The sequence below is a fragment of the Glycine soja genome, chromosome 19 (genome assembly GCF_004193775.1).
Source record: "Glycine soja cultivar W05 chromosome 19, ASM419377v2, whole genome shotgun sequence".
Taxonomy (NCBI): domain Eukaryota; kingdom Viridiplantae; phylum Streptophyta; class Magnoliopsida; order Fabales; family Fabaceae; genus Glycine; species Glycine soja.
The window spans coordinates 41196170-41267765 of NC_041020.1; the positions used below are offsets into that span (position 1 = coordinate 41196170).

General features: G+C 31.7%; 6 protein-coding genes, 1 non-coding gene and 1 pseudogene across 9 annotated transcripts; 4 read left to right on the forward strand and 4 right to left on the reverse strand.

Moving 5' to 3' along the window:
- The first annotated feature begins 1239 nt into the window (after positions 1-1239).
- LOC114400597 (probable LRR receptor-like serine/threonine-protein kinase RKF3) lies at positions 1240-3419 on the forward strand. Its single transcript, XM_028363119.1, has one exon. It carries the CDS (start codon positions 1346-1348, stop codon positions 3074-3076), a length of 1731 nt encoding a protein of 576 aa, XP_028218920.1. The 5' UTR covers positions 1240-1345; the 3' UTR covers positions 3077-3419.
- Positions 3420-7221: 3802 nt separating this feature from the next.
- Positions 7222-11901, forward strand: LOC114400598 (sugar transporter ERD6-like 7). Its single transcript, XM_028363120.1, has 18 exons — positions 7222-7464; positions 7693-7755; positions 8176-8265; positions 8368-8427; positions 8518-8583; positions 8696-8761; positions 8918-8993; positions 9088-9152; positions 9247-9339; positions 9451-9531; positions 9953-10037; positions 10297-10340; positions 10429-10491; positions 10591-10650; positions 10732-10785; positions 10889-10948; positions 11248-11362; positions 11520-11901. Exons 1-18 carry the CDS (start codon positions 7321-7323, stop codon positions 11633-11635), a joined length of 1401 nt encoding a protein of 466 aa, XP_028218921.1. The 5' UTR covers positions 7222-7320; the 3' UTR covers positions 11636-11901.
- Positions 11902-17164: 5263 nt separating this feature from the next.
- On the reverse strand, positions 17165-20795 carry LOC114400599. Its single transcript, XM_028363121.1, has 4 exons — positions 19992-20795; positions 17938-18145; positions 17716-17845; positions 17165-17594 (listed from the first exon to the last, which is right to left on the reverse strand). Exons 1-4 carry the CDS (start codon positions 20672-20674, stop codon positions 17323-17325), a joined length of 1293 nt encoding a protein of 430 aa, XP_028218922.1. The 5' UTR covers positions 20675-20795; the 3' UTR covers positions 17165-17322.
- A 6565-nt stretch (positions 20796-27360) lies between these two features.
- On the reverse strand, positions 27361-27442 carry TRNAS-UGA. The gene has a single exon. It is a non-coding gene; the product is annotated as a tRNA-Ser (tRNA).
- Positions 27443-28340: 898 nt separating this feature from the next.
- LOC114400239 (protein RESISTANCE TO PHYTOPHTHORA 1, chloroplastic-like) lies at positions 28341-30425 on the forward strand. The gene is made up of 4 exons (XM_028362584.1): positions 28341-28848; positions 29018-29228; positions 29790-29959; positions 30041-30425. Exons 1-4 carry the CDS (start codon positions 28546-28548, stop codon positions 30065-30067), a joined length of 711 nt encoding a protein of 236 aa, XP_028218385.1. The 5' UTR covers positions 28341-28545; the 3' UTR covers positions 30068-30425.
- A 932-nt stretch (positions 30426-31357) lies between these two features.
- On the reverse strand, positions 31358-33471 carry LOC114400237 (exosome complex component RRP4 homolog). 3 transcript variants are annotated; one of them, XM_028362583.1, is made up of 6 exons: positions 33131-33452; positions 33009-33022; positions 32823-32912; positions 32503-32568; positions 32340-32405; positions 31358-32004 (listed from the first exon to the last, which is right to left on the reverse strand). In XM_028362583.1, exons 1-6 carry the CDS (start codon positions 33243-33245, stop codon positions 31546-31548), a joined length of 810 nt encoding a protein of 269 aa, XP_028218384.1. In that variant the 5' UTR covers positions 33246-33452; the 3' UTR covers positions 31358-31545. The 3 variants fall into 3 exon arrangements, with proteins under 3 accessions (XP_028218384.1, XP_028218382.1, XP_028218383.1); XM_028362581.1 differs by having other exon boundaries at positions 33009-33054; positions 33131-33387; XM_028362582.1 differs by lacking the exon at positions 32503-32568 and having other exon boundaries at positions 33009-33054; positions 33131-33471.
- A 2787-nt stretch (positions 33472-36258) lies between these two features.
- LOC114399999 lies at positions 36259-37658 on the forward strand (annotated as a pseudogene).
- Positions 37659-39246: 1588 nt separating this feature from the next.
- Positions 39247-45709, reverse strand: LOC114400675 (RNA demethylase ALKBH10B-like). The gene is made up of 7 exons (XM_028363246.1): positions 44971-45709; positions 42428-42558; positions 42170-42287; positions 41662-41763; positions 41384-41499; positions 41097-41251; positions 39247-40191 (listed from the first exon to the last, which is right to left on the reverse strand). Exons 1-7 carry the CDS (start codon positions 45425-45427, stop codon positions 39714-39716), a joined length of 1557 nt encoding a protein of 518 aa, XP_028219047.1. The 5' UTR covers positions 45428-45709; the 3' UTR covers positions 39247-39713.
- Positions 45710-71596: the final 25887 nt, after the last annotated feature.

Sequence of the window (71596 nt, forward strand, 5' to 3'; positions counted from 1 at the left end):
CGTTCATTGGTGAGGGTGAAGGCACTGTTGCATCCCGTCATCGTAGTACGTTTTGGGTTACAAAAAAAAATTTACCCTAAGAAGGTAATGGGGTTAGGTAAACCATCAGATTAGGTGAGTGTTGAAATTTTTTGTTGATACTAATAAGGTTAAAATTGTAAGCATATTGACTTAATTTTTTTTATTATTAAATTTTCTCATAATTAATTTCAATAATGAAAACTATCTAAATACATGATCAGCATTCTTGAATAAGATTTTGGAGGCTCATTTTGTCGTGAATTTCTACTTCTCACTGACAACTTATTCCTAAACTATATGATTCATGTGGTCGAATTCAAATCAAAGATGTAAGTTTCTTGACCTTATGATGCGTAGAAAACGGGAATAGGTTCAGATTCATTGGTGTGCAGAAAAATCTAGGAAGAGGGTAGTAGTTCTTTACTTGTTTTTTTCTTATGGCCCCACCGGGAAAAGCATACAATGCTTGACTAATCGCCAATAGTAGTAAGTAGCCCTGCTTAGGTTGAGTTCCCGGAAGGTGTCCTAAATCTCACGTGGGGTCAAATTTTCTTTTAGTGGTGGGACAATAGGAGTTACAAACAAATCATATTTTAACAAAAATAATATAGAAAATTATTATTTATTTTCAACATTCAACTAATAATTTTTATTTTTCTCTTTTCTTTTCATATCATAAATCTAATTATACTTACATTTTTTTAGTTAAATTAGTTTTTTTTTTACTTTAATTTATTTTTTAGATTCCATTTATTCATCTAATTATTTTTGGATTCAATTTAATTTTTTAATTTTTAAAATCAATTTAATTTGATGAAATTGAGTCAACAATTACACTCTATGGTAATTTAAACTGTATTTTATAATTTTAAATGTCACAAAATATATAATCAAATTAACAAAATTTAAAAATCAAATTAAACTAAAAAAAGTTAAAAAAATCGAAACTAAATAATGAATCAAAAACTAAAAATTAATTTAACATTTTTTTAGTTTGTCTGAATGTTGAATATCAGATAGATAAGGTATTATTATCTTTTATCTTAATTAATATTTGACCCTTTCTTATAATGTGTTATAGTTTTTATTTTTTATTTTATTTTTAGGAACTTATCCATTCTTTTTTTTTAATGTGTCAGACAATCCGAAAGAATTATGGGGGAGGGGTCATTTGGTTTTTGAAACTTTTTCCTTTCAACAATTTTAATTTGAAGACAACCTCATCATACTAAAAAAGCAACAAACAAAAAAAACATCATTAAAGATAACATGTTCTCATATTACAAATCCAGTGTTGGATCACAGTCACAAACTCAAATTCCAAATGCCACTCTTTGTGTTCCTAGCCACCATCTTCCTCACTCTCCCAACCCTCTCCCTCTCTGTCACATCATGTCTCCTCAACACCACCCTCCTCCGTTCAAGACCCTCCTCCTCCGTCGACTCCGCCACGCGCTGTCGTTACATTCTCCAAACCATTCGTGTTCTCCAATCCGATTACCTCCACCGCACCGGTTTCTTCTTCCCTCCTTCTAGTTCTTCCTTCTCGTGCTGGAACACTCTCCAATCTTCCATCAACCAATACGACATTCGCTCCTCCTGCAACCTCCCTTCCTCTTCCATTTCCCTCTCCTGCAACAACATCACCACCAAATCCCAGTTCGAAAATTCTCTTCCAAACTCGGCTCTTAAACCCGTGTGGAGCACTTGTAACCAATCTCTTAAGAGTTCCTTAGCTTGTTCTCAATGCAATAAAACTTTGTCCAAGTTGGATTCTTTTCTCACGGAACCGTCCACTGGGGAACTCGTTGATTGCAAGGCCATTGCTTCTATCTATGCTGCTTCCTTCTCCGATCCGCAGGACTCCGGCACCGCCAACTGTTTGTTCAACTTCGGTTTTTCCTCTTCGGTTTCCAGTGGTAAGCGTCGAAACATTCCTGTTGTGGTTTTTTCTGTGTTGGCCTTTTTTTTGTTGGTCTTTGGTGCTTTATGGGCTTACTTTAGATTCAAGCAAAAGCAGAAGAAAAAAGATATTGGTAAAATTGAGATGGGTTTGGGTTCTGGGTTGGATTCTGGGTTTGATTCTTTGAACCAAAGTACCACTTTGATTAGGTTCACTTTTGATGAGATTAAAAAGGCTAGTAGGAATTTCGCCGGTGACAACATAATTGGGAAGGGGGGTTATGGGAATGTTTATAAAGGGGTGCTTTTTGATGGGACTCGAGTTGCATTGAAGAGATTCAAGAATTGTTCTGTTGCTGGGGATGCTAGCTTCACTCATGAGGTTGAGGTAATTGCAAGTGTTAGGCATGTGAACCTTGTTGCCCTCAGAGGTTATTGCACTGCCACAACTAATTTAGAGGGTCACCAGAGGATTATTGTCACTGATTTGATGGAAAATGGGAGTCTTTGTGATCATTTATTTGGTTCTGCCAAGAAGAAACTCAGTTGGTCAATTCGTCAAAAGATTGCTTTCGGGACCGCTAGGGGGTTGGCTTATTTGCACTATGGAGCTCAACCTTCCATCATCCATAGGGATATTAAATCTAGTAACATACTTCTGGACCACAATTTTGAAGCCAAGGTTGCGGATTTTGGATTAGCAAAGTTTAATCCTGAGGGAATGACTCATATGAGCACTAGAGTGGCTGGAACTAAGGGCTATGTTGCTCCTGAGTATGCCTTGTATGGACAGTTGACAGAGAGAAGTGATGTTTTCAGTTTTGGTGTTGTGCTTCTTGAGCTCTTAAGTGGGAAAAAGGCTCTTCATGTGGACAATGATGGCCAACCCTCTGCACTCACTGACTTTGCTTGGTCATTGGTTAGGAATGGTAAAGCTTTGGATGTTATTGAAGATGGTATGCCAGAACTTGGTCCAATTGAAGTTCTTGAGAAGTATGTGTTGGTTGCTGTACTATGTTGTCATCCACAATTATATGCTAGGCCAACAATGGATCAGGTTGTTAAAATGCTGGAGACAGAAGAATTGGAACAGCCAATCTCTTCTATTGCTGGGAGGATTGATGTTGATGAGAAATCAGTCAGTAGTAACTAGGGACTGCAGAGCTGATCCAAAAAGTTAGCAGCACAAACATTTGAAAGTCACACCACACTTCCTATTTTAACAAAGGAAGCTTGGGGTCACTGTTAGCACAGATAGAAATTGGAGAAATTAGATTGTCTTCAATTGGCTAGTAGTGTAAGAACAACTAATTTGTACATTTAGATTGTAGATTGAATGTTTCCTGAAGCGTTTTCTATTGCAAAGCCCAAAAGGGGTGTACAAAATATGGTTGTTTTCAGGGTATTTAATGGCAGAAGACTATGGTATGATCAAATTTTGCTGATTGTATTCACAAACAAGAAAAAAAAGGTTTTGCTGATTGCGGGCACATATTTCACTATTAGAACTAATCATTCATAATTAAAAGACTTAAAAATGTAAGACGTTTGTGTTTCGGACTACAAGTAACAATTTTCATGTTTTAAAGAAAAAAAAATATTTAATCCATTAATAAATTGCAATTTACAAATTTATGAATATAGTTTTTGTGAGAATTTGAGATATTTTAAAAGAGATACCGACATGGACCCACAAAAACTATAGAATTTAATTTATAACATGCCGAACCGTAATTCACTGTCACGTCGCATCGACACTTGTCATCATGAATTGAGATTGAGACATTTTTTTACCTCTCATGAATGAAATAATGGAGTTCATCGCGTAAGTCATATCCTCTTTCATGGTCACCAAACCTTGGAGATAAATAGGAAGTTGAAGACTCTGAAACCAAACAATGATTGTCCCAAGACATAGAATGTCAGGACACAATTTTCCAAATTAGTACACTATTGTGTCCATAATTTTGACGGGTAAGTGCTACTCCCACGTCCATCCAATAACATGAGATCTAGATTCTAGTTTAGCACAACTATTGAAGATAATAACGCCATATAAGTGCTAGTTTTGTATGGGACACTTAAAGCTGTAGTAGTAACATTGATCCCTCATGTTTATAAGAGGAAAAAAGTTCACTTGTTTCCATAAGAGCATGCTTACTTGCGTTTTGGTCGTTTTTTTTTACTATGCATACACCATCAACATTACATAAACCAAGGAACTGAACTAGTAATTGATAACGCATAGAAGTGAACATGGCGATCAAAGAAGATGTGGAGGGTGGCACACAGAACGGAATCAGAGAGCCAGCCACTTGTGGAGGAACAGAACCACCATGCAAGCAAAGGGCATCCATGGATGGTTTACTTTAGTACATTTGTTGCAGTTTGTGGTTCTTATGAATTTGGGGCTAGTGTAAGTGTTTAGTTTGTAGTTGAACTTTGTGTAACATAAGTACCTAACATTCCCCATTCCCAGTAAAGAGGATGTTGTACAGTTGAAATCCAAAATAGAAGCACTTATTGGGACCTTTTGTACTAGACTAAGATAAGCACGAGAAGAGACGCAAATTAATTAATTAAACATATACAAAATGAAAATTTACACTTATAAAACCTGATCTGATCTCTGTTATCAGAATCAGCAAGGCTTATTTTTACCAAAGAGGCATAAAACTTACTCAAATATTACCATTGGTTACAGATATTTCCTGTCAATATTAAAGGGCTGGCAGGAAGTGTGGCCACATTAACGAACTGGTTTGTTGCATGGTTATGCTCCCATACTTTCAACTTCCTCATGAGCTGGTAAATAAATACAAGTCATGTTTTTCAGTTTTATCTCAATTAATGGTGTAATGATCATCATCATTATACGATAATTGGTTTACCACTTGGGAATAATCGTAAAGATTGAAGTTGAGGAAACATGTATAACTAGTAAATTTACTTGTGTACGATTTGCAGGTACCTTCATCTTTTATGCAGCAATTAATGCACTGGCTATATTATTTATAATTGTTGCTGTGCCAGAAACCAAGGGTAAAAGCTAGGAACAATTACAAGCAGCCATTAACTCATAGGAAGCAGGAGTTTTGTGATTTGCAGAACAATGTACGGTGGAAAAAGAAAGAAAAAACCAAGGCAGTTTGATGATTAAATCATCACTAGCCACATTATTTGTCGTAGGTTTGCTTGTGTACTGTTGATTGAATTTTTTTTCTCAAGGTTTATAATTTACATTGGTTGTCTTAATGTCAATAATTCATGAAATGTACTCCAGTCATTAATTTAAAATTTGCAGTTGCATTTTAGCTCCGTAAAGAGAAAAAAAATACTAGCATTAAAAAAATAAGAGATTAAGAGGTCAAATTTATTGCAATGATATGGCTTACAAGTAGTTAATTTACAAGGCTAACCACCACAACAATTAATGTAGAATGCTTTTTTTTTTCTTCCTTATAGCAGTTTGATAAAGAATATCAAGCTTCCCTAAATGAAATGCTTATTAACCTCTTGAAAACATGCATAAACTTGTCATCCAAACAACTAATTTTTCAATTACTCGTATCATTATGTAATCGGATTGAAATCGATAATTCTCAGTAGACAGAGGATGGGGATAGAGTTATTGGTAGAAATTCATACCATTCACGTATTACATATTATTAACCATCGAATGTTAGTGTCACAATGGGCATTTTGAGCAAAAAGTGTGGGTGCTTTTAGGCTTGAAGTGTTGAAGTGTGAATGCCCATGAACATTTCGATTCCTATCCTAGCATTAAATTCATGCAAGTTTCTATCCTATTATTTTTTCTTACTTCTTAAGCCTTGTGAAGTGTGTCACTGGGAACAAAGTAAAAAAAAACATGTTTAGGCGTATAGAAAGTAACTTGTTGGGACTATTGATTTTGGGTGTTTTGGCAGAATACCAAATTCTACGGTCTTTACTTCATATTTGCTAATCTGGTTTGGGAAAAAGTCTTACATGGAAAATGGTATGTAACTCTCTTAGTTCTTAGACATCATGTCTAGTTACTATGTGAGCTTTTCTTCTCCACTTTGTTCTCTCTTCCATGCATTCTATCATACACACTCATTTAGTATTATCTTAGATATCATTTGTACTTATTCTATAAGAACTTGAAATGACTAATCTTTTCTTTATTCTCTAAACCCCATCCATAGTACTGGTGAGCTCACAAAACTCATGTCTTCTCCTTTGGTTTAAATAAGGGCATAGTAGATGAGAAGGAACAATGTGAAGAGTAAGGTACCCATTGTTGGTGGTAAGGGGAAATTAGGCCAATGTTTACATGTCCATGAAATTCACTTTTTCTTTAAAGAGAGTTATTTTTCTTCTTTTTTTCAGTTAATTTTAAGTACTAATTAAAGAGACACCATGTTATAGTTTCAGTCTTCAGATACTAAAATTGTGGTTTATTATAATTAATGCCAAGATGTTTTTTTATTGACAAATGTTAATTTGTTAGTTTATTAGTTTTGTTTGAAATATCAATTGGGAAATTCGAACTCGCGACCTCTCTTCCCTTCCTTCTCCCTTCACCCATCCCTAACTACTGCCGAGATGTAATTCACTTTAATTTAATTCATGTTGACTAGACTGTTCACTTGTCATATGGAGTGTACTGCATGGGCATTTCTGATAAGAACTTAGCCGCTGGATTAACGTGAATGACATACTACAGTCTCATGGACTCTTTAATTTCGTTAATTCTGAAAACTAAAGTTATAATGCATCACAATTTCAGAGAGGTAAGTTTACTTAATTTTGAGATATTTCAACGGGGATACTGACGTGGAAACGCAAAACTTTATTAGAGTTTAAACTATCACTTGCCAAACCTTAATTCACAATCATGTCGCATCAACACTTGTCATGAATTGATATTGAGACATTTCATTTTTACCTCTCATGAACGGATTGAGTTCATTAGGTAAGTCATAGCGTCTTTTCACAGTCACCAAGCCTTGGAGATAAATAGGAAGTTGAAGACGCTCACGCAATTATTGTGGCAAGAGAGAAACATCTTCAAGATATAACTTTCCAATTTTTTTATAATGAACTTTGTACATTGTTGTGTCCATAAGTTCGATCTGTAAGTGCAACTTCCACGTCCATCCAAAAACATGAGATCTAGATTGAGTAGTTTAAGATAATACTGCCATATTAGTGCCAGCTTTGTGTGGTGTACTACTTGCTGTAAATATATATATATATATATATATATATATATATATATATATATATATATATATATATATATCCCGCATTTCCATAACAGCATGCTTACTTGCATTTTCCCCCCTATACATACACCATCAATATTATATATTCCAAGGAACTAGTGATTGATTACGCATTGAAGCGAACATGGCGATCAAAGAAGATGTGGAGGAAGGCATGCAGAAAGGAGTCAGAGAGCCACTGGTGGTCCGTGCAAGCAAAGGGCATCCATGGATGGTTTACTTTACTACATTCGTTGCAGTGTGTGGTTCTTATGAATTTGGAGCTTGTGTAAGTGTTTAGTGTATAGTTGAACTTTGTGTAACACAAACAACATTCCTTATTCCCAGTAAAGAGGGTGTTGTAAAGTTGAAATCCACAAAAACAAGCACTTTTTGTGGCCTGCTGTACAAGACAAATGAAAAAAAAATCTGAGAACACTCAGAAATCAGAACAGAAATATGCTAGTTTAATTGACTTGTATGTTTCTCTGTGGAATGATTATTTGTGCGTTTTCAGGCGGGATATTCATCTCCCACTCAAGATGCTATCAGGAAGGATTTTAGTCTGTCTTTGGCAGAGGTAAGTCAGTTGTTATTCACCCTTTAGGATCAGTGAAATCATGGGAAATAAATTGAAAATGCTCAATAGACAGTTGAACCTTGGCAGCTAGTCTTTCATTAAACTTAAAGATGACCAAGGATCGATAAGAATAAGGAAAGCTTAGCAAGAAATTAATAAAATTTTCTGAAAGTATAAGTCTCAGCTGATTATAACTTAAAAACATGCTAGTGATCTAAAATCTGAAATCTTTCACAGAAAGATTGATTGGCTTCAAAGAAATTGTTTGGGAAATTCTTTAGTTGCAAACTAGAAACTTGTTATTGTTATGTACACATATAACATATACCCTTTACTTAATGGATTTTGATGCCTGTGCTTGCAAACTATCCCGGATTTTATCTAATTTTCTTTTCCTTTTTGTGTATTGATTGTATGCAGTACTCCTTGTTTGGATCCATCTTGACTTTTGGTGCAATGGTTGGCGCAATAACAAGTGGGCCTATAGCCGATTTTATTGGACGGAAAGGGGTAAATTCAGAGAAATTATGATGCTTGTTTGGGATTAACTAGTTAATTATTTTTATTTGGGGTATCCAATGTGTGAAAAGGTTGATTTTGGATTATATACAGGCAATGAGAGTGTCAAGTGCTTTCTGTGTCGCAGGGTGGCTAGTTATTTACTTTGCTGAGGTTCTTACCACAACTTGTACCATGTTTTTGCCATAACTGTTCTCCATGGATTATAAGCCAACAAGACTTTTTTCTTCTTCTTTTATACAGGGCCCAGTGTATTTGGACATTGGGAGGCTATCAACAGGATATGGAATGGGAGTTTTTTCATATGTGGTTGGTTATAGTTCTACTCTCCAAAAAACCACCTGATGCTCAAAATTTTGTTTAAGACACTTACATGTTCAAATTATTAAACCTTTACCATATATGTGATGGATTGTACAAGGTTCCTGTCTTTGTAGCAGAAATTGCACCAAAAGAACTTCGAGGGACCCTGACTACCTTAAATCAGGTAGATTTATTAAACAATGATTGTAACTTTGGAATCATTGGAGTCCGTATATATGTGCGTGTGCATGTCTTCGTAGCAAACTGATTGAATCTGTACTATACAGTAGCAACAAAGTTAACAAAGACCTCTAAGTTTTGTTTTCATTTCCCTTTGCAGTTCATGATCACGGCTGCGGTGTCAGTGTCATTCACAATTGGAAACGTGTTTTCATGGAGGGTTTTAGCTATAATTGGTGAGTCTTATAGGCACTCAGAACAGAAAATTTATGAAATTAGAAATTTAATAATACTTTGCTAGAGTACTTACCAGGTAAGTGTGTATTGCAGGCCTCATTCCCACTGCTGTATTGCTTTTGGGTCTGTTTTTCATTCCGGAGTCTCCTAGATGGCTGGTAAGAAATTAATTTACATGTTCATGTGCTTGTAAGAGGACACTATGCAGCAGTTTTCATAACATCAAGAGTACAAACCAAACAATGGTTGTAGGCAAAGAGAGGACGTGAAAAAGATTTTGTGGCAGCACTGCAAATACTTCGTGGCAACGATGCTGATATATCTGAGGAGGCAGAGGAAATTCAGGTTCCTATACTGTTAAATTTAGATATAATTCTGTGACTTTGTTTTGAAGCGCAATGTTATTAAAGACAAAGCATCTGTGATTAAGTGGGTGTATCTGTCACTGCTACACAGGATTATATAACTACTTTGGAGCGGCTCCCAAAATCCAGGCTGCTGGAATTGTTTCATAGAAGATATTTGCGCTCAGTCACTGTAACTATACTTCCCTCTGTTCCAAAATTTGATTGAAAGCTGCTTTCTTTTTCCTTTCAGATAATGCCACTAAAATATCACCGACTTTCTTTAAGAGCATCTTTAGTGCAGGATCTTGGAGTGGGTTCTTGCCAAGATCCAGTAGTAGAGACAGACCGTGCCCTAAAGATGCTCTAAGGATGTTTTTGGTTGACTAGGTATAGGGGCAAAAAAAAGGAGTAAAAAGTCATTTTCAACCAAGAAAGAAGATGATGGAAGTTTATTTTCTACCTTGTGTGTGTGTGTGTGTTTGTTTTTTTTTTTTATTAAGCAAATTTGAAGCGACTTTCATTCAAAATTTTCATCTTTCCATTTTTCATGAACCTAAGCAAGTGCACCGTAAAGGCCAGCTGATAACTAATTTTTATATATCAATGACCAGATTGGAATAGGCCTTATGGTCTGCCAGCAGTTTGGGGGAATCAATGGAATTTGCTTTTATACCAGCAGTATTTTTGAACTAGCAGGTACTTATGAGAATCTGTTGTTTAACTTCATTCACATTTGTACTCCAACAGAATCATTGTAATCATAACAATGCATTTGGTTCAAAGTCTGCTTTCCAAGTCTATGACAGCATCATAGTGTCTTCCACGTCACCATTTCCATATAACCTATACCTCACAGCCACACTTACCCTTGAAGTATGTTCAAAAGTTGAATAAACTTCATGAAGCATTCAAATTTTTATTTTTTAGCAATGAATATTTGTGGATCTTATGTCAGGATTTTCTCCGACCATCGGGACTATTACATATGCCTGCCTTCAGGTTCTTAATTTCAACTAGATCACTAGTTCTTGTAAAATCCGATATTTGTTTTCTCCATACCAACTGATCATGATTTTTTCTTTTGCAGATTGTGATCACAGGTCTTGGAGCAGCCTTAATAGATAAAGCTGGCAGGAAGCCCCTTCTTCTAGTAAATTCAAAGCACAAAACAGTTTATCTTCAAAGTTTCATTAGTTTATGAAGATCCCTTTCGTAATATTCTTATTGTTCTTTCTTGGTTTCATTGTAGTTATCCGGATCGGGATTGGTCGCAGGATGCACATTTGTAGCAGTTGCATTCTATCTCAAGGCACATCCTAACTGTGAACCCTATAGTTTCCGGTTTTTAATCCTGATAATTATGTGAAAGTGATATCCTTATGTGAAATAGGTTCACGAGGTTGGTGTTGAGGCAGTCCCAGCACTTGCCGTAACTGGCATACTGGTATGACCATACTATTTCATTCTCAATGCTATATTATTGGATGGGTCTCAGAAATATGAACTCATCCTCCATGTGACATTACTCTTTCTTTTGGTGATATTAGGTCTACATAGGATCATTTTCAATAGGAATGGGAGCAATTCCTTGGGTTGTGATGTCTGAGGTACTTGCCTCCCCTCCTTTCTCTTATTTCAAGTTTTAATGCCACTAGGATAAGCACAAGAGATACAACTTAAACAGAGTATGGAATTTCTAGAATAACAATTGCCCTTAAGAACTAACAAATGTTGATCACCCCCCAATAAATGTAATTACTTTTATTTTTCTGGATTTGGGGACAAGATATTTGTGCATGTTAATATGCCAAACTCAGCATGCAAATTCTCCACTTATAAAACCTGATATCTATTATCGGAATCTGGCAATCAGCAAGACTTACTCAAATACTACCTTTGGTTACAGATATTTCCTGTCAATATTAAAGGGCTGGCAGGAAGTGTGGCCACATTAGTGAACTGGTTTGGTGCATGGTTATGTTCCTATACTTTCAACTTCTTCATGAGCTGGAGCTCCTATGGTAAACAAATACAAGTCATGGCTTTCAGTTTTATTTTATTTAAAGGTGTAACAATCACCACTATTATATGTTAATTGGTTTACCACTTGGGAATAATAGTAGAAGATTGAAGTTCAGTAATGTACAGCCAGTAAATTCACTTGTGTATGGTTTGCAGGTACCTTCATCCTTTATGCAGCAATTAATGCACTGGCTATATTGTTTATAATTGTTGCGGTGCCAGAAACCAAGGGGAAAAGCTTGGAACAATTACAAGCAGACATTAACTCATAGGAAGCAGGAGTTTTGTAATTTGCAGAACAATGGACAGTGGAAAAAGAAAAAGAAAAAACTGACAGCAGTTTCGTGATTGAATCATCACTATCCTTATTATTTGTCGTAGTTTTTCTTCTGTATTGATGATTAAATATGTTCTCAAGGTTTATAATTCACATCGGTTTTTCTTAATGTCAATGATTCATAAAATATACACCAGGGAGCAATGTAAAATTTGTGGTTACATTTCAGCTCTGCAAAGAAAAGAAAAATATGTTATAGCATTCGAAAATCTTACATTTATTGAAATTATCTGATTTATAAGTAATTGATTTACAAGGTAAACTAAACCACCAAAACAACAAATGTAATTTTTTCTTCCTTGCAGCAGTTTGATAAAGAATATCAAAGCTTCCATAAATGTAATGTCTAGTTAACCTCTTGAAAACATGCATTAATTTGTCAGTTGTCATCCAAATAACTAATCTTTCTACTATAAGTATCTTTTTGTAATAAGATTGAAATCGACATTCCACAGAAGAGTTGAATTTCAGAGGGTGGAGATAGAGGTATAGGTAGAAATTCATTCCCTTCACTATGTATTATTAGCCATCGAATAATACTGTCACAAAGGCTAATTTTTCCAAGAGTTTGACAACTTCATGATTCCTTATGATCTTGGGTGGTTTATATTGACTAGCTGATGTTCCATTCTTAATGGCTAATTCTGATAACTGATCAAAAGCTCCAGGCCTTATGATGAATATCAGTAAGTTCCTTAGTTGACCTTTATCCCTCTGCACTTTGTATATAGCTCCCAAGCCACTCGAGAGAGAAGAGATACAACTTCTCAAAACTTTAACTGATTCCTCTAGCTTATCGTCCAGGAAATTAGATTCCTCTTGAACTTCCACAAATACCTTCAACTGCTTCGGCATTGATTCCTGGTCCAAGAAACTTGCAAACTAAACAATCTCAATTCTCATAGCACCTCTAAGTGCGAGTTGAAAATTTTCAACTGCTGAAATCAAGTCCTTCTCAGTCACAATCTCGGCAGGATTTTTAGGTGCTCTCATCACATACTCTACTAGTGGAGGTGAGTTGTAGAAACCAACAACTCTCACTATATCGCCCATACGGTATCGGTAATATCCTCGGTAAGTAGTAACAACCACTTCATACATCTTCCCAACCTCTACACTGCTATAGTCCATAGTTCCCTTGCTAACATCTTTGTCCTCTTTCATGTTAAATGGAAGAAACTCAAGTAGGCAAAAGTTGGAAGCATCACAAACCGTGTTGTCTCGGAGGGTTGCATTATGTCTAAATTTAAGACAACACAGTACTCTGAAGCAAAGTAATCTCCTCCTAAAATAGGTACCTCTCCTGCATAGTACTTGAGCTTTTGGTAGTACTGCTTCATGCTTCCAGTGGTAACATTCCTAATATAACGAATGTTTGGTCACAATCTATACACAATTCCACCCCAGTCGTTACCTTCACAAATTAACCTTATTCTATTTGCCTATTCTGGCTGAGGTCCACCAACTGTCTTAGTCACAGCTTTCCTCATTGCCCCCTCAGAAATTTCATTACATGGAAATCAATGGTCAAGATCATCACATATCCGCTCCCACTTGGACTCCAGAAAACCAAATGCTTTAATCAAGCCTATGGCATAAGGGGTTGTAATTCCATCTATAAGGTCAAGATTCCTAAGGCCATATAGAAGGTGGCAGTACATTTGATGCTCAACATGAGTTCCAAGAATCACTTCTAGGGGACTGGAAAAGGTTGCAAGTTGTTGAGGGGTAGCATTACCACTTTGCAAAGGGTATGTAGAGGCAGTCATGACTTTCAAGCCACATTTAGTGGTAGTAATGTTCTCAGCATAGAGAAACCATAGGATCTTGCTCACTTCTGGCCTTGGAGGAAATAGCCTGCAAGAGTTTAAATTTAAAACTCATCTTGTTGAACAAACATAATATATCCTTCAAATTTTGGCTGAAATGAAAGTTTATTTGATTGGTTCACCTTTGACGAACAGCAACACTTCCTCTGTGACCAATGAAGGAGGCAGCCTTGGAAAGGCTTGAATCAAAGTAGGGGATCAATTTCGGTTTCATGGTGCTTGAGCTTGTTCCCGAGCTGAGGAAGCAAATTAAGACATCAATTATGTCAATCAAATTTAAGTGCCCGAAAAGCATTAATAAAACGTACAATAACAAAAGAAACCTTGTTGCAAGAAATGTTCGATGGTGAATCTCTCAAGTTTGTGTGTTCAGCATGAGAAAATTATTGAATCTTTGTGAATAAACATTTTCTGTTTTTAATTACAAAAATGCCATTTTTTAATTTTAAAAGTTTGTATAGAAAATATGAAAAATGAGTTTTTATTCAAATCATGAAATAAAGTGATAAATTGACATTTTTTTGAAAGAGTTACCAACATATTTTGAAATACATTTTTTTCTAATCAATTTCTTATTATTGGTTAAAATTTATTTTTTGGGTGAAAATTAAAATTTATTAGAAACCACAAAATCAAGAGTGAAATTCATTAAATATTAAGTGGGCTCACTTTTCTATTTTTTTATTTATAAATTTCAACTAATAATAAAAATTGTGTCCTAAAAATGTGCTTGAGGGTATATTTCAAACAATTCCCTTTTTTAAAATTAAGAATAAAAACAGATATATTTTATCAAATCAAAAACCAATAACTTATCATCTACATCCCACAATTTTCAGGGATAAAAAACCATGAGATAATGTCTGATTTGGCGTTCAAGCTTGAAAAATCCAAAGCTACATGTTGTTGCTTGACTTTTTCAATCGATTTTTGCTTAGAGTGAATCTAACCGATCATTCTATCAGATGAAGAGAGTTATGAGTACAAGATACGATACTACGGATACGGACGTTTCAACACAACTAATATCTAAAATATTAGATAGAAACATCAAATAAATTGAGAAATTTTAATCAAATAAAATATAAGTAATATATAATAAAATATTTAAATTGATGGTATATTTATTTTTTTAAAACCAACCTTTTTATGTTTTTAAGTGTATTAATTATATAAAGATGATAACTAAGTGTTTAGGTCAATAAAATAGCTATAAGAAATGTTGAAAGTGTCTGAATGTGTGGATATAAAAAATGCGTGTGACATAAATGGAGATGCCCGTGTTTCTTAGAAAGATCTCCAATTGCAAGAATGTCAAGCCTATAACCATAGTTAAGTATTTGTTACAAGATGATGGTTTGAGCAGTGTGAAACAGTGAGGGATAAATGATGATGATGTGTGTGATTTGCAAGGAGAAACAACAACGATCGAAGATAGAGAGGGATTTAGTGAGTAGCAGAGAGGGTCAACGGAGAGAAAAGGGTCATCTGGTTAATGTAGTCAACGTAGTATTGATAGGAAGACAAGGGCACGACACGTGTGAAAGTTGATGGATGAAGATGAAGAAGAGGATCCTTCTTGAAGGATTGTAGAAAGTGCACTGGTGGTGTTGGTTCAAGTTTCTGCATCGAGTTTTGACTTTGAACAGAAGGGAACAAACAGTATTACAAGGAGATTTTGTGTTCTTCTAATACTATGTGTATCACGCCAAGGATCATAAAGATAGATGCAAAATCTGACGCGTTAGTATTACTTGCAAGTTCAAAACTAGAATAAATATTAGATCACCCTTCGGATAAAATTATGGCTAAAATATATTATTTCCTTCCGCCTGAAATATTTTCAAAAAATTAATTCACTTTAACTAAAAAATAGTTAATATTATTTAATGTTAGCAGTCTTAATAAAAAAATCAATTCATTTTCTAACGTACTCTTACATTTAATTATATTTAGGACAAAAAAAATTATTAAAAATAAAATTCTAATAAAATAAAAATTATTTTAAAGATAATATCATTAAACATAAGAGATTTGATTAAAATTTACTTATATTTTACCATTAAACATAATTTTTTTGTATATATTTCGGTCCAAAGATAATAATAAATTTCATCCATTATATTTTTATATATTTTTTATTATGATATTTTATGTTTTAAAAATTTTGTTTTAATTTTTTATTGTGAAGGAATTTAAAATGATTTTATCATCAATGTCACATTAACACCGTTAATGTTTTTTATTCAAGAATAATTAATTCAAATATAACGACGACTAAAAATCATCCTAATGTTTAAATTAATTATGAAAATATTTAACCTATACTACTAGTAAGAAATTTACTGTGTTAAGTGTTGACAATTAGTCAAAGGTGAAAAGGTTGTTCATATATCCAAGTGAACCATGAAATGTGAATCCTTACATTACATGACAGGAACCGCAATGGCCCCAACTTCTTGGGATTGGAGTCTCTGTTTTTCTCTAACCCGCATCATCTTCCGGCTTCTTTGGTACGATCTGCATGCATGAATGATGGCTCAAATGAGGAATGATACATCAATATTTTACTCCTATCACTTTAAACATTTCATATTTTCATTAACCCCTTGTTTAGTAGGTGAGAGATTAAGAGGAATGGTGTGATTGGAATTAATTTTTGGAAACAAATATCACACAATTAAAATACTCTTGAAAATTAAAATCGCAAAATTGATGCCTAAGCTTCAATGCACATAATTGAAATTTAAGGTATTAAAATCATTCATATTTGTGATACTTGAAAAATCAAAGTGATATAATGAAAATATGAAAGATTAAAATCATATGATTATAATATCTAAAAGATCAACAGTACGATTAAGTCTTTTTTTTATTATATTATATTATTTATTATCCTCTCGTTTTTTTTTTAAAAAAAATTATACAATGAAAAGATTTTATACAATCATCTAATCATAATTTATATGTATAATAAATTTGTGAATTTTTAAAATAATTATATTAAAATAATTTAAATAGTGATTTGTGACTAAGTAATAATATAAAATTATTTTATACCGATAATACACAAGCTTTAAACTCTTTTTTTAATTCTATTTTTCTCTCTAAATGTATATTACAATGCATATATTTGTAAATAATTAATGAGCTCAAATATTTAGAATGTATTTTTTTTACATAAATCTTATAAAATAAGTGTTAGAAACACATTCTTTAACATTATCCTTAACACATTTAATGGATTGAAATTTTTTAAAAATTACAAAATCATTTCATGGAGTCATTAAATAAGATGAATCACACAATTTTTTATAATTTTTAAGAAATTTCAATCAAGAGGATGTGTATTTAAAAGAATGAGTGAAAATATGTTACTAATATTTCTCATCTTGTAATATTTTGAGTCTGATTCTTTCTAATTGGATAGGGAAATACACAATATTTTTGTGGGAGCCACAATAATATTTTCTTCGTCCCGTAATAAATAATGTTTAAGGTTTTTTTAAACCGATTAAAAAAAACAAGTATTTCGAAGTGTATTGTGTATTTCAAATGCTAAAATGTAATCATTTTGGGTATTGTCTATTTCTCTTTCCAACTGAAAGTTTAAGAGTCTGAGCAAATCCCAAAAATTAAAAAAACAAATGTGTAACTTGTCATATCTCACGCTTATTTCATATAATTCTTTTGAAGAATATACAGAACACAATTAGAAAGCAGGAAAAAAATTAACTGCTCCATCTCCAAAGTATATTCGCATTAATAAAAAAAAATGAGGAAAGAAAATAATTCAATCTATATCTCCAGTGTGTGTTTTCCATATACATTTCGATGGACTTGGTTTTATTCTTGCAACTTTCTGTCTTGGTTGTCCCTGCTTCTTTGTCAGATTTTCCTGAGGATTACTATTTACTTTTACCACATCAACTTTCACTATGTGATGATCTGAAGTCCCTTTGGAAGAAAGGACTAAGTAGGATCCAGTAACGAATTTATATGGAGAATCTGAGGAAGATAATATGTAATCAACCCTAGTTCCATACTTACATGTCCCTTGGACACCTGCATAATAATTATAATTTAATTTTAGAGAACTTAGTATAAGAACAAAGTTGAAATTCCAAAAGCCAAAGGGTTAAATTGAACTTTCGTAAAATTAAAGCTTAAGAGATTGTTGTTGTACTTTGTCCTTTGGCAATCATGACAACAGGCTCACATTCCCCTGAAAAGTCCTTAGCATCCGTGTAGTGTCTGCTCTTGAGATGTTTCATCACTTCAACCTTCGGTGTTGGCTTTCCCATCTCTTCATAGTACTAGACACAAATGAACCAATGGATTGAAATTAATAATTTTATTTTATATAAAAAAGTAAATAAAGAATTGAGATTCTGCTGGATATATATACCTTTACAATATCTGTCCATCTTTCTTCGGAATAATCTGATTCATTGAGCGAATTAAGGCATCCAGCTAAAATGTGTGGCTCATCATTAGATTGAATTATTGCATTTATCTGTTTCATTCTCCAATTCTCATCAAGATGATCAAGGTGGGTGCAGTAAAAGTGGAGTTCACCTTCTTGGGGTACATCGATAGTGGCCTTCAGAACATTCCTGTTGCCATAAAATTACAATTTGTTGCTTGTCACATTCAACCTTGTTGCTCAGTCATTCTCTAACCCTCAAATTCCAAAGACATTTCCTTTTATTGTATTTGTTCTAGCTAAATTGTTTTCAAGTTTAAACTTTTCACAGGCTGCATTTCTATTTCCATAATCATTGTTTAACATGTGGTCACATTAGCAACAAATACCTTCGGAGTAAAGTAAAACAGATTTCTTACTTCTAATCATTATGAAATTGAGATCAGGCAAATTAGGCATCTAGCTATTCGAAAATGATGAAATTTTTTACGAACAATGCATTGTACAAATTTACCTGATACCAACCATAAAATTATTTTATTAAGCCGTCTCTGCTCCTAAAAGAAAAACAGGAGCAACTTGTTGCAAGAGCATGGTTATAATTTCGATTAAATATTTTAGTATTCTCTTACTATCGTCATTTGAGAAAATTTGGTTCTTCCATTTTTTTGTGAACTTATTTTTTTATTATTTTAATTGTGTAATTTTATTTTATCTATTAACTTCTCATCTAATATTTAATGAAAATGTTATGTCAGTACATTTATGTTGAGGTGATATTCTATAATTAAATGTTAGATTGCCGGATGAAAAAAAATTAGATAATTAAAGGGTAAGATCAAATGTGGAAAAAAAAGAATAACCAAATTTACAAGATGGGAATAATAAAAATATTAAAATTGTAATTAAACCTTGTATTTTTCAAGGAAATAGACTACGAGCGTTAAAAACTGCGAGAATATGAAAAGTATTAAGCATTAAATACATTTTTGTTTCTTTAAGTTACTATTTTTTTTACTGTAAGTTTATTTTTTTTTCTAATTTTAATTTCAGTAAATTTATGTCTTTTTAATTTTAATTTCTACAAGATATTTTATTCATGTAATTTTTCATTTTTTATATTTTAATCTTTGTAAGTACGAATTTATGGAGACTATAAATAAAAAATTATAATCTTATAAGAATCAAAAATGAAAAAACTTAAAGTTAGATGGATTAAAAATGAATAAAATATATTAAAATTAGAAAAAGTCCACATATAGGAAGTAAATTAAAAAAATAAACTTAAAAGAGGTAAAAATAAAAAAAAATGCTAACTTATCAGGAAAAAAATATATTTAAGCAAAGTATTAAATAAATTTGTTCTACAAGATCCAGAAAGTGAAGTAAAAAATCTTATGTAGAGGCAAAGCCGTAGACATTGATGTTGATGTTGCTTCATTTAGGGTAGGTTTGATGGTGTGGAAGAGAAAATAAAAAATATATATATTTAAAAAAGTAAAAAAAAATAATGTAAGAGTCACACTAATTTTAAAAAAATTTCCTTTAAATAGAATTTTTTTCCCCACATCAAATTACCCCTTAAATATTTGGTCTCAGTCTATATCATCCATAAATTCGTTCCGAAGAATGTTGATAGAAAATGTCAATCTCTAAGGAACATATACATGCATAGCATAGGTGACAGACAACACAAAAGCTTAGGTGGGGACATTCTGCATCGCCGCATAGTGCATACAGCTATTATCATAGTTGGTACGCGTGTTTCTTTTCAACAATACCAGTGCAAATACAAGAAAGAAACCCACGCTATGCCTAAACGACATGGAAGCAATGTCGTTCCACAGAAAAGTATGAAGAAGTTCAAAACGCAATTAAGATTTTGATGAAATACTGATGTTAATTAAGTGATAAATAATTTTGATGATAAACCAATAAATATTACAATAAAACAGGTGTGGAATTCTTTATGAATAAATACATATATAAATATAAAGAGACAAGTAAGAATAATAATGGAGTAATTAGATAATTACCTGTAATCGTTGTGATCAAAGATTTTCTGTAGCTTCCAGCGTTTAATGGGCCACTTGGACAAAACGGCGTTGCCGTATTGAGGAGCCCAGCTTTCGGCGAAGACGTAATTCATTCCCAGAGAACTCGCCAAATCCGACAAAGGCTTCATCCCGTTCTCTTCCTCCGCCTTCACGTCTTGCAAGCCCAAAACGTCGGCGTTTAGCTCTCTCAGAACTTCAACCACCGTTCTTCTCTGCCTCTCTTTTCCTCCCTCGGCGAAACTCCACGACCACGACAACGACCCTAATTTCGATCTCTCGTGTTCGGAGAAGCTCGTTTGGCGCAGCGAAATCTCGTTGTCGGGTAAGTTGATGGACACTCTCAGCTTTGACTTCCCCAGCAAAGGAGGCTGCGACTGTTTCAGAATGCTCCGCGGTCGATCGTAGGGTGACTTCGCTCGTCCTATGTTGTCGTCCGAGGAGGTGGTGGTTTTGTCGTCTGCTTCGGGAAGCACCGGTGCCATGGAGAAGAATGCGGCGTTGAACGTTGCGATTCGTATTGGTTTCGTTGGAGGAGGAGAAGGTTCGGTGTGAGGTTCGAGAGTGGGCTTGGTGAAGCGTAGCTTGGGCTTAAAACGACGCCGTGAGGACCAGCGGAGGTGGGAGCTGAGGCGACGGAGGTTATTGTTGAGGAGTTTAAGCATGGTGGAGAAATGAGATAGAGTTTTCAAGTCTCGCTTGTGCTTCAAAGCATGGGTGAGTGTGATATTAGAGACTAGTTCTATGTTTTCTTTATTTTTATGGTGAGCAAGTGTGGCATAGATGGGGATAATATAGACCAAAATGTGATATTTTTAGAAACCAATTATTAAAGAGTGTGTTTTGAAACGATTGGTTTAATTATTTGTTTGATTTTGTATGACAACTTTTAATTCGTATCTTAGTCTTTATTATTTATAAACATCATATCAAAAGTTGGTTTAACAAATGTGTTAATTGCTGTAATTTTTTTTATTCATCTTCCATTCTTATACATAAAAAACATCTAAAAATTCCATATTAATCTATAATCATATCATTTTAAATTCCCAACACTTTATCAAATTGGGTTTTTAAACGGTTGACTATTTAAATATTTTTTAAAATTTATACATTTCACGTATTATTACTTAGAGAATAAATAAACAAATTTAAATTTCAATAGGCCTAACATTTTATAACACAACATATGCTCGATTAAAAATATAATTAATTATCTTTTTAATTTTAATATAATTATATTTAATATGTTGATAAAATTTTCAAAATTAATATTATTAGCATACATATATTTTTATATAAGTATTACTTATATATATAATAATATATAATTTAATCAAACCCCAGCAATGAATTTAAAATCTAGTGGATAATTGAAAATGCACTTTTTTCTAATTCTAATTTTGCAACTTGTAATGGTGTGAATTGAAGAAGCTAGGGTTCTGATATTTGCAAGCATGCAAAGGACCTGCCATTGCCACAAGATGGCTCATACGATCGTCGCCATTTGTTAAAGGTAAGTGATTTTTTTCTTTTTTTTTTTTGGGTTTCAATTAAGTGATTTTTTTCTATTTATTTTTCAGTGATAGTGTCATCTTTCTATGTGTCCGTGGCATGCATGTAATGAGCTCACCACTACAAAGTGGATTCGTGGAAATGAACGGGTGACATTTGGCACTCGCTTAATTTTATTTCATTTTACATTTTTCTCCATGTTTAATCAATAATGCAAAGTAGTTTTATTATTCGGTTGAAAAAAAAAAACAGATGGGTGGGACTGGAAGTCTGGAACATGCCATATTGACAATGTCAGGCCTCAACTGCTCCGGAAAAGATAATTGGCTTCCTTCAGTTGTTTTTATTTAGCAAATGACACTAGTGTCCTTAGCCATCTAGGGAAACAAGTTTACTTAATATAGTTTATATGCATATAAAATGCACAATCATGAATACAATCATAAGGTATATGACTTGTACAAAAGTTCAGTGTTGTTGCCTTTTAGCTAAAAGTACTCTTATTCTTTTAGTTTTCCTAATTTGATTGAAACAATACAAGAAACCAATTAAGGAAAAACAAAGAAATAACAATTAACATGACTGTGAGCCAACAACTCTGCTTAATTATGGCCATGGAAAAGAGATTCTTATTTGGAACGCCACGTCACGTGACAGTTGAAACCCCCGGTACGTACCCCTCTCCCATGAGCATTCCAAATAATCTAAAGAATTAGGAATGGTGACAACATTGACAAGTGAGATTTTATGTGATAAAACCCCATCATGTTAGTTGAAGCGGGGACCTCAGCCTCAACTCATCATCACCTTCACTTTGCATTCTTCGGTATTTTACATTTAATATTGGCTTTGTCTTTTCTCGTTTAGTTTCATAAGAAGATAAGCAATTATAAATACATATGATCGATGTTAATTAGAATATCTTTTAAGAAAAAGACAATTAAAATTTTCTTAAAGAAGATATACTATGAGAAAAACAAGAAGCCATTAAATATCAAGTGGATCAACTGGCGTAGGTTGTTTCAAATTTATCTCAAGTTCAAGTGTTAGTATATAATTATATTAAATATTTGTAAAGAAAATTTTACTTGATTCAAGTATAATTATCTTCAATAAAAAAATGTTCAATTTTTATTGTATGTAAAATTCTTTTAGACCAATGACAATCACACATCGTGAGTGAGAATCTAATGAATTAAAGGACACTCTAATCTTTCACCTAAAACCAAAACTAACTGTCTTAATTAATTAATGATATTTTTACATATTCACCTCTTTGACTTTTGTATAGTTAATTGAAGCCTAATATTTGCTTTGGGCTCATATAAACAAAAATAATTGATTTTACACTAAAGAAAATTAGTTGATATCATTTAATTTTTTTAATCTCAAGTAAAAAATAAGATTATTTTTAAAATATTATTTATTAAAATTTTTTATCATGAATAAAAGAGAAACATTGAAAATAACATTAGAATTAAATAAATGATGGTTTAGGAGTGATAATATTAAATAAAAAAAATTAGTTAAATTTATTTATATTTAAGTACAAGATAATTTTTTTCTTATACATATAGGTTCTAAGACTGAGTATTAAACTTTTTTTTAGATGAAGAAAAAATTATTAAAAGATGGGAGTACAAGAGGTACCGTCCCCGGCCTGCCCATTACATCAAGATGCAGCGCTAATTTTACAATAAGAAAATAGACACATTATAAGATTTGACCTCCATTCACTATAAGACATCAATGAAACTAACAGAAGAGGTCTGTTTGTAAACGTTATATCAGCAACATGTAACATGTAAAATGTAATTTAGTTATGTAGATCACGTGCTGTCACTAGAAAATATTGAAGCATGAGATTAAGATTGAAAAAGAAAGATATGAACAGGGGTCTCAATGTACATATCGTTGATTGGAATCAGTGGCTCAACAGGCTCATAGGTACTTATCTGCCTGAATAACGTAGTATAAATGATTTTAAAGAGGGGAAACCAACGTCAAAATGTCGGCAAATAGTACCCACTTAAATCATTAATTGTTTTAAAAAATGAAGATTATGCAAAGTAATGTATATTTATTGCTATGAACTAATATGTGGGTCTAGCTGGATTTGACGTATCAAATAAGATGCCAAATGCATAAATTTGGTCTTCAAAGCTCAGAAAGATCTCGGCATATTGACGAACTTTTTATTCTTAAAACCAAGTTACGGTCTGGCCGTTGGAAGTTGCTTTCACTACAAGTCTATAACTATTTATATGAGGCCACTTTATATTCATATACTACATTACAATACTAGAATATTTAAGAATGTGACACAAGTGTAAAGTAATTTGAATTCTTCAAGCATATGTCAAGGGTTTCAATTTTTGACTATGTGAATAGAGTAATACATATATAGAATATTTAAGATATGTTTATAATCTTGTAACCTAACTAACTGTTTATGAATGTCCAATTCAATGTTAATGATTTTTAACACTTCAGATATGTGAATAGAGTAATACATATATAGTATCTTTTTTTCATCCTCTAATTAGGTGTTCTTCCAGCTCTGTAAAGGGTATATAGAGTAAACTGTGAATGAGCTGGGGTAAACATGCATTATTATTAGAGAACGTGCATGTATGGTACATATAATTATACTATATTAAAATGAGGCCAGCGTTTTGCCGTTACAAATGCAATGTAACATGACGCTGGCCAGCGTGTGTAAGGAACACATATCCCGCATCGTGACTAAGTAATTTTTTCACCGTCAGCTTATAGGGGTCGCATTCTAACAGTCATATACTTGATGCTCTTTTGTGACATTACACCACTTTATAGCTAGTTAGCCTATTACTTTTTAGGTTAAATTATTCATTTGATTTTTATAGTTTTATGATTTTTATATTTTTAATCTTTATAGTTTGAAAATGACTTTTTTAGTTCTTATAATTTATATTTTAATTCTCGTTTAGTCTCTATAGTTTAGAAATATTTTTTTTCTTATAATTTATATTTTAATTCTTTTTTAGTCCATATAGTTTGAAAGTAATATTTTTAGTTTTTATAATTTGTATTTTAATTACCTTTTAGTCCTTACTAAAAAAAATATAAAAATAATTAGCTACAAATTAATTATAAATTATCAATTGTTTTTTTATTACAAATTATCTTACGATAAATTAGTTATGAATTATTTGTTAATATTTTTGTAATTAATTGTAATTAATAATATTACTCATATTTTGATAATAAAAACTAAAATGAAATTAAAATATAAAACATAAAGACTAAAAAGATCTCAAATTATAAGAACTAAAAAATAATTAAAATATAAATTATAAGAACTAAAAAAATCATTTTTAAAATTATAGAAACCAAAAGAGAGTTAAAATGTAACTTATAAGAACTAAAAGAATTACTTTCAAACTATAAGAAAAAAAACTAAAAAAAACAATAATTTAACCTATTTTTTATAACGGACACTCCTTTATGATCATCAGCTCCACAATGAAAGTTACCATCATTATAATTCCATTTTAACATGACATGAATCAGAGATAAAATATTCTTTGAGATTCCGTGGATTGGACAGATAGAACTCATTCATTGCCTCAATGATTGTTCTGAAATGAACACTATTATTTGCTTAAATTTTCACCTTTTTCCTCTCGAGCTGAAACTACAAGACTGGTAGTTGAGCTTGAGCACCCCTAAGTTGACATCATTCATGAGGTTAGCTAAGCGTGTCCGAATCTATAACATAGCATTTCTAACGGGACTTTAGGGTGCTAATAATTTACTGTTCAGAGAACAGTGATTTTCTGGTAATGTTCTTTCTGAAATTTTCTATGCATGATAATACTTTTTGTTCTATTATCCTTTTATCCTATTATTACTACTATTACAATTTATATTTCCATATTTTAGTATCTATGTTTTATATAAAATATTTAATTCATTAGTGGATCTAATGCATCGAATATTCAATATTTTGTAAGTATAATTATTAAAAGCATAAAATAAGGAAGATAGTCAAAAACTTATATACAATTTTTTAATTAACATTGTAGTTTTCTTTAATAAATATGTATGTGTTGATTTAAGATGATTCTTTGGGAAAAAAATTATATTTTATAGTTTAAAATATATATTTTAAGTTAAATTAAAAAAATCATAAAAATAATAAGTATAATTTTTATTTACAACCATTATAAAGAAATTGAAGATTTATCTATCTACCCATTATTTTTAATATAAAATAAAATTTGTATTTTCTATTTTCAGTTCATGATTACTATTTCACTTTTAAATTAATTGATAAGTAAATTTAAAAATAAGTATAATTCTTACTTACATAGATATAAAATATATAGTTAAAAATCAATGAATCATTGGTTCAAATGTTAAAGTCGGTATTCTTAAATACAATTATTAAGGACATAAATGAAAAAATACAGTAAAAAAGATTATGTATTTTTTATTTTTATTAAAATTGTAGTTCTATTTAACAATTAAAATTGTGGTTATCAATTGAAATTTATATTTTCTATTTTCAGATCATGATTATTATGCTTACTTTTAATTTAATTGATAAGTAAATTTAAAAAATAAGTATAATTATTACAGACATAAATGAAAAAATATAGTTATAAAGTTTAAGTATTTTCTGTTTTAAATACAATTTTAATTTTATTTAATAAATATGTATAATGTGTTGGTTTGAGATTATTCTTTGGCAAAAAAAAGTATTCTCTATTTATAGTTTACAAAATTCATTTTAAGTTAAATTAAATTATTTTCTAATAAAATTAATAAGTATAATTTTAATTTTCAACCATTTATTTAGAAATTGAAAATTTATCTGTTTAACTACACATTATTTTTAGTTTAACAGAAAATCTATATTTTCTATTTCCAGTTCTTGATTATTATGTTTATTTTTTATTTACTTGATACGTAAATTAAAAAAAAAACAGTACAATTATAAAAGCATAAATGAAAAAATAAAGTTAAAAAACTTATATATTTTTTTTTATTAAAATTATGGTTGCATTTAATAAATATTTTTAACTTTTATTTAATTTATATGTAAGTTTAAAAAATAAGTACCAAAAACTATACTATTAATGCATAAGCTTAATTCAAGTACACAGCACAAGGGCCAGAATCCCAAAACTATACTATTACATGTGCTCAAGAGTCCTGAGTTTAATTTATACACATGCAGCCTTAAATTTAATATAAGTTTCCCATATTGTTGTCATAAATTAGGTTTATTTTATAATGCCCGAACTGAATGTGGTGATATGTATATGTAACCCTTCTTAGAAGACAACATGCACTGGATGGGTCCGAAGGCAAGTCCATCTGGAAAGCTATTCAGCGTTGGATGTTATTATAAAAAGAGTAATAATGTTTAGAATTTCCTATCATATTATAAACTTATATTTATAATTTTCTCTCTCACTAGGTATTAAATAACATATGAGGTTTAGGTTTATCTTTTTTTTATTATTAGATGCTTTCTTTTATTTCTTTAAAGGTGTTGATTGATGTAACTTTGACTTTTTATCCTTTTGGGTTTTTTTGTCTTTTTTGAAGATGTTTAGGTTTAATCCGAGTTTTTTAGTTTGGGACTTAATTAGGTTCCTTTCCCTCATAAAAAAATAGCATTTGAAGTTTTCAAGTATATTTTTCCAATAAATAATGCGAAGAGAAATGAAGAAAGATAGAAGAAAAGTGAAGTATATGAAAATAATAACCTATATTACGAATCCACCTTCAATTATTCAGCTCACACAAATTGATTAAAAATCAAAACAATATAAAAATGAAAAATCGTCGACAGCAGGGTTCGAACCTGCGCGGGCGAAGCCCAACAGATTTCAAGTCTGTCTCCTTAACCACTCGGACATATCGACTGTTGTTATTAGGTGCTAATCCAAAATTTAATTGATAATTAATTTTGAATTACGTTCTAATTTTGGATTACGTTTAGTATTATAGAACAACAAATTTGTAGTTTGATTTAGCCAAATATCTTTTGTTGCAGATGATATCAATGTCATATACTTTAGTAATAATATTCTTTTACATATCATCCTACCGTAGATGAAGAATCTTAAGCAATGAGATTAAGCTTTGGATTTTGGATATTGGTATCTTCATTTCAAAATATCTATCTTTTTTTTTTGCTGAATCAAAACAATTATCTATCAAAAATTTCTTATGTGACCCTTCATGAAACAGAAAGAGAAAAGTAAAACTAGAATGCTCAGGCTGTTTACCTTTCATATATTATTATTGTAAAATTATTACATAATACAAAGTTATTATTAAAATTTTGATCTTTTCAATTTAAATTATGAATGGTTTTGATTAATTAATTTTTTAAACTAATTAAATCTCTTTAAATTTTTTTTCAAAAAAATATCTTTACATTTAAAATTCAGCAAATTTATTCTCTTAGTCACTTTTCTTCTAACTCTACTTTCAAATTCTCACCTTTTATATAATTTTTTTTTACAAATGAGTTGATTAATTTAAACCATACTCTCTTATACTCAAAATTTACTAATAAATACATCAAGTTTTATTCAATTTTTTTTCTCACTTTAAATCACGATTTTAAATTCTACAAAAAAATACTTTTCAAATTAATTTTTATCCTAAATTCATTGCTAACCCTCAAATATTTTTACAGAAGAGGAAAATTTTAAAAATTTAATAAAAAATTGACGACTAGATTAATTAAATTATTTTTAAAATATAAAAACTTAATTAGCTATATAAAAAAAGGAAATTAGAAGTATGCAACGAAAATAGATGAAACAAGTAAATTCAGACCGTTAGACTTTAAGCGGGTTCCTGGACGTTGTCGTTTAGACGTCTCACTGCTTTGCTTCGTTCCAATTCCACCTCACATTCCTTATCTTCCTTCTTCTTTTCAATCGTCGTCGATTTTCAGTTTCCGATTATGAGAATCTGATTTCAGAATTCAAAAAAAGAAAAAGAAAAAGAAAAAATGAACACGTTAATCTCACCGCCTTCTACAAACCGTTACCTTGGTGGGGTCCCTTACTCTTTCCTCTCTCCGCTTCGAAACATCACCACCAACCTTAACCTTCCGAGGTTCCATTCCACGGTTGCTACCAACTTCTTGTCACACTCTCCGGTTCTTGCCACACTCTCCGCACGTGCCACTTCTGATGAAGTAGACACGCAAACAGTGGTTGAGGAACTTGCAGAGGAGAAGAAAGTGGAAGAGAACACCAACGAGGACAACACATCCACTTTTTCTTCTCCTATTGACAAAGAACTTAAAAAGGTTGGTTTCTAACTTCCCATTTCTGAATCATCCTTGAATTTTAATTTAAGTCAAATTTTAAGGATGCCCAGTTCGTAAAAGTCCACGCTTTCTTGGAAATTTTCGAGCTTGCATGTTGGTGAGAGTAGATTGATGGTGATTTTGATGTTTTTGTTTTGTTATGTGGCAGGTTGCTCAGAAGACTGCTGCTACCTTTGCACCAAGGGCTTCCACGGCTACAAAAAACCCTGCAGTGCCCGGAACGGTTCTGTACAGTGTTTTTGAGGTTCAAGGGTATGTTTCAATGTTGTTGGGGGGAGCTTTGTCTTTTAATCTCATCTTCCCTTCTGATGAACCTGACATTTGGAGATTAATGGGAATGTGGTCCATTTGGATGTTCAGTAAGTTCTTTACCTGCCAATTTCGTTCTGGATTCATTGTTGTATGAAACAACAAGTGCTTGCTTGCTTTCTGCTTCATGCTTTGCCACTTACCATTTTTTAGGAAGTTTGAGTGATCACTGATCGGTTTTATGAGATTTTTTCAGAACCTTCTAAAGATGATGTATTTTTTTATAATTAATGCTTTGTATTTGAAATTGAAGCCAAATGTAATTATTCTCAGTAGTTCGTTCATACTAATTGTAGTTGGATTTGGTCATAAAGTAAGTAATCTTTTTCATACTATTGTTGTTGGATTTGATCATTTCAGAGGAGAAAGTAATCGTAGTTGTTAAAAAAGAATCAACAGTTAATATTAGTTACATATACATAACATATCATGAAAATACAGATATATATCATGAAATGTTGAAATATCACCAGTTGAGTTTCTCATCTACTAACTTAACACTTCCACTCTTTAGAGGAGTCAAATACATTGTTGTTGGTGTCATAATTGCTATGATTCTTTAGTTAATGTAAAAGAATTTATGATGAATACAATTCATTGTATTTGTGCAGCAATTCCTTCATTACGAGCTCGAGATTGCTCAAAGAATGAGAAAGAAGCTCTCAACTATCTTTTTCTCCTCATCCCATTGATCAATGTTATAATCCCATTCTTTTGGAAGTCCTTTGCTGTTGTTTGGTCAGCAGATGTAGTAGCCTTCTTGGGAATGTACGCATGGAAGGTACATATACTTTCAAGTAGTCTAGATTTGCTGTTAGCTTTACTTTCTTGTAACTTGTTACCTGAAGCATGTCTCTTGCAGTTTGGATGGCTTCAGAGAACGGATTAAGGAACCCAAACTTGGTTGTTAACAGTTATCAAGGCTTGTTGGCTCGTCTTTCGCATGGATCTCAATTTTATGACACACACCAATGAGATGTGACATTCCTTGTAGCACTTCATGGTCCCCAACTCCTGGATGAGTGATTTCTCATGGAGTAGCCTTTGCATCTACAAGGGCAGTAAGATACCGACGTTGCATCCTTCCTATTATCAAATGAAGAGAATGCTATAGGTCGTTTTCAAAAGTTTTGCATATTGTATTATCGCCGTGTCTCACATTGCAGAAAATTTGAAATTTCAGAATGTAATCAAGAATCTCCCAAAGATGAAATATAACGTAGTCATGATATGTAGATTTTGCATCAGAGGTGGTTGAGATTTTAGTTTTCAAATGCAATTTTCGAAATAAAACATTTGATAAAAATAGAGTTGAAATTCAAAATACTTTTACCTCCATTTTCGTATCCAAGAGAAAAAAAATGTGAACTTGATTTAGTTTTTTTTATTAAAAAAAATCTCCCTATAAAACCAAATTCCTTTCGCTCAACTTATCAAAATACAATGTTGCTCTGATCCAAGGGGCCACACTTTGCATATTTTAACAAGTGAGTTTTGTGCAGCAAAATTGCAATGCCAATATTCTCTCATTTTAAGTACATTACTATCAAGCCAATACCAGCTCTTGAAATCTACTCATCCTCGGATCTTACTAATTTCAACTCAATCCTGGATGCAGCCACAGATAAAGACACAATTTCACATAGATCCCCGATCTGGGCATAGGCTGATGATATCAAGTAAATCCAGGAAACAAGGTCCCTTTGATCAATGTAATCAAACAATTTGCCCATGTATTAATTATAGAATTTGAGAAACTCATCAGACATAAACCAATACAATACAAACCCTACAAATGAGCAAGCACCAAACTGCCAAACGGCAAGTTCAACATTATAATGGTACTGGGTTGACTTCCCAGGCAATTCATTTCATGAAAAGATGGTTGGATTTCACAAGCTCATATATAGAGATAAACCCATATAAATTGCACAGCCATGCAAACACTGCTCACGAGCAACCTCTTGAAACTTCTAACAGCAAGCCCAACATGGCAAAGCTATTGGTAAAATCAACGAGGGTTGAATTTTATATATAAAAAAATAGCAAGTCCCGTTTTCCAAATCATACTTGTTCGATTTATATACTAGACAACAACTACCATTTTTCCTTTTTCTATTTAAAAATAGCTATCTATCTCAAACAAATATGTAGAAATATTTAGAAAAGAAAAGAAAGGTCATAACAAAAAAATCCAACGTCTTTAAACATTCATTCCGTACTTCATCCATATCAAGTCCCTTTTATACTTTGCTAGTCTGAAATATGACTTACACTATCTTGGGAATTTTATCTTTACGAGTCACACTAATTTAGTAAAATTGAAAACCAAATTATAGTTGTTGAGTCAAAAAGCCCCCTCCATTTCTACCGCCTTTTTTTCATTGAGCTTCTCCTTTCAGCCTCTTTTTCGGCAACCAGAACACAAAACTCAGAACCAAGCATATCGTGTATATCAAGATTCATAGATAGGCTTAGATCAATAATTCCCTTGATGATTTCCAATGTAATATTGAAGCCTAAGGTTGACAATACTCTAACAGCATTAGCAGCTCTGGATATGTATTTTCTTGTCTCCAATATTGTATAATTTTTCTCTTGTTCTTCAAGACTGACACAATTTTTATTAGGGAATAAAACTTGTGAATCAGATTGGCTCACTTGATCTTCTATCATGTCATCTTTGGCTTCAACATGTTCCCCAACCCATATGAATCCATTACAGCCAAGTATCAAATCAATACCAAACTCCTCAAGATGATGGAAATGTTGTTTTTGTCTCTTCACTAAATAAGGTGGGACAGTAAGCAGTTGACCTCTATTAAGCTGCCATACAACTGAGACATTAGTAACAGTAAAACACTGACGAAAAAACCAGAATATATTGCATGTCATCTATAAAATCCCTGTAAACACCCTGGCAACTAAAACTATATTTACCCTCATTTCAAAAGGAAATCCTCGTATCTCAATCAGGAAAACATAATTGGGACTTGGAAGCAGTGTACTATTATATCTGTAAGCAACAATGCCCATTTCATAAGAGAATTTGCATTTACTACTGTCTACTTTATGCAATCTGCAACTACATTTTGAGGGGAAAACAGAAGCAAGTAAAAAACAAAGTAATACGATTTATGAGAATTTTCAAGACCACATACCTTTCCATATTTCCGACTCCTTGCTTGAAGGTGTAAGCCATCATGCTGGAAACCACGAACTTCAGCCTGTGTCACATACATAGGTCCGGAAAATAATCAGCTGTCATTTCCTTCATACAATAATGTAAGTAATTTTCAGTATACACAACACAACTGGACTTACACAAACAACATCATTCTCCTCGAAAATGCAGCGCATGTTTAGCTCATCCACAGCTGTCCTCCGCCTCTAGCATGGATATGAATAATTCTGAATGAGAGGATTTCCATTTTTCATCTTAATTGGGGCAGAAAACACCATTTTTATTTAATCAATTAAACACATTTTTGCTTAAATCAAAACACCTTTTTATTTTAAATAAAGAACAACCAAATGACCCCAATTTTTCTAAAAAACAGAGATTTATAAGCCATACAGATTCCAGATACTATTCTAATAAATCATTGTAAGATACATCCCCAAAAAAGTGTGTTATGAAATACCTGAACACCATCAGGCATGTTCATAGAAGAGAGCAGCAAAACTGCATCCTGATTGTAATTTATCTCCAATCTCCAACGCTTCTGAGCAACCTACACAACAATCAATAAAATCATATTAAGTGAGAGAACAGCAACAAGCACAAAAAACAAATGCAAGTAAAACTGCTGATTCAATAAAAGGTGTACCTCAACAACACGCCCTATAACAATGTCACCAACCTCAGGTTTATACCTACGAGTTATTACATTATTTCGTAGCGAAAATAATAACAGAAAAAAAAAGTTAAGAAGTTAAGAAGGAAGATTACCTGGAGCGTAACGCGCGAACGTAGACAAGTTTGTTGACGCGCTCGACGACGCCGCAGAGGGTGGCGACGACTTCGCCGTTGAGGTCGGCGGTTCCGTGTCCCTTGAGGACGCCATCTTCGTGGTTGACGTGGATGGAATCGGCGATGATTACCGAAGCATCGGAATTCACCTTCGTTGACAGAGACTCTAACTGTTCCAGAGCCTTCTGAAGACGAACCTTCTGTGTTTGGCTTAAGGGTAACTGTATCTCTCTCATTGCTCTCTCTTTCTCTCCGCAAACACTGAAGAATTGAGGAAGAAACCCTAAACCACACTGTACTGCTACCACCGTTTGTAATTCCCTCTTTCAAAGTTTGGTGCTTGGGCTTATATAATAAATGGGCCTTCCGGTAACAGGCTTTCAATTGGGTGCTACTGTTAGCACATTAATTATCTCTATTGGCACTACATAAGTGGGTTTTAAATATTTCTTTTCAGAAACACCTTTTTCACGAAAACATGACTCCATTGACAAACTAAATCATGTTTCCATTGTGTAAAAGGGGGTAAAAAAATACACAAGGGAAAGGTAGTTCATTGTGCATTTTATAAACAAAATCATGTTTTCATTTTTTTAATTTTTCTACCTCCTCTTATATACAATGAAATTATGATTTGTTAATGTATTTTTATGAATATTTTTAATTTATTATAAATATAAATTACCTTTTTTGAAATTAATAAAATTAATTATGATTTATCATGTTTAATAGTCATTAGTATATTTTTTAATTAAAATTAAATTAATTTGATAGAAGTTATCATTTATAAATGTAATCAAATTTATTATTATATAATAAATTTATGATATTAAGTTGTATCATAATTAATTTGATTACAATTAAAAATAGTAACTTATGTTATCATTAATTTAAATTTAAAAACAGTAACTTACATTTAATTAAAAATGAATTCTTTGAACATAAGTCAATTTCAATTGTTTCATTATATGATCTCGAATCATCGTTGGGGTAAAAAAAAAAAGGAAAAATATATATATATGTTCTGTACTTCGACTTCAAATTGATGAATTTGATCCTAATATCTAAAAAAGATAATGTGAATTTTGTCCCCCTCTCTGTAATGATATTAGTTACAACATTGTCGTAACAAATAACTTGCTACGTTTTAATTTGTGATAGCTTTTTATACAATTTCTTAAAGTTTGAAACACCTAAATTTTACATTAATAAGTTGTTTAAACTTTTACATTTTTTTACAGTTTTTTGGGAAATATATTGGGATTTCCTATGATGTTAGGTAGGGTGAGGAATTAAGACTTTGCCTTTTGTTTTGGACTGTATCAACTCAAAGTTGGCGGGTTGGAAGGTGCATTGCTCAAATAGAACTGGAAGGGTTACCTTGACAAAAGCAGTGTTGTCATCTATTCCAAATTACACTATGCAAAAATTGTGGTTTTCTCAAGGGATTTGTGATGAGATTGATTTCACGCTGAGAAACTTCATTTAGGGAAGCAAACATGTCATTGGGTTGGTTGGGACAAAATAACAGCTTCAAAGAATAAAGGTGGTTTAGGCATCAGGGAAGCAAGAGATGCTAATTTTGCTTTGTAGGGAAAGAAAGAGTGGTCAACAATGCATGAGCCTCACAGACATTAGTTTCAAATGGCTTCTGATAAATACCTATAACATACTCATTTCATGAGAGCTGATTGTACGGATGGTACTTGGTACACATGTGCATCCATCATTAAAGCTCTCAAATTTCTCAAAGATGGGTTTCGAGTTCGTATTGGCAAAGGGGAGGTATCTTTATTCTTTGACAAGATTTTAGATGAAAGACCTATTTGTCAATCCCTTGATTATGTGCATCTTTCGAATATTGCTCTCCGAGTGAAGGATGTTTTAATTCATGGCACTAGAACATGTTGGCTACACTTCTTTCTGAGGATACAAAACTGAAGTTTATGAGTATTGTGCTAAATGATCAACAGGATGATATTATTATTTAGGACCATTCTCAATCAGGGTCTTACAATACCACTTATGGTTATCAGGTTTGAGCATACCTCACATGCCTCACCTATGAGGGATTGGAATAATTTAATTTAGAAGGGCCATTTACCTAAAACAGTTAAACATACACTTCTTTTGGTGCTTCTTTTCATCCTTATGCTTCAATCATCAACCACATCAGATCTTTCAGAAGCTAGCCTTGGAGTCTATCTTTTGGTCATGTTTATCGTGAGTCCAATTAATTTGCAAGTTGGCTAGCTAAGAAGGGTTCTTCTTCATTTGAAGCCTTGGTCACTTAGTCATCTTGTCTAGCTATGCTTAGACCCTTATTATTTAGCTTATGCCATTTCGATCGGTGTCAACTTTGAGGGTGTAGTTTGCTTTTCTGGTTCCACTCATTAAAAATAAAAAAATGCCCGATGACAGAATCTTTGTGTCACTCCCTTATAACCATATGTCAAACCGCCACCAATGGAAATGACCGTAAATCAAAACAACAATCAAACCAAAATCGTATGTAAAATAACATAACAAACATACAAATCTTAAGTTCCATTATCATTTGAATATAAACTTTCAAGCAAATGAAAAACAAATGTGTATCTTCATTTTAGCCCCTTATACTCCAACCACTAGAAGGCATCGTCGTCGGTAAGCCCCACTTGGAACGAAGCCCTCCTATTATGCACCACCACCTTCCATCCGCCACCCATCACCAAAGCCAAACCAAATCTCATCCATCAAAATCCTTATTCAAGCTTCACTCTTAATCCATTTATTATTCTTCTATTTCTGTTTTTCTCCTCTCCTTTTTCTCGATGCGCTTCAAACCTTTATAAAACCAAAGGTTTAATTAGTAAACTAAATTAAGATATAATCACACAACATTTAGGATTTTAATTTAATTTCACATTTGATGATTTTGTTTTGATTTAGGTAAATAGTTATCTTTTAATTTGAATGAAGTTAGAATGAATCTATTATTAGATAAGTTTGTTTGTTATTTATTTTATCATTTAAATTTAAATTCATAAGAACTATATCTTTCAAGCTTCTTGGGTTAAGGGGTGTTAGCTGATGATTACCCCACGAGCACTCTAGCTGATTCCCATCTCTTATATATTATTAAACTTATTCACAAAACATTCTAATCTTTCTGTCTCATGAATTTCTTCACCTCCGTTTTCTCCGACTCCTACAATGCGCGCCAAAACGAATCGCAAGTCAAAGAACCGAGTCGCGATTCCTCCACCGGCGAAATCGGAATCCATCATCGAGACCTACCGTCGCGACCTGCAGGAGTTCGGCACCGGTTTGAAGAAGGAGATTGAGGTCGCTCACCGCTCCCTCGAGACGGTGGGCCACGTCATCGACCAATTCGGAAACACCGTCGCCAAAGGCACCGCTCACATCACATCATATCTCGATTCCGATAATAATAATAACAGAAACAACCCCGGCACCAAAGAAAAAAAGAGCTTCATTTCGAAGCGCTATAGTAGGTTTGACTCACAGGTTCGTGCAATTCAGAGTGACGTTAGCACTTACACCGAAGTGCCGGAGGATTCGGATGAGTATAATGAGTGGAAATCGAGGTTTTCGTTGGAAGAAAAGAGGGACGAAATGGAAGGATTTTTAAACGATAATGCGGCTATGGAGAGTGTTTACAAGAGGGTTGTTCCCAGTGTTGTTGACCATGACACGTTTTGGTGTAGGTATTATTATAGAGTTTACAGGCTCAAGAAAGCTGAGGATGTGAGGGCGAGGCTCGTGAGGAGAATGTCGAGGGACGAGGAGGAGTTGAGTTGGGATGTTGAAGAAGAAGATGAGAATAAGGGAAAAGAAGGAGATTCTGTGTTGCATGGGGATGGAACAAATAGATTGAATGTGGAAGAGATGCATAAGTCTGCTGAGGAGGGGTCTAAGGAAGAAAAGAGAGGTGATTTATTGCAAAGCAAGGGAGATGAGTCTGTTGAAGAATCAAAGGCTGGCAAGAACAAAGAGGTTGTTGAGAAGATGAGTGATGGAACTAAGAAAAGTATCAATGAAGAGGATAAGAGGAATGGTTCTGTGGTAGATTGTGATAATGGAAAGTAAATTAAATGATGGAAAAGATTCATTGGTTGCAAATAAGCACTCGAAGAATGAGAAGGAGGAGGAGGAGGACCTTGAGTGGGATGAGATAGAGGATCTTAGTAGAATTGATGAAGAGAAGGCAACTCGGATGGGTAGCCATACCAAAGTTGATTTGCGGAAGCGCCGCCTCAGTGCTGCTCAAGAGCAAGAAGAAGAAGACTTGAGTAGGGAAATTGAAGAAGATGATGAGCCTGCTAATGCTAAGGCATGAGATATGTGCTGCACTTTCATGAGATTTATACATATAAGTGTGGTTTTGATAACAGAAACTAGCATTGTCTTTTTGTTTTTATATATGTGTAGATTTCTTAGAAGTCTCATTCTTCCACATTTTAAATGTATGAAAAACAACTGTTTTAACTGATATATCATGTATCCCTTCTCTTTAATTTTTAACAAATGTTTTGGATACACTTCAGAATATGGTGACTGCAAACAGGTATGTTTGCTGTCCCTTGGGTGATTTTGTCTTCCTCTCTATTTCTTTTATTTGATAACTTACGAATCAGTGACAATTATGGGTAGCCTCTGGCCAGAAAATCCTTCTATTTTGAATTTAATTGGAAATAGCTCCTTCAGGTGGGAAATTGTTTCAACTCTCTGTTCCATTTAGTACCTAATTTGTTTCAAGGTTTGGCTAACCATTTCACGTACTGGATAATAAATCAAAAGTGGAAGAACGTGTTAGACTTGCTTTTTATTTTAAAAAATCAAATATTGAGTAGTCCTAATTTTTTTTCAGCCACTATCTTCTGTTTTTCTCACTCACGTATCTAGTAGCTTTATAATTTTCAAATAACAGTCACGGTTGTTAAAAAGCATTCTGTGTATTTAAGTCTTTGAGCACCGTTTGGAGAGCAATGGCCGAAGGTTAGTGATTGTGCTTAATTATGCATGAATACAAAATTAAACAGAACTACTAACATCGTATTTTTTTTTTTTAAGGATGTCTTTAGACTGAGAACTGTCTTATTTATAGGGGCCAAATACATGCGTGAGAAAAACAGAAAATAGTGGATTAGAAAAATTAGTTGAAATTGAAAAGTAACATTTAATGTTATCAATGTATCCCTACTTGATTTTTAATATAAAAAATCTAATATAAAATTATATTTATTGGTTTCTTAACCACGTTAGTCTTTTAGCATAATAGTTAGCAAAACTATTTGTTCTGTTGAAGTGTTTTTCTTTAACAAGGACATGAGACTATGGTATACTTCTTTATTGTATTGATCAAATAACAGAAAAATTAACCAAACTAGCTTATGTATCTGATGCATATAGATGTGCAGATTTAGTATTGTGAGTTCATTTAGTGTGTGTGTGTGTATATATATATATATATATATATATATATATATATTCTTGCAAATTTTAGAAAATAATATATTAATTCTGAGTAAGAACTTTCAGAGAGATGCTAAATAATTTGAAATGTCGGAGATAAGAGTACTACAGAATAAAATTTTCACCGGAAGCATTTAGAGCAATCCTTTTTATTTCAGTAGAAACTGTTATCAGCAGTTAATTATCAAGGGACACTTAACAAAGACATTATTCCTTAGTCTGGCTTTTATGGAAGCTTTAACAATTTATGTACTGGGTGTAGCATTAGCGCTTTTATTTGCTAATACTTTTGTTTAATCCTAAAAAAATAGAAATACATATCCTTTTTTCCGTAGACTTGCTTTACAAGTATGATTACGGTTGAAGTTTGTTAAAATTATGAGTTACTGTAATTCAAGTTAACGATAAATACATTAGAGATGGGTACTTATCTATACAAGTCTATAAAGTCAAAATATTTCACTATAAAGATTAACCCTCCTACATCATAATGGCAAATTAAGTAGACGATCATAACCCTGCATCCTCATGATGATTTGATTTTGAGGTGTTGAGGAAAAGGAAAAACAGAGAATTACAAGGACAAGAGAAAAACAGAATCCATCAAGAGGAGATCATGCACACAAAAGCGGGAGGGAGGAATTTGTACTACCTTCCCCTCCCATTCTCTGTTAATAATGCTTTCGATGTCCTGAACCACTTTCTAATACTCATCTGTCTTGTAGCAGCCTCAACAGCCAGTAGACAGTCAGACTCAAATTAAAACTCTAATTGAAAACATAAATGACCATTCTTATAAAATTCTGTCGGTAATATAATTCACATTCTCCAAATCCTTGAAGCTGATTGGAACCCACAATAAACCATTGTGAAAACTAGATTCTAAGTTATCTATCTAAAAGGCAAGTAAAAGGGAAAATGTGAGGAAAAAAAATTGAATTTAACAAACTCTTCTAGCAACCCCTGTGTTTGTACAACAAAATAAATACTCCACAGTCCAGATCAAATAACCGAGGCATGGAAGCCACGTTTTCTTGATTCACATCTCTTTAAACCCATGACAGCTTTGAGACAGAAATCATACCTATCCTTCAACAGCAATGCTGGGTTCAGAAATGGACTCTCCCGTGTGTGATTCAACTGGGGAGGGTAATTCCATAAGGCGTCCTTTTTGAGCACGCGGTGGAAGATGCCTTGCATGTTTTCTGGCTGACCCCTTCCAAGGCAAGAAAACCCCAGTTCCACCTCGAGGAAGTTTGTGAGTGTTTGCTGCCATAGGGCGCATAGGAGCTAACATGACCATTGGAGCACTAAGTATTCCCAACTGGGGCATCATATTCATAGCCTCATAGCCACTTAGAGGTCCGTTTGGCAAAGTAAATGGGCTAGCAATGCTAGGTTGCCAAAGAGTCATCGCAGTTGTCATGGTGGGAGTTGGTGATTGGCATTGATTGGAGTCTGGCCTCACTCTAAAGAAGGTAATGCTCACCCTTCTGTTAGGGGATGGACACATTACGTGCCTTGCCATGTCAGCACTGTTTCCTCTCATCACTAAAAGAGACCTGCGTTTCGTTTCATCATCTAATCAAGTATTATACAATACTACAACGTTATGGACCAAAAGAAAACAATTGAGGAAATGTGAAGTAAATATAACAAGGGATTGAGTTAAATGCTAGAAATGGGAAACTAGCATCTATTTTTCTAAGACATAACATCTACAGCCCCTGAAATAGCAGGAAGCCACTTGTCGAGTCACTATATCCATATCTAGCATTCATTAAGGACATCTCAGAAGCTTTCAGACCTTTATAGTAGAAAAACTCAATACTATTCAACAAGGAAAACTTAACCACTTTAAAGTTTACACACTTAATATAATATATGAATGGAAAAAAAGATGTGTAAAAATGAGCTTTTACGGGATCAGAGTGGAGAATTATAAAGGACCTTGTGCAAATGCTGAAAATTTGAAACTAGGTGTCACTTCTGCAATCTAGCAATTGATATTTCCAGGACAGGAAAAAAAAATTGTCCCCCAAAGTACCTATATTATTCAATAAAATAGGAAAAGGGAAGCAATCTAACCAAATAATAAGGGCGTTATATGAACATTTAGTTTCATCCTCTAAAAAGGTTGTGTAGTTGCGTAGCATTCATTTACATAAAAAACTTCGTACCCCATTGCCCGGAGGCTCTTCGCTATGCGAAGGTATGGGGGAGGGATGTTGTACGCAGCCTTACCCTTGCATATGCAAAGAGGCTGTTTCCGGATTCGAACCCATGACCAACAAGTCACCAAGGCACAACTTTACCGCTGCACCAGGGCTCGCCCTGTAGCATTCATTTACATGCTATCCAATAAATTTTGAAGGTATTCTGCCTTTGTATCCAGAAATATGACTAGAGTATTAAAAAATAAATGGAAGATTAGAACCACTAAGAGCGTAAGTTGTTTAATATATACCCCTCCTTCAATGAGAGCATGAGTGGACCCTTGTAGTTCCCATCATTTTCACTCATAAGGATACGCCCAAAAGCCATAGTTGATTCAGACAGAAGAAGTGTGGATAGAGGTTGGTCCAAATGCGGTGGTTTCAGGAATGGCTGAGAAAATTCCCCCTACAAATTATAAAATTGTACAGGCATTGCTGAATGGTTACACCCTTGTAGAAATGGATGCTTATAGTACCCTTTCAGATATCAGACTAATACAGGATAATGGAAGTGATTGGGAAAACATGAAATGTTTACCTCTTCAAAAAAGTTGATGATACAACCATTTGGCCTTTTGTACTCTGGAATTAATTTCCATTGAATAAGGTGATCAATGACATCATGAAGAAGTGCTGGAATCGGTTCTATATTGCCTGTAAACATAAAAGGAAAACAAGCTCAATTTCATAATTCATACTATATAATTTAGATTGTTTTTAATATATCGGATTAGAAGAACCAAATTACAGTTTTGTTGTTAAGGTGGACAAAGATTGTCAAATTATAAAATCTTCCTTTTAATACTCTGTTCTTACTTTTGTTATCGTCCTTTATCTGTCTAAATATCGGAACACCCAACTGAATCAGCTCTCTCTTGTTTCCCTTCATCTGTTTGTTGAACAGTATAAAAGTTTCACCTACATTTATTCAAGAAGATTAGTTTAGAACGTAAAATAGTATAGACAACAGAAAAACTAGCTTTAAATCATTATCTGTGTGTAAACCTGTCTTGTGATTGTTACAAAGAAAAAAAAATACAATGAAGACATACAAGTACAACTGTGTCAAGAAAGATAATAATTAGTCCAAAAACACCTGATCTATTATTATGGATAACAGAGAACCTGATCTTGATTTATTTAATAAATTGAAAGAAATTTGCCGTCCATTGTATAAGTCCCTAGTCCCAAAAATTAGACCTATAAATAGCCTCCATCTGTCTTGATAAGTGGTTACGGATGACCAAGATGAGTAAAAACCTAAAAATTAGCATGATATAAAGTAATTAAACGTACAGGAAATGACCAATTAAAGGTGACTTACCTGAGAGCTCCCCGTTCTGGGCAGCAGCATGAATCTCCTTCACAAAATCAGTCAGCTTGCAGATTTCTGATTCAGAGAAAACATCCTCATACAACTTTAATCCTTTCACAACATTCACCTGCTAATTGCAATCATCCTTCATTCAGCAATATCCAGCTACTTCTTATTACAAAAACTAGTGATTCCACTTCTATGAATGCATGCTTCTTTATTAAAAAGAACGTATTGACTATTGAAGTTGTAAACAAAAGAACTTGCCATATGCCCCTTCACGGACTCCTTTGCTGTGAAACCTTTTGTCAGCTTTATCTGTGAAGAACGTCCTTCGCATTCTTCATGATTAGAACATATGTTGTTGTTCATCACACTGGGTTGCATTTCCTGAGATCCTGCCCATCAGACCAAAGAAAATCCATGCAACTTTTAGCACTCAACAAAAAGGGGGAATGGAGTTACTTATCACATTAAAATGCAACACATTTTCATCCAAATTAAACATTATATTCACCGGTTCAGTTGATAGAAATGATTTATTATACGCATTATGGGTTGCATGGTTAGTTTAACCTCAACCCTTTGGGTGTTATGAGTCAAATACTACCTGCACTTTAGTGATGGTTAGCCGAGAGAAGCAGAGAGATTTCAACAAGGGTTAGCAATAAAGCAAGCAGAGCCCCAAACATTGCCATAGTCACCATTAGCTAAGTAAGATTGTTAAATTGAAATTTCATCATTTAGCAATTGTTTTTGTCGTGTGATTGTTTAGAAACATTTGCCGCCTTCCAACAAAGTAACCATGCGTTAGTCCTCCCCCAGCATAACCAATACCAGTATCCCCCCAAGCACAGAGTACAGTTAATAGTGACAAAATGGGCTGGCTATTGGAACAAACAAAAGTACGATGGTAGCACATGCCCCCAATAAGGGTATGAACGCAACCGGCTGCTCAAGCATGGTTTGTTCTTTTCAGGAAAAAAAAGAAAAAAAGAGTAACAATACACACACAACAAATTCTTTCATTACTTTTTATAATTTATTTATTTTTCCTTTTATTTCTCTCCTGTACTTTATTTGAATGAAGAATCAAATATGCAGAAAAAAAAACGACAGAAATAGAATAAAAAGAAGTATTATTTAAATAGATAGAAATAAAAAGATAATAAGTGAATAACACTTAGGGTATAAATAAATAAATAAATTATATGAAGAACTATTATACTAACTAAAAAATTAAATTTAACCCAAAATTTTATTTTTTATCGTTTATTTCTAGACATAAAAATATTTATTATTATTTTTAGTTTTTTAAGTTATAAATAATTTATGTAATTTCTCTAAAAATCCAAACAAAGAAGATAGATAATAGACTTTTTTCCTCCCATTTCTCAGCACTTGAGAAGAAGAAAAAATTCATCCAAAAAAACCTTTTTTTTATTTCTCTTCTTATATATTTTATATATTTTAGTGTGAAAATGTCTTTTAATGCACATTCAAAACATGTAACCACTAGTTTGGAGTTTGGATCCTCACTAGCCTCTTCAATCAAATTTTCTCAACAACAAAAATAGGACCATTAAATTATTGTATTATGATTTAAAAAAAGATGATAACCAGAGGAAACTTTGACTGCAAGGATCCAGGTCCATAAGCAATCATGCACTAGGAATTATTGTAGAAGTATTATTAGTACTCCTAAGAAGAACATGTTTCGTTTTCCTTTTTTTTCTTCTTTTTATGCTAGTAGTACTAGCATTTACTCTCTACCTCCCAGTAAATCCTAATACCCTAACCCATAATTAAAGTCCATTCATCGGATCCTTCACCCAAGCATGAGTCAACAGAGTTGACCCGCCAATTTGGACCCATCAACAACACACTGAACACCAGTCACCAGGGTATTTCATAGGGAATAGCACCTAATATGTCAAAGCTCAACTACCCACCCATTCAAGCCCGATCCCTCGCACGTGGTACGATACCATCAAAACAACAGCATTATGCAGCCGACTGTAGTAACAAGAATAAAAAATAAATAAAAATGAACACATCTCTAGATGTCTTCCCCATCCAACGTTGTGGTATTCGCCCCCTGCCACCATGCTCCCCAACTAACCGTAACACCAAAGGTACCCAGACCGTATTCACAAAATATGGTCCCACCACAAAAAACAAACTCACAAAATATGGAAAATGTTTCCATTCAAGAAAAATTATAACAAAAAACCAAAAAATGTACATTGAAAGTAAGAAATCTCTCTATTTTAAAATTCTGTGATGCTTTAACATTATTGGCGATGGTTTTGGTTCCCCTAAGAAAATTATTTGGAAAATAAAAGCATCAAAACGTTGAACGACGTCTGCGGTCTACCATTGCTCAACCGAAAATTCACTTCAATATGTAAACTAATTTTCATGCCAAATATCCTTCGGTTCGTTTTCTTCGCCGCACTGCAGGGAACGAAAATAACTTTTTTCTGATATAAATATAATTGTTTTATGAAAAAGTGGTGAAAAAGAAATATAAAAGCAGAAAACCATAAAGTTTGCTCCTATGAAAAGACACAAAAAAAGTTTTCACCCTTCGTGATTAAAAAAAAACACAAATAATATCGAATAATCTGAAAATTAAACTGTGTTATCTCCTATCTCGCTTTAAGAAACGATTAAATTCTCCGGCAACAGGTGGAAGATGAATCGTAAAAGAGTATCATAAAATATCAAAAGACAAGATTGAAGGTGAATTGTATTGAAAACAAAAACAAAAGGTTAAAGGAGATCACTGTGGAATTGATTATTATTACCTGAATCGGTAATTTCACTGTCCGGCGAATCATACTCCGGCGCGGCATCGTCATCACCGTCGTTTCCGCCGTTTTCCGCCGTTTCCTTCTCCAATTTCCCTTCCTCTTCGAAGCTGCTCTCGCTTTTTTTCGCTGCTTCGTGCTCGCTTTTCTTCTCGGCGACTCTGCGGAGCTCGAGAGTGACGTCGGCGATGGAATGATACTTCTGCATCTGGATGACGGGGATCCAGTTGAGGCGGCGGCGGTGGATGGCGGCGAAAGCGGCGTCGTAGTCTGAGGATGCGGCGGCGAGATGCGCGAGGTGGCCGCAGAGGGCGTCGATGATGGCGTTGGCGGCGGCGAACTCGCCGTGGAACCAGGCGAGAATGGCGTCCTTGGCGAAGGGGTCAGAGACGAGCAGCGGCGGCTGCACCATTGCCGGTGGTGGATCGGTCCGCGATGCTGGGACAGCCGCCATGGGCAGAGGAAAATGGTTTAAAACGAGAGAGAGAGAGAGAGGGGTTTGATGATTTGTTATTGTTGCAATGAAAAGGGTTTTGATTTTTAGTTATAGAGAAAGAAGAATTGAGTGAGTCACATGAGATGCAGTTCCAGGGGGTTTAAAGAAGAGTGGGATTTATTGTCCCTCTCTTGTTCTGTTTTTGTGTTTGCCTTGTATGCCAAATTCGTACACTCGAGGCCTCCCTTCCATGTAACGTGCACAATCACACCACACTTTCATGTGCTTAGCTTAAAATGCTACGTAAAGGTTGAAGCTAGTGAAATGATAATTTTTTTATACTATATATGGATATCCATTAACAGTATTTTAATTAAGTTTAATTCCGAATATTTATTCTAATTGTATGATCGAAACTTACTTGTTTTTAAGATTCTCGTTTCTTATTTAATACACATCATTCTTTCATTAGTCGGACATTATTTAATAGGTAATCATCTAGTGGGTAGTACGAAATTAATTATTTTAGTTTAATTAGTGATTTTAAGTAGCGGAAAATATAATTTGTCTATGTGGTTATTCTTTCAATCGGTTGGCTTGTGGCGAAAGTAATAAGGTTTTGTAAGCCTAATAAGCGAGACATATCTTCAAAGACAGTGATGCTTAAGTTAGTGTTTAGTAGAATAACCACATTAAAGAAAAACAAAGTATTCATATACATATGCTGAAGGTTACAATAAGAATATATTTTTTTTAATTTCAGGGTGAGTTGTTGAGTTACAAGTGTCAGGTGAAGTCCCAAATCGGATAGAAGTGAAAAGATTGAGCACCATAGCGAGGAAAAGACCCATAAACCTGAGTCTTAAGGTTTTGGGTTAGAGTGTGGTGTCAGATCTCCTTATGTGGTGACTCGTGGTCCACATATACATCCCTCGAATCTCTCCAATAATTGGTATCGGAGCCGATGGTTCAAGTTGATGACCGGCTCACCAGTATGCAAGTAACGCAGAGGTGATCAGAATGACTAGCGATATAGCGTGAGGGGGAGTCTACACATGTTTGCATTAAAGAAGAAACAAAATGTTTATATATGGTGAATTTTGTTGTACCCCTTCAGTCGGTGACCGATCAAGACTAACCACTTAATCCCTGGGTGCTTACACACTCACTCGGGAATATGAGATTGTATACCTCTTTGGTGTTAGGATGATTGAGTCAACCCTTTAGCAGTATACTCATTTGGTATCCAATTGGCTTTAAGCGGTCGGTTATAATACTCACTCTACCAAGCACAACACAAGGTCCCAGAACATGTCCTAGATGTAACCACCCACAATGTGCACCCAAGGATCTCCAGGCAATGACTACGATGGATACAGGAAATTGCCCCAGGGATATCATAGTTGTTCAGATACAGTATAAACTCATATAACTCCCAACATTTGATCTAGAAAGGGAATTACACTTCATATTGAATGCTTTTAGGTTAGGTCTAATACTTCCTTAGATACAATTTAGCTACAAGAACAATTGCAATGAGGTATTTATGGGAGGGGTTGGAGTAATGTGTTTGGTGGTCTTACAACATTAAATCTTGTTATGTTTGCTCAATAATTCCATTGCAAATCACGTAAAACATCACTCGTGCACAACATGCATGCTTACGACAGTAGTAGTGTGTGATCTCAAGTATTGAATGCCAAGTGACTACTAACTTAAAGATTGGTGCTTGAGGGTATAAGTCGAGCATGAAATTGACATCATGGGAGCAAATATAAAAAATCTTAACATCTCCTCTAATCACTTTAACTTAGCCCATTAAAACCGTAAGTAGTGAAATTGCAAGCCTTGGTGTATCTTCTAATCTTGTTGTTGTTGTTGCATAAGATGCTAATAATGATTAGTGAAGTTCGTTATCTTGGTCGCATAGGATGCCAACAAAGTTGGCTTTAAGGACTTTGTCGTTGATGGGTTAAAAGATAGGGATATGTATAAGGAATTGATGAGTATTTACTGTTTTTATTTTATTTTTTATTTTACAGTGTCATTTGTGATTGGGTGTGCATGGTGATGTCGTGTTAAGCGTGTATCTATCTAATATCTAGTTGAATTAAAGAAATAATTTTAACTCATGACTTTTTTTTATCCTTAAGAAAATGAGAAAATTTAAGAAATTAATTATTTTACAATATTTATTATTTATTGACTAAAAAACTGTCAAGATCATTTTTTGTATAAAAAAATATGGCAAATAATTTGAAACAGTCTTATTAAAAAGTCAAGATAAAATTTCTAAAAAAAATATCTTATAAAAGGACCGAAAATACTAATATTAAACATTAATGTACATTAAAATAACAAAATTGTTAAGAAGCTTGAAAGTAACTTAAAAAAAACAAGGATATACTCAATACTACGTAGCATATGTTAATGTGACAGAGTTAAACTACTTGACAAAACTCAAATGATGATATTACAATGTATATTTTAAAAATTACATATTATAAATGATAGTTCACACTTATCATAGATTATTATTTTAATCTTTTTAAAAATATGTCAATCTTTAAAGAAGGTCTTTATCCGTGTAAATTAATATAATACCTTAATATGTGACTCGTCCTTTGCTCCAAGCCTTCAACTCCGACTTTTATGACGCGTTCTGTTTTTGGTAAAAATCAAGAAACCAGAAAGCAATAAATTTTATACTGATTCACAAGTTTTTTTTCTCCTATTTTGTTGAATAGTAAATGTTCATTACTTGTGAACTCTCATTATAAATATTTATTAGTTTTTATGTTAACCTGCAATTATTAAATACTTAAAAACTATTTTAAAAATATTTTTTTTTACCATAAAGACTTTTAACCAAGACATTATTTAAAGGAATCGAATTTAGTATCTTTTCATACCAACAATTTATTGATTTGATTTTTTAAAATGAATTTAACGATGATGTATTGTTAATGTAAAATTTTTTATATATTAACTAATAAAAATTATGATCGATATAACTTTAAAGGCAATATAATAAAAAGTGAATGACTTTATTAATCATCCTGATTTATGATTAGATGAAAATATAAAAATTAATTATTAACAAATTGACAAGTATATCAATTTTGTCACACATGTAAAGATCAAACGGAAGATCGAGTGTCGAGTCCATAAGGACTTTGCTTGTACTTACGTTAGTAAATACTTAATTTGTAAGCAATAGAAGAGAGAGTATGATAGAAATAAAGAGAAGGAAAGAAATTAAATTTATAAAGGTAAAATAAACAAGAAGAGAACAAAGATGATATCACAATACAATTATATTGGGGTCTAGTATGTCTAACTATCCTTGATAGAATATTCATATTTTTCTCTATTAAATGTTTTTCCAATTTCCACCAACATTTACTAATATGCTCCTTCAGATATGTTTCTTGGCTGCTAGGCTCCAACAGATAGGGGTTTAGCCTCTCATAACCATGAGAGGCTTTACACTTCAAAGACTAATAAAAAAAGGGATGGATGACTAGTAATAAGAAAAAGGAGAATGACAAAGGAAATAGGGTTTTCCTAAGGGAGAGGCTCATGCTTTATTTGCGTTTAGCACGAGATTTCACGCTAAGCGCACATTTGGACTTCATTGTGGGCTTTCTACGCACTAAGCACTAAGCCTACAACATGCGTTAAGCCTACAACGCGCGCTAAGTGAGTTATCAGATTTTTTTTAACTTTTCTTCTAGTTTTTGCATCAAATTTTCCTGTAAAACACTTGAAATCTTCTTATGTTAAACTCTGCTAATCAAAAATTTTAAAGATGTTAATTTCTTCATTATTTCCTTAAAAACAATAATAAAATAAAGAAATTACATTCATTTATTAGTCAAAATTAACTATCAAATTAGCTCATATTTCGCAATTATCACTAATTCACATTTTATTAATGCACAAATTGTTTATTTTTAAATGATAGGATCTCCTTTGAAATTTTAAAGAAGATCATTTTTAATAGTTATATCTTTTGTAACAACAATTAATAAAAGTCAAGGAGAATCTCTTAAACATGTTGATATTTATTTTCCAAATCAAAATTCTTTCATGAATGTCTAGGGTGACAAATGTAATAGGTTGAAGATTCTTTTTTCTAGTGAAAAACAAAAAAAAAAATCCATTTTTTCTATGCAATAATGAAAAATAAAATACTTCAACCATGTGATGTATAAAAAAGTTTTACGAAACTTAAATTAAGTTTAATTATTGTAATCATTATTTTGGATTTTATATTTCATAATTATTTAATAATATGTAATAAACATAAAATAACTAATTTGATCAAAAGGTTTTGAGATATGATATAGTGGATGCAATTGAAGTTACTCTTTAAATCAGCCTTTTTTTGAAAGTCAAATCAACTAACAATGAAAAAATATTTGTTGCCGAGGAAGCAAGGACACAAGCTTTCATCACTAAGCCCATTAGAAAAGTAACAGTGAAGGAAATGTCCGATAATTGATCCGTCTCAACATTATTCATTATCAAGCTTTCATGTATTCTCATTTTATTTAAGACTTAATTATTTTATGAAGTCTGAAAGTTATTAATGTTTATTTTTAAACAACTTAAGTCGTGATTTAATTTTATAAGTATTTTTTTATTGTTAAATGTGTGTATAAAAATGTTTTGAAACTTAAATTAGGTTAACTATCTGAAATTATTACTCTAGAATTTATGTTTTATAATTCTTAACTAATATGAAATAAATTAAAATTAAAATAATAACTTCAAAATTATAAACACAATAGCATGTTCGTGTATTGCGCAAGTCACCGTACTAGTAAACGTATAAGAGAAAATAACATGCGTTGACATACTAAAACAAATTTATATCATTATTCAATTATAAATTATTGTGTATAAATATAATTTTTATTTTATCATAAATGATAAATTTATTAATTTTTATAACAGTTATCATAAAAAATTATATTGATATAGATTTTTAATTAGTTAATAATGTACATCACATTATCATTAAACTCATAAAATGTTAATGATCAAATTGTATATATGTTTCAGCAAATCATTTTTCTTCATCAGATGAGTCTAGCTAATTGGTGGAGCATGTGTTGGTTGTTGTAAAGATCTCCTGATAATTTAGACTGTTTTTCTTTGATTCTTATGAATAATACGATAATTATTTTTCTTCTTTATTTAATGTGCATTAATGCTTTTGTAGAATAACAGTCTTTTGATTCCATAACTACTTTATTCTCCGTGATCTACTGATCACCATTCAGGTCCAAACATTACTCAATATCCACAAGCAATTGGGACCGTTAAATTTTAGATTTTTCAACATCAAACAAGCGGTGATTTGTTACAAGTTTGGTCCTCAAAACGTAGGCAAAGATATAGGAGCTTTAATTTGATTAGGATGTATTCGGGAGAGTCTATTTATTATTTATCTAGAATTATTTTGTGGTATAGTAGTAAATATGAAAAAAATAGTTTATGCAAAACAATCTGAAGTGATTTTACATGTAATTAGAAATAAGAGTGTATAACAATTATTTAAAAAGTTATCTCAACAGTATTTTTTTATTATTTTTTCTAATTCTTTTTTATTCAAAATTATAAGAATTTATGAATTTTGTTCAACTACTTGAATTAAACCTCCTTAGTACAATGATTTCTAATAGTTTGATCCTACCCATTAAATTCTATAAATATTTATGTAAATTTTTTTTAAAAAAATATAGAAATAGTTTATGATATGTCCACAAATTATTTTGAATTCATTTTATTGAATTATTTAAAATATAATATGAAAGTAATTAAAAATTTATAAAAGTAATTTATATGACAAATAACTATGTAATAAAATTTAGTTAAGCTATATATATAAACACAATACTGTTAAGTAAAAATGATTATAGATAGATACTAGATACTAAAATATTGTTGATTTGAGTGAATTTTAACTTAAATAATTTAAATAAGATTTCAAGACTTTAAATTTTATGAGTGGATAAAACATAATCAAAAAATAATTTTCTTAAAAATGATAAACTAAATTATCTAATAAAAATTAATTATCAATAAAATTAATAAATATTTTATATGAATAATAGAATGAAAACAAGGAGAAATATGTAATGGCAATAATGACGTTTATGATTAGCAAGTAGTGGATGCCCAAAAGAAATGAAATGGCAAGAATAAGTAAAAGGCGGCAAGGTGTGGGACCCGTTTCCCTTGGCAACTAGAAGCCATTGGGTCCATTCAATTCCACCAGGCACCTAATGGGGCCCACTTGGAGCCTCTATTGTTGGTTCATACTTCGCGGACCCCACACGCGTGAGGGTCGTAACTTACAAGAAAAAACCCTTATTATTGTTACAAGGACTTTTTTTTATATATATGATGAAAAATTTAAATAAATTGAATCTTAGACACTCGTGAGATCCCAAAGATCTTAAGACTTAAAAATAATTTATAAATTCTTATATCAATAAAAAAAAAAATTAAACCTACATCTTATTAAAACATGAGTCCATTACCGACTTAACAAACTTTTATTAACGTAATGAGGCACCCCACTCTTAACGTTTATGTATGTGCTACTGTGCAGTGGACCGTGCTAGCGTAGTGCTGTAGTGGTTGAATTTTGTTTCTGTTCGTGATAGCAAACGATGTCGTTTGAATCAACTACATTAACAGACCCAGTTCTTTGCGGCTCGGCTTGGCTCAGATTCTAAGACTCCAAAAGTGATTTTTCTAAACGTATTTTCGTTGTTGAAATCTATGTATTCTTTTGTGGGAAAAGGTCTGCACTTTGCTGCCAGTTATTCTCTTGGTATTGCACTATTGCGATGAGACATAAAGTTGTTTACATCGTTTTATGATTTTACCGAATTTTCCCTCATCGTAAACTTGCTAACTTTTTTAAAATACTCCTTGCAATTTTGAAGCATTTAGTATTTTCTTTAAAATTATGGTAGATTATAATAAAGTGAGTCAACCTTGATTTTAACTAAATTTTATATATTTAAATTATTTTTAAAATTATAATAAAATCAATTATGATATATAAAAATCATGATAAAATAGAAGCAAATAAGAATAATTTTTATTTCTACCATTCAAAATTAATTTTATCATCGTTAATCCAAACATACACCTACCATGTTATGATGCCTTGCATTTTATATTAATGGCTTTAATTAGTTAACCTTTTTAAATACCACTTCCAATTTAATGATGATTTTTTTTACTAATTTTAAAAGTCTCGCTACGTGTTTAAAATAACCTATATGAAATTTATTTAGACTTTTTTTTATTTTATTCTCCGATTTTTTAAATCTAAATATTTTAAAAAAATTTCTTATGCTCCATTTATTAATAATAATAATTTGTGTAAATAGTTTTTATGTTTCTTTTCTATAGAAAATATATTTAGACATATCAATTTATAAATTATAATTATAATAATTATCGTTAGCATCAATTTATAAAAATTATTTTCAATATGTTTCTCAATAAAGTTGGAAATATCATGGCACGGGAAAATGCTAGTATTTCAATATGACAAGAAAAAGAAAAACTATTTATGTCCATTATAGTTTAAATATATCAAACTATTTAATGTATTTGAATGAAAAAAATAGCCAAAATATACATTGCTTTCTGCAAACAAATTTTTAAAATGGATAAAAAGTCTACTGGTATTAATTAATAGTTCATGATAAGCTTTCATTAGATTGTTTTCTATCGACAATTAAAAAGAAGATCTTTATTGGATTCCTTTTTTTAGAAGCTTTATTAGATTCCTAGGTACCAATCAGGAAGGAAATGAATATTAAAAAAAGATAAAATTACGAAACTACAGTGCATATCTGAAGAATTTTTTATTTTATTTTTTTATTAATAGAAATCGATTATATATAATAATTCACACACATTCTTACCTCTTACTAAATCAATTGAATTAGATTTTGAATTCAAATTCCAAAAAATTCTTATAATTAAATAATGAAATTATTGGAATAAAATCGTTACATAACAACTAAAATAAAAATATATATTCTGTTTTTTTTTAAAAAAATTCGCTTTGGCTAATCACTAGAAAGTTGAGACTTGAGACCGTAGCTAAGCTAAGCTAAGCTGATCATGTAAGACATAAAATTAAGAAGTGGGGCCATTAGTGTAGAGGTTCAATCCTATTCTCCATTAGCCAAAAGGCAAAGGGTAGACAGTACACAGTACACACACAAAGATCATGTTAAAAGTTAAAACAATTTTCTTCTCAGAAAATAATATTTGGTGAAAAAAATGAGCAAAAAAGACCATTCTAGAACCAATAGTAAAAAATAACTATAAAATTATATGCAAATAATTATGTGCAAGTAACATAATTTCCTGCTAAAATTGTATAATTGTATTAACGAAAAACAAAGTATCTTTTAATTTTAAAAAAAATGCCAATTTAGTTTAGAATATCAATTTTCAAGGTTAATTTCTCTTCAAGTTATGTACGTTCACATCATAAGTAAACATTCGTGACATAAGTCTACATCAAAGTCTAGCATATCCTTTTGAGGGATCCGTGATCCTATTGACGTAGGTATTGAAATTGAGTAATATTTTATATGATTAAATATATTTTACATTTTTTTTACTACTTATAAGAATTAAATTTTAACTAATTTACTAAAAAATATAAATTTAGTTAGAAATATTAAATTTATTAATAATTTCTGTTTTTCAAAATTTATATTTAAAATTATTGAAATTCGTCATTTTTTTAATTTCATCTAAATAATAAATATATAAAGAAAAACGATAATTATGCAATTTATCTTTTCAAATCAACAGAAAAAGAGATAAAAAAAACTATCTTATTAATTTATTACATGTATTGATTATTGACTAAAGTATCGTGAAATACTTAAGGATATTTAGTTAAAAAAAATTAATGCAAGAGAAAAATTGGATAAAGTCTTATAAAAAAAATAAACATATTTTTGAAAAAATTTCTATACAAGGGGAAGAATGTAGTCAAATTTGTGTGACGAAAATTATTTCCATCACAAAATTTCACCCAACTTATTTTCTTGTAGTGGTATAGGACACGCATATATAGCTTTATTTTTCTTAAAATTTTTATAAATACATAAAATGAAAATATCAACCAATCTTCGATGTTCAGATTAATTAAAAATTACTCCATTTTTTCGGACATTAGGTAATTTAGAGACAATTTATCTATTTCTTTCTTTAACGTAATAGTATGCAAAATATTAAAATCTATTTTTATAGACTATTCAACTTAATTCTACTAGTTAATGAGTCAGTTTGTAAGATTAAAATTAATTACTTGTACTTACTTTTTAACTTTTGATTGAAAAAATATATTTTCTTAAAATCAATTTTCTCTCAAATATTAGTTTAATTAAAGAAGAAGAACAGGAAAAATAACAACATTAATAATTAATTGTTCGATTCAAAGACCAAGTCATACACATATAGATGAAGATGACCACCTTAATTACTTATGTATTCTAGGTTTAATGCTTGGATGGTCAACCATCACAAACATGGGCGGCTAATCCTTTACTCATTGGAACTACTAACCTATAAACTTACTCTCTTAGGACAACATCGACTGCATGCCTTGAAGATTGGTCAAGTAACAAGGTTAGGACCAATGCAATTTGAGAAGTGCTACATTGAACTAACTTTTAAAATTCACTATAATGGTTCTTAGACCTTGTAAATACCTTAAATAAGTCCTGACATGCGTTTGACAATCGACAAAACAAGCAAACACCAAATCACAAGGACGTGACAACTTGTCAAGAGGAGCATCTCATCGCCTAGCATGTTAGAAGGGGACAAAACGACGCTATTATATGCTCCCATATTCATGCATGAAGTTGATGTGTATCATGTTCGTACACATGGCTAGTAGGACAAATCATAGATTGACACATGGCTTGTAGGACAAATCATAGATTGACACATGGCAAAGAAAGGTAGAAATCATCAACGAACACTTTTTTTTTATGACAAACATTAATGGTTAATTTTATTAGAATATTAGTTGAAAAATTCTAACTCACAATTTCTCAATTTTCCATTATCTCTTTAACTATTAAATCAGTTTTATAATTCTTTAGAAAACACTTAATATGAAAGGAAGAGGGGATGCAAGTGTGCAACCCTTTCCTCAAGTTCACAACTAGGCCTTACTAGGAGGAGAGTACATGGAGCATTTGAGCTTGAGGCACCCTTCATGCTTTCTGGTTGATGGTGTTCTTCACCTTGAACGGTTGGAATTTTAAGAGATTTTTACAAAATATCAATAACCACTAAGAGTTCATTTTGTTAAATTATCAAGAGAGGTTATGAATAATACCTGAATTTATAGTGATTGATCAAACAAACGTAACAAAATTTGAACAATATCAGAACTGCATAGGATTTTAATGACCTTACTTAATCAAATCATCTTATTTCTCATGGAATTGTCATTTTCTATTCAGACGGAGAGATAAAAAATTATTTCTTGATTTGATATATTGGAGACCATAACATGCCTCAGGTTTTAAACATATAAAGGTTTCCATTATCTCCTAATTGATCAAACTAATTTTCGCTCATTAAACACATATCAATTTTTTGTTGATAGTCTAATAGACTCATCAAATTATGTCAATGAATCCATAAAAAAATATAAATAACTAAATGATATAATATGTGGCTCATGAAAATGTAATTTTGCCATACATTTTTTCTGTGTATCCGTCATTAATTTGCTTTTATCTTATTTCGGCCAATACCCAAAAGCCTGACACGTTGTCACTTTAATTTCTAAAAGAATACAATTTAATAAAGATCCCTAAAAGTGCAATCTATCACTTACTTTAATTCATAATTCAAAAATTCGTGACTTAAAAGATAATGTCAGCAAAAGAATTAAAATAATAATAAATAATTGAGTTTAAAAATTAAAGCGATAATATAGAAACTAATTTTAAGTTTTCTTATATTTAGGGACTAATGTCACAATATTTTACACTTTTTAGAATATGTAATATAATGAAAATTTATCTTTTGCAAATATAATGAATCGAACACGAGTTCTTAATGAGAATATTATTAAAAAGAATTTATATTTCTTTCAAATCAAATATTTAATAAAAGAAGTTAATTCTTTAAATAAATCTCAGCACGGTTAAAAGATTAATTATGGATTTTCAACCGAAAAATACCCATAATTAAAAAAAAATTCTCTTCAAACCGAAGCAATTAATAAACGTAATCTAGAAAACATTTATCAATGTTATAACATTTTTTTCCCCTTTCCTTCACGATTTACTCCCCGAGTCCACGCAAGCATTCACTTTCAATATGCTTGCCCAACTACTTCGGGAACTTGGCATTAGAGACAGAGAATCAAGTATACAACCCAAAGAGTAATAGTGTTTGTTCAAAATCCCATATGAAGTATGGACCATTCAATATAGGTGGAAGAGGCTATTCACCCTTTTTGGGATGACCATTGCAAGTGCCGAAAGATGCCTTGTTAGTTCGTCACAACCATTAATTCATGCATAAAGTGGCATACTTTGGACCATACTTCTAAAACAACATGGATGGCATGAGAAAAAGGAAGGAAGAAAGAAAAGATAAAAAGTAATGTGCATCATCAAAAGGTAAGAACTATATTTTAGAATCCAATCATTATTTATCTCTTTGTAATATATCAAAGTTTATTGTAGTTTCTCTTTTTGCAAGCTAGCTAATCAAGATTTTTCCGCTAAAAATATTGAATATGCTTAACTTTTCCCCCTAAAGAAAAGAATTCGTAAACACAACTTAATGGAATAAGGTATATAAATACCATAGTCCATATACAAATTTAAAAAAATGATCAATGACCTTTCAAGATTAAATATTTTGATCAGTGCTACGTACTTTAAAAACTTAACCTAAATATATTTCATAAATGATCTGATTAGTTAAGAAAATATTGTCATATTATTAATTAGAATTTTAATTTTTTTTAAGGAGAATTTAAAAATAATTTATTAAAACTAATAATTAAAAAGTATCTTTCATATGGATATGCAGCTCTTTAATTAGTTTTTTTTTATAATTTTAATTTTTAAAATTTAATCAATGACACGACAATACAAATATAGATCATACTACTGGAAAGTAAAAAAATAATAAAAGTATTGAAAATTTACCGTTACTACTCTATTTTAAATTAATTTTATTTTTATGATCATGCATTGCTTGGCTATCTGGATTAATTCTTAAATAAAGCAGGAAGTTTAATATTTAAATTGTACTTTAACCCTAAATTTGTATGAATAACTTACATGTTCAAAATTTATAAAACGCATAATATTTTTTATTTTATTTTTAGGGACTTTTTTTTTGCTGCAGTGTCTGGGCTGAAACATTTTTTTTATTATTTTGAGAGACGACTTATATTATACATAAAAGACGACTAAAGAATTAATATGACTTTTATGAATTTAAAAATAAATTTTAATAGTAATAATGTAAATATAAATGCAGTAAAGTTTGATGATTATGTTTATAAATTATTCAATAAAGGATCCATTTTGAAGTAGGAAACGGTACTTCCAAATCCTTCACGGGGGCAACGAGTAACCCTTGACCTTTCTTGTGAAAGAAGCCTCTCGACAAAGTTGTTGCGAACTCCAGATGCATTTCTAAAAATTTGAAAACAATTTCGTAAAATTGTTAATGATTCAGTTAACTTTGATACTAATATTTAGAGTTATGTGACACATAAAAAATTAATTTAATTTATGTAAAAAATTGTTTAATATATATGTTTGAAAAATATTATCAATGAGTTAATGAAATAGAATACAAATGAAGAACTTAATAGTTAATAACTTAATTTTTCTAAACGAGGTTTTAGATTTAAATCTTTGTAAATGTAAAATAAAATTGACATAATAAGCATTTTGTTCCTCAACTAAGTAGGTTCATCGACTTTATTTAGGTCCAATATAATTTTTATGTATGGAGAATTTCAGGCTAAAAATTAAATTAAAATAAATTATGATACATTATCATATCCTCAATCATAATTATGATGCATTTATACAGTTTATTTCGAATGTGTGATTTAATTTCAGGTGAGTCTGAATAAGCTTTGAAAAAAAACAATTTTTGAACCCTTTTCCTGGTTTTCTTAGAAAAAAATAATTTAAACTAGTAATAAAATAATAAAACTCATCTATAAGATAAATTTTATTACTAGTTTAAATTATTTTTTTCTAACTTACGATAATAAATAACACATTTTAAAACCCTTTTCCTGGTTTTCTTTAGAAATTAAACTTATTTAATCATCACAACCTTTTGAACCTTTTAAATTATTTTTTAAAAAAGAAAATTAATAAACCCTAATTCCAAAGATCTAAAACAATTAAATCATGCAATTAGTAAAACTATATGATCAAATTACGATTTAAAATCAATTTTTTGAACAACAAGTTGCTTGGGTTTACTACAGAGAGAGAAGTGAAATAGAGATAGCGTTTTCTCCTAATACAATAAATTGAAACAATAATAGATGCCTTTTAAAAAAAAATAAGTTGAAACAATAGATGTTCTTTTTCTAATTTTGGTTCGAACTAAATTTCATAAAGTATTGTTGATAAACATTTTAATGCTTGCGATGTTATTTTTTACCAGCATAAAATGAATGCAAATGCAATAAAAGCTTGATAGTTGTCTATTATATACATTGAAAATTTGGATTTGACTTGTGAATCCGAGAAGGCGATATCTTACGTCTTGGTTCGGCGGGTCGTTTGTTCTTTCTTAGTTATTACCCATAGAGAAACGTTGTGCACCTCCCTTTGTTCATGCATGTATTTGTGATTATTAAAAGTTTTTTTTAATGATAAATACCGGGTATTAATTGTTAATCGTTAATTTTTTATCGGTAGAAGGATCAAATTTACCATCTTTTTCTCTTTTTATTCTTTATTTACTATCAAATTAATCTTATAATTCCATATTTGTCATTGAAGTTGGGACATGCATATAAGAAAAAGTTATTGAAAAAACATTTGTTTAAATTTTGGTGAACATATATTTCTGTTTGTGTTTTGTTTGGTGGAGCGCTGATAAAAGTCTATGGCTTCTAATTTGAAGAGTAAAACCGCGAAGAGTACAGAAGAATTGTGTCTTAAGTTCTCTGTTTTAGATATTCTTCAAAACAGAGAAAACACGTGTTGTTTTTGCTTAAATTTGGTTCTCGCTGAAATTGCAAAATGCTCACATTCAATCGCGAGTTTGTATGATTCTAACCAAGCCTGCATGAGTTTGAACAAGCTTACGCTAAAACAATGTGACTCGATGGAGGAGGTATTTAGACTTGTAAACATGTATGATTCTAAAAGTTGAATCGTGAGTTTGACAACCCTACATTCAAGGGTCTTATTTTTCTTCAATAACATACATAAAAAAGAGTGATTTAATTTATAAGTGCCATAGGCCAAAAATCTTGATAGAAGTGCCATTTCTCTCTCTCTCTCTCTCTCTCTCACTCACACACACACTTTGAAGTTGCATTTCAAAGGATTGGGCCTCTAAGTTGTGCTATCATAGTCTTGAACCTCTTTCATGAAATCAGTTGGGGATATGGTCCTCAGAAGTTGTAGTCTTACATAATTATATTTACTTGATTTGATTGTAACAAATTCGATCAAGTGAATGGGTCATTTGTGAAATTGTGACAATGTTAATTTCATAACGATTAAAGAATAATGTGGTCATTTTTTTTTTCAAAAGTGTAACTGATTTTATCAATATGGTGTTTTTCTTTTTAGTTGGGAGGATTGGTGTTGTTGGTTGGTGTCTATAATTAGGGTATGACAAGCACAGGCTGCCAACCCAAGTAGGAGTGTAGGACTATACTCGGGAATATATAAAGATCCAAGCTCAAGTCTCGTAACCAATAAACTACAATGTGCGATGTGCCAAGCAGGGGAACTATGTTGATTATAGATTTAGGAAAAGTATAAAAGTATTCATATACATGCAATGTGCTATTATATACGTAGTGAGAGAAATAAAAGAGAGAAAAATATAAATATTATGATGTGAGATGATGAGAGAAATAAAAAGAAATTATGAGTAATTATTATTCATAAATTTATATGCTAATAAAGAGTGCTGCTGTGCTGAGCTAATTGCCTAAACAAGTCACTTGGGCAGTTAGGCTTAAATGAGATGGTTAGAACTTAGAAAGATGCCAATTTGACCAATACGGTATGCGATTTTGACTAAATACTGTTGTTGCAAAGATCCATAGTGCCTTTAATGTGCACAATGCACCTGCAGATAAAATAAAGTGGAATCATTTAGCTGACACTTGTATGGAATTGTTGTTTAGGGAGACATGTAATTCATTATTTTTCTGCATTTACCTTTAATAAAAATTTGATCACAAGAGAAACAGTATTACAGTAGAAAGAGAAGGGAGGTTGACATAACCAAATTTTAATAGCTTTATATGAGAAATATCATCCATGTGATCAAAATAGCAAATGTCCTCCTCTTGAATCAATACAGGAAAATCTTAACCCATTAGCCCTTCACATATCAATTTGAAATTTCACATTGGTTACAATGGTAAAAACTTAGAGGATGAGTTATTATTTTTTATTTCATATAAATTTCATTCTACTTAGCCCAGTGATAGAGCATGAGTACTTAGTCCAATCCTCATTGTGGTTATTGTACACAAAACAAAGATATCATTTAAGGAGAATACCAAACTAATTGTAAATACTATATAGTATCTTTGAATTCTTTAAGTTTTTATAGCATTTTCTTCTTGCACCCATACTTTTCCTTTCACACCCAACAGATTTTTGATAATTTCAACATTATCCTTCATATGGATCACACGAATTGACAATCCATATGAACCCTTACGGTTTGACAATCTGGCCATCCAGATTGGCCAAATATATGTTTGACAAAATAATCTAATGGCTCATGCATGTCTTGAACTTGTAACTTTCACGTTATTAGCACAACGTTCTAACCAATTGAGCTAATATGTCAATTATATTATAAAATAATTAATATCGTATATATTACACTAAAATTTCTAATACATATTTAATACACATATAAATTTACATGATAAATTTTGTAACAATTAATTTTGATCTAATAATATATTTTTTTATATATATAAATTTTAAATAAAAATCATAGGTTTAATAAAAATTTATATATGTAAAAATCATAGGGATTTTCTTCTTGCACGAGTCACTTTTTTACATATATAAATTTTTTATTAAACCTTTGATTTTTATTTAAAAATTATATATATAAAAAAACACATTATTAGATCAAAATTAATTGTTACAAAATTTATCATGTAAATTTATATGTGTATTAAATATACATTAAAAATTTTAGTGTTATATATACGACATTAATTATTTTATAACATAATTGGTCTATTAGTTCAATTGATTAGAGCGTTATGTTAATAACGTAAAGGTTTCGAGACCTACGTGGGCCATTAATTTTAACTTATTTCGTAAGACATATTTTTGGTCAATCCAGATTGTCAATCTGTAAGACCATACGAAGGACAATGTTGAAATTGTCGAATATCTGCTGGGTGTAGAAGAAAAAATATGGGTGCAGGAAGAAAAGGCCACGAGATTGCCATCCTTTACTTTTATTGTATCAAAGGGCCCAAAAGCCCAAAAGCAAAACAAAACTACAACCCTCTCCTAGTAATATAGGAGTTTGCTGCCTCCTGTCGCGCATAAAGGATAAACCTGTTAGAAATCTGATTTCTGAGGCAAAGGAAATATTGTCCACCTTCCAGGTTTAGAGATAAAATCGAACCATAATTTTCTAAATTTTGAGTGATATTGTCTTAAGGTTTCTGATATTCAATGAAGAGAGATCGTTTTGGGATTGTTTGTTAATGATGAAGAGCAAGGATGATTGATTCTAACATATGAACACAGTAAGTTCTTTATTTTTTCCCACCCTTTAATTTCCAATTTCTTCTGCTTAAATTAAACTAGAAAGTGGGCCTATGCTCTGCATGGTGAGGATAAAAGTAGTACTAAATTAAACAATCATTAAACATATCTATTTATTACTTGCCACTTATATTTAATTGTCGGACACAACAAACACAAAAAATCATAGCACAATAAATTCAAGTAAACGAATAGAAATGGGGGAGGGGATGGAAAAATTGGACGAAAGAATTTTAAAATAATCAATAAATAATGTTCACATCTATACGTGTAGAATTTGTACTAAATACCAGAATTCACAACAGAAACTAATACAGATAAATGTTAAGACCTCAACATAAGAAATGATCACAATCTTTTAAAAGCATTAAATCCAAATTATTTCCCTTAATATAGCCACTATATCACGCTCTCCAATTTCAATAAGATATGCACGTAGAACAAAATATTTTCTTGCAAAACCTATCGTATGGCCTTATTTTTGAATCCACTCCACCCAAACAAACTCATTGAACAACATCAAGTCACCAACATAATTTATTAATGATCAACATTCTTTGCCAGGCTCCCTGGTTCAATGTTCACCATCTTAATTCTTATACCCTCTTTTCGATGAACTAGTCTTTCCAACACTTGATGTAGTTCTCATCTTCTTCTTAGAATGCTGAATAAAATCAGAAAATTGGTCTCTATGGTTTTCCATCTTGTTATTCTTACCACTAGCTTCATCTGGCGCAGAGTGGCTCTGCCCCCTACCAACATTTGACACGGTTCTGATTCTGTGCCTAGCACGTTCAATGTACTCAGTGAAAGTGTCATTGATATCTAATGTTTTCTTACCTTGTTGCATTCCAAGACCATGCTGTTCCTTCAAAGGGCCTGTGATTGTATCTTTGCCATTATTATGTTCATCTTTGAATAAACCAACTCTTGATCCTTGGACATGCCATGGTTCAGGTTCAGGTTCAATCTTGGCAGATATTCCAACTTGAGGTGAAGCAACTTTTGATACCTGGACATGCACCCTTGGAATGGATATGGGGATTGAGTTATCAAACTTGATGGGGATTTCTCCTTCACCTTTTGTATTCTTAGCCTTCATCATATTTTGAGGGAGATTGGGGGTTAATGATGGAGAATTTGAATGAGCGGTGGCAGGCCTAGGTTCTTGGTAATAGTGTTTGATGCGATGAATGGCTCTGAAAGCAGGATTGGTTGCAAGTGCTTGGCGGATTTTCCAGCATATAGAGGAGCGTGAGGTGGTTTTGTTTTCCATAGAAAGTCAAGGGTATGTTAATATTGGTTATGGTAGGCTCAAACTGGCTATAGGCTTATCCTCTAAACTCTAAATTCAGAAGATTAGTATTGGTTAAGTGCAACATGCATTATCTGCCAGAGGCTTGTTTTATTGTACTGTTTTATATGTGTGTGTGTGTGACATTGAGAGGTGTGAACATGACTTGAATAACTTAAAAAAGAAATAAAAACATCCATTGAATATTGATCTTTGTGGGTGGAGCTAATTGAGTTTGAAGAAGCCATCTGAGTAAGATTCCTAACAGCTATTACTGTAAAACTTTTTTTTTTTTTTCTCTTATTTTCTACGAGATGTGATGGCAGGGATCAATTCCTTCTCGTCCTTGCTACACTCAAAACTAGTAAAGTCACCTTATGGCTTTTGAATGTTGAGCACTTGTTGCCACATTTTGCTGATTAGTCCTTCAGGAAAAAAGAGATAACAGAAAGAAAGAAGCACGAGGGTTTTCAAAGTGGCACTTGGTATCGGATTCAACAAAGACCTGTAGTATTGGAGAAAAAAACAAAGATTAGTTGCAATTTGCAATGCAAGAATCACATTTATGCGAGCTTCCCACGTAGTTAACGTGGTTCCACTGGTTCTGAGAAGGAAATAATATTGGATTTTTGGTGGAAAACAACTCACAATTGTTGAAATTAAGCCCAGAGAATGTTAGTGTCCCACATAACAAATTAAATATCAAGACAAGGGATCCTTAATATAATATTGCTAGATTCTCTTTTACTCTTGAATTGTTGTGCATAAAAGCCAACCCCAAGTCCTAATTTCTGTCCCGAAAAGACGAAAACTGGTCGAGTTTAAAGTTCGTTATAGTTTGCGTTTAAAAGTGGATACCATTACTTCATAATAATTTCGTGAAACGTGTAAAATTTATTTAAGCTATCCCCCAATCGTTTGGTGCCACATTATTAATAGAAATCGTGGTTACAGTAATAACTTTATGAAATGTCAGCATCTTCTGAAGATACGACAACATAAGTTCTGCGGTTATGCATGCATGCATTTATATAACACGAAATAGCCTTTACTAAAGTTAATGATGCGGCAATCATAATTTCTAACTATATACGGATACATTTTAAATTGCACGCAGTTCTCAATGAATGGTATATTTCTGGATAATCAATGGCCAATATTAATTTGTAAGCGATCAGCATTTCTCAAAAATTATATACGCTAATCAAATTATCCAAAATTTTAAATTACGAGATATTCATCAAATTCTTTATCGATATAGCTATATAGGGTGGAAAAGCAAGGATATCTGCTAGCAAATGGAATATGCTGTAGCTATAATGTGATCATATACGATTGGGCTGGGTCAGGGAATTGCTTAAAGAAACGAATATCAATTTGTCATATCCCCTCCGAAAAAGAGCCAAGTCATTCCGTGGAGCTCTAGAAAACATTGCACCACCGATGAATATGATTGAAAATTTGCTTACCCTTTTATTTTCTAATAAATCCTTGTTAACTTAATATACTTTTAAAATTAAAATAAAATAAAATTATAGATTAACATAAACTTAACATTATCTTTTTTTTTAATATCAATACTGTATATTTTTTTAATTTGAAAATAAAAAATTTACCCTTATATTTTATATCCCCCAACTAGGTTAGTCCAAAGATATAAGGTTATTAAAATCCAAATTTTAGGTCCATGGATAATATATATATATATATTATTAGTGTTTATAACGCAAAAGGTCACCGGTGTTGACAAAAATAATATTTTAATTTAAAGTTAAAAAAATTATCTCAAAATTATTTTAAGTCTCACCCATCTTTTACCTATACGGCTATACCAGTCCTCCAATGTCTCAATCTTAAACCTACCTTTAGAGATTAATATGAGAGGTTGATTTCCTATTCTACATCCCGTCAATGTTTCTTTCCATTTCAGAGAAGTTTTCTTACCCCTTTAAAAAGGAAAGAATAATATATATTATAACCTCTCCTAATTACCTATGTAGGGTTCTAAGATCAGTCTATTTCAAACTCTATCAATAATAGAAAATTAAACTGCGATGAAAGAGTAGTATTAATTCCCTATAAGCTAGAAAGAATTTTCACTTCAAACAGCATATTTTGCTTGCACAGCTTTATAATTATAAACTACTTTGGTCTAATATGATAAAATTCAGGCACTCGTATCTGCTGGCATTAGCATTCGAGAATTAATAGACAAGTGTTTGGCATAATTGAAGACTCATATACTGGAATGGAGACAAATTGATCCAAAAGTTAGTGCAAGGATCATTGTCAATCAGGCTCATCCACACTTGTATATCACACTTCTCACTCCCCTTTTGGTCTTTATTAGCTATAAGATTAAATTACTGAGTCAAAAAGGCCGTAGCAAAATAACAAATTTTAGGATTTTAAATCCTGAAATTATGACTGTAGTTCATCTAAGTTACGATTCACTTAAAAAAATGACCAACTACATATGAAATTGTTTAAGGAAAAATATAATGATAGTTTTGAGTCATTTTTTTTGTGAATTATAGTTTTGAGTCATGATATTAAAGGGAACATGTATGCGAAATAGTTTAAGGACTGCCTAGTTGTATGGATGTTTTAATTTTTTTTAACCGTTATTTTTTCTATAAAAATAATATTCAATTTTAAATTTATATGTCAACTGTTTAAAAAATGTACTGATTAGTTTACACACATTCCTCTCTCTCTCTCAGAGAAAAAAAAAGTTTACACACATTCCATTGAATATACAAGCATCAATTTCGGTGAATTCCAATAGAAGAAAGAATTAGGGTGATATATAAGCGGAAATCAAAATCGATGTTAATTAAAACCTCAATGTACATATATCTCAATGCATGTATATCATCAAATATGCAATCATTCAATCCAAATTATTCCCCTCAGCTAAACATCTCATAGTATGATTCAAATAGAAAAATTAATGAGTATCTGCTTGCATGCCTAGGAAGTCCACATTGCACTGTATACTAAATACTAAGCACTAAACAAATATTGAACATACCACAAGTCAAAGTCACCATTAACATATATACTAATCCAGGCTTGCTCTTTGAGGCTCCACGGTTCATCAATGGTGATGTCTACCTTTTTTGCAGTTTATTTATAACGACGACGATGCCGTATTTCTTTCAAGATGTAAGCAATAACATCCATGGCTATGCAAAGAGCACCGATTATTGCCAAACTCTTAGCTGCAAACTTTAGAAACCTAATAAGAACATTTCAGTGATCAGCTGCCAAAAAGAGACAAAAAGGTATACCAATTAAAAAACGCGTAATATGCATCTATATATATATATATATATATATATATATATATATATATATTCCATTTATAAAATAACTTTTCACATCCCTCGAGATCTGCATTGAGCTGATCGATTGTTTTTCGTGATTCTCCTAACACATAAACTGGTCCATTGTAGGGTCGCTGAATTCTAATGTTCCCGGTGTCAATCTTTAGCAGCCTGTTAGTACAGTTTAGAGATATTTAAAAAATTTAAAGAACAAGAAGAGACCATGCATTAAAGTAGAAACAGCAATCAATGTTACTGTTAAAGGTTTTTTTTTTTGAACGCTATCCGAATTTTGAGTCATGATGAACTAATTTTTCGAAATACAAAGAACTATTTTTTTGAAATATAAAGATTGATTTTAAAAAATTGACATTTGCTAATATAGATATTTATGAGACAGCATATTTACTCAATTTATGAGAGAACACATTTACTTTGTTCACAGTTTGATAACTTATAAAGTGGATGGAATCAGTCTCACATTAATGTGTCAAATCTGCAAAACAGTTTTCCAATATAAGATTTACGCTATTAAGTTTTCAAGCCATCAGTTAGGTCTATATCAACTTTAATGAAATGACTGTTACGTTGAATATTAATATAAGAATTACTCCTGTTATATAGTTTTTATACCATTACCAATGTACTCCGTAACACAGCAAATACTCATTGATGAAATTGTACAATATATATACAACACCTATGAAACACAAACACTATTCTCTTATTTGAAGTGTCCTCCTATCAGACAACTTCAAACATTAACACTTTCTTGACACATGTCTAAAACATCTAATTGGGTATCCAATTAAAAAATCATCTTTTGTTAATTTGAATATTTAAGCCAACACTTTTATGCATCAGAACTTGATCCGACACTTACATCGACTCCTCCATATGAATGGACATATGTTAATATTTTTTTTAAAATTATCTTTTAGCTTTTAAAAGTTAGCTTAAAATATATTATAAAATATTAGCAAAAATAATGTCTCTCACACATCTTTTTGTGTTATCATAGAAAAAACATAGGTTGATTTAAAAATGATAATATATCATCAACATATTTTATTTCATTAGAATTTTTCTGTGTGTATATACAATATTTTCGGATCCTGTATTTTAGACATTAATTAATTAATTAACCATGTCAAAGTGTCTATTATTGATGTCAAAATCTGCTCTTCACAATATTACTCTCATGGGAAAGTCATAAGGCAACTTCTTGAAACTAAATACATTAATGGTCTATATTTAGATAAATTTCTCTATAAGAATTTATAAGAAGAAAATAAGAAAGAAAAATAAAATAAATTTTTCTCTAAGTTAAAATTGGTTTACGCATAAGTTGTTAGAGAAAAACATATGTATCTTCATTACACCTAAGGATAAAAAAATTACACAACTAAAGAAAAAAATATCATAAAAAAGATTACAAATTTAATTTAATGTAATTCAATCCATCATATCTAGATTCCCACAATTTATTTTATTAACTTGATTCAACCTCTCATGTCTACATCCATAACTTTATTTAACATGATTCAAGTTCTCATTCTTGTAATTTCATCACAAATTTTCTTAATAAATTTCATAAATCTTTTATTCACATGACTCTCCCCTCGGTATCCCTTTTCCAGGTTGAGTGATTTATATTAACTTTTTTAAAAGCTTATTTTTAATTCATGGATAAATTAATTTCAATTTATACTTATTTTCTTATACTAAAACTGCTTTTTTGTGAAATATACTAAAACTGATTACATATATGTTTATATGATAAATTATATTGTTACAAATACCCATCGATGACTGATCAGATTATTGGAGTCTAATAGTTCCATCCTCCAATCAGTCAGTAACAACAAAGGAAGTAATTAAAAAACTATATATTTCCCTATGACATACCTTTCCAACAACAGTCAACCTATTGGAAGTATATATATACCCACTCAGTTTTGTTGCACCAAAAACCTGAAAAGTGAAAAACATGGTTTCAATTATGTAAGTTTAATTACAAAATGATTTTGGGGGCATTAGGGGGAAGAAGATGGGAGAGGATGGATGGATGAATGAGTAACAGTCCCACCTTAATATAGCAGTGCAGAAAATCATACATTTTACGATCAAGTGATTGAACTATCTTTAAATACCTCCCTTCGAACAGGTAATTCAAAATGCATGGCGTTCCGAGCTCCAATCACATGCACACGACTAGATTCATCTTCCTAACACAAAAAAGTTGTCTTGGTCAAAAAAAAGAAGAAGAAAAAGAACAGAAAAAAATGAATTGAAGGAGTTGTGATCTTAAGTTCTTAGCTATTTACTTCAGGTGAATTTGGCTTTGTACAAAAATCCTTTTATTATTTCATTTTTTCTCTTATTAAGTCTAATAACTTGCAAAAATATCCTTACAATAACACTAACAATTTTAAAAAGTTAACTAGAGGAAGAGAGGCAGTTTCACACCAGATACCAAGGAACTTCTTTACTGTTGGATGATGTTGAAACATAATCTGGTGTCCAGCCACGAGTAACCTTTTTCTGTTTTGATACATATATAAGTAATATCCTTTGCCCTTTTTTTGATCAGCATCCTTTTTTTTTTCCTTTCTTCTACATAAGTAGTAACCCTTTCCCTTTTTTCTTCGTAAATAATAACCTTTTCCTGTTTAAGAAAATGTTGTTCTCCCTAGAGATGAAAATTGTAAAATATAATGAGTTAAATATCAATTGTGAAAGACTGAAACAACATATGAAGAATCCTCATAAAATGAGATTTGTTCATGCTTTTCAGATGAGAATGTCTATGTACCCTTTCTTCAACTATTACACCCTTTAAACCACTCAATTAACTTGCATTTTTGGAGCCAACTCTTCCAGAAATCGCAACTACGTACCAAGGGCGATTTAACAGCATCTAACAGTTGTGCATATCTGAGATGGCCATTAGTTTTGCATTAATAACTACATGATTTAACAATTAAATTATATGAATATATTTCAATTAAAAGGCATAAAAACATTTCATAGTGTTTATTAAATATTTAAAGAAAATTTACAATTAGACTTTGAGTAATAAAAACATCAATGCAATTGCAATATCTATAAGGAATAGCTTAGATCCACTCTTTCCGATAAGCATAAGAACAAAATCACTTGATAATGGGGTTTTCAGTTTCTAAAAAGAGACATAACTAATTCTTTAAGCTGATTGAACCGAGTAACAGATTTAAGAATTCCCACTTCCCTGAGTAAAATAAAAATAAATAAATGCTAGCTAGTAGTATATAGAATGCCACTTGTGTGAATCTTATGCATATAGACATAGTCCCCATTTTTTAAATTAAAGTACACACCTGCCATTGCTTCTCCCGAAAAAGTATAGAGCAGCACCCAAACAGCAACAGACTCCACCCAAAATCATCATAGGGCCTTCTTGCATTGCTTACAATCACCACCAACACTCTGAGTCATGAAGGGAGGAGGGTTGTGAAACGGTTTATGCTAAGTTGAATTGGTTTTTTGTTCAAATAGGATAGTGTAAATGTAATCCAATGGTTCCTTCAAACAAATCCTTCATTTTAAAAGTCTTTTTCGCAAACCAATTTTCTAAATTATACTCCCAAAGATTGTATATATATTGAAATAATTTTGTCCATCACACATAAGAAGATTACAAAATGTACGTAGGAGTATCACGAAAGTACACAAGCATATATAGAAGTATAAAATGAAGGAACATTAGGAACATTATGAACAAGCACACGTTCTATATCTTGCACATTGATAATGAGGTAAGGAAAGGAAGAGAGAACATGACAATATCTCATGAAGCTTACAGGTAAATGAAATCTACTAATCATACAAGCAAATAAATAGGAAAGGAAGGAGCTAACAGCATACACAGTGAGACGAAGAGAAAAAATAACAAAGAGAACCATATTTATACCAAGCGAAGCCTCCTCCTTCTTGCATTATGAGCTCGATCACTATACACGTAACAACAGAAGGAGCGCGAAACGATAGAAAAAAGGACAGAGCCCTTAAAATATGACTCGTATGGGCACAAAGAAATTAACATACCCTTACTTGAGAGAAAAGAAACTCCTTTCTTGATTTTTTCCATTTGTTTGACAGATATATAAAACCACCATTCAGATTCAGCATGCCCGTTCCCTAGGAATATCTGCTAAGTTCCTTTTCATAAATAAAACAAAATAAAAGAATAATATAAAATATAAAAGATCAAATTATATCTTAAATTTTATTCGATCAAAACAAAAGTAAATAATAATCGAATCCTCTTTTTAATTATTTCATTTTACTTTTGATTTTCTTATTTCATTGTTTTATCTTTTTAATTTTTCTCATCATCTTTTTAATTAGTCGAATAAAATCGAATGTTCACATGTAGATTTAAATTAGAAAATGATTTAATTAATTGAAAAAGATAAGGTTATAAAAGATCATATTGCACCTAAAAAAAAAG

Excerpts from the sequence above, each read along its gene's own strand:
- LOC114400597 (XM_028363119.1), top strand. The coding sequence starts at position 1,346 with ATGCCACTCTTTGTGTTCCTAGCCACCATCTTCCTCACTCTCCCAACC.
- LOC114400598 (XM_028363120.1), top strand. The coding sequence starts at position 7,321 with ATGGCGATCAAAGAAGATGTGGAGGAAGGCATGCAGAAAGGAGTCAGA. Across the intron at positions 8,994-9,087 it reads GAGGGTTTTAGCTATAATTG|GCCTCATTCCCACTGCTGTA; the intron begins GTGAGTCTTATA and ends TGTGTATTGCAG. Across the intron at positions 10,341-10,428 it reads TTACATATGCCTGCCTTCAG|ATTGTGATCACAGGTCTTGG; the intron begins GTTCTTAATTTC and ends TTTCTTTTGCAG.
- LOC114400599 (XM_028363121.1), bottom strand. The coding sequence starts at position 20,674 with ATGCTTAAACTCCTCAACAATAACCTCCGTCGCCTCAGCTCCCACCTC. Across the intron at positions 18,146-19,991 it reads TTTGATCACAACGATTACAG|GAATGTTCTGAAGGCCACTA; the intron begins GTAATTATCTAA and ends TTATGGCAACAG. Across the intron at positions 17,595-17,715 it reads CATGATTGCCAAAGGACAAA|GTGTCCAAGGGACATGTAAG; the intron begins GTACAACAACAA and ends ATTATTATGCAG.
- LOC114400239 (XM_028362584.1), top strand. The coding sequence starts at position 28,546 with ATGAACACGTTAATCTCACCGCCTTCTACAAACCGTTACCTTGGTGGG. Across the intron at positions 28,849-29,017 it reads TTGACAAAGAACTTAAAAAG|GTTGCTCAGAAGACTGCTGC; the intron begins GTTGGTTTCTAA and ends GTTATGTGGCAG. Across the intron at positions 29,960-30,040 it reads TGGGAATGTACGCATGGAAG|TTTGGATGGCTTCAGAGAAC; the intron begins GTACATATACTT and ends TGTCTCTTGCAG.
- LOC114400237 (XM_028362581.1), bottom strand. The coding sequence starts at position 33,387 with ATGAGAGAGATACAGTTACCCTTAAGCCAAACACAGAAGGTTCGTCTT. Across the intron at positions 32,913-33,008 it reads TTATAGGGCGTGTTGTTGAG|GTTGCTCAGAAGCGTTGGAG; the intron begins GTACACCTTTTA and ends ATTGTTGTGTAG. Across the intron at positions 32,569-32,822 it reads ACATGCCTGATGGTGTTCAG|AGGCGGAGGACAGCTGTGGA; the intron begins GTATTTCATAAC and ends TATCCATGCTAG.
- LOC114400675 (XM_028363246.1), bottom strand. The coding sequence starts at position 45,427 with ATGGCGGCTGTCCCAGCATCGCGGACCGATCCACCACCGGCAATGGTG. Across the intron at positions 41,500-41,661 it reads GATAAAGGACGATAACAAAA|GCAATATAGAACCGATTCCA; the intron begins GTAAGAACAGAG and ends TTATGTTTACAG. Across the intron at positions 41,252-41,383 it reads TCATCAACTTTTTTGAAGAG|GGGGAATTTTCTCAGCCATT; the intron begins GTAAACATTTCA and ends TATAATTTGTAG.